Raw genomic sequence first — 72,089 nt, 5'->3', positions numbered from 1 at the left:
ATATGGGTGATTGTGGACAGATTCACCAAGTCTGTTCACTTTTTATCTATCCAGATCAGTCAGTCGCTTGAGAGCTTAGCAGACTTGTACATCCGAGAGATTGTACGGTTACATGGTGTACCTACATCTATCATTTCAGATCATGATCCTAGATTCACGCCGCGACTGTGGGGATAGTTGCAGTCAGCTTTGGTAACAAAGTTGAAGTTACACCGATAAGTGGCGGCGAGAACTTCAGTTTGAGGTTGACGACATTGTTTTCGTGAGAGTATCACCGACGAAGAGCGTCTTTCATTTCGAAAAGAAAGGAAAGTTGAGTCCTAGGTATGTTGGGCCGTTCAGGATCCTTAAGAGGATCGGAGGAGCAGCCTATCGGATTGAGCTACCATAGTAGTATTCTTAAATTCATAATGTTTTTCACGTATAGATACTGAGGAAGTACATTCCTGACCCATCACGCGTCATTCGATACGAAGAAGTCGAAGTACAAGAGGACTTAACTGTAGTCGAGAGACTTGTCGAGTTTGTTGATCATCGTGATCAAGTTCTGCGTACGGAGACCATTCTGTTAGTTAAGGTACGGTGGCAACACTATGGCATCGAACAATGCACATGGGAGCCAGAGGCCAGTATGAAGGAGAAATACCCTGATCTTTTAGTGGCCTAGTGTTCATGATTTCGTGAATGAAATCCCTTTTTAGGAGGAAATGATGTAAGAACCACTATTTATCTGAAGAATTTTATTAGATTTGTGCTTCAGTATTGAGAATTTCTAGTTTCTACGCGAGCACAACTCATAAATTTGGCATATGTTGCATTTTTAGGTTCTGAATCGCGTAGATTCGCTTTACGAGGCCATTCAAGGAAAATTGTGATGAATTGAACCTCGATATTTATAAATTAGATTTATATTATATTTAATTGAGTTCACTCCGAATTTAGAGTCTAAATGAGGAGAATTCCTTGTTATTTCATGGAATTTGGCGAAAAAGGGTATATCGAAAAATACGAGTTGTATCGAGGTCTAAATTCATTGAAATTATGAATTTAAATATATAATATTATAATTTAGACCCTAATTCATGTAAAGTAATTTAAAATTTTAATTTTTAAATTAATTTAAACATATCCATCTAAACAACAATTAAAAAGGGGTTTTCATAAAGTAAATTGCAAATTTTGTAAAACATGGAAGTGGTTTTTCAAAATATTTTAAATAGAAGTTGGACTTGGGCATTTTGAGAGGTGGTTGGCAAGGGCCCCACCTCAGCCCATGGTTTTAAAAATAAAAACAAATTCACCTTTCAAAAAAATTCATTTTGAAATGCATTTTTAAAAAGTTGCAAAATGCAAACTTAGAAGCCTTAAAATGGAAATTATAGAAGTGAGTCGGCATAGGCCCATGATTTTTTTGGGGGGCTGGGGGTAGCCCCTAATCCCCATTTAATGCATTCTCTTAAATAAATATATATATTTTTGAATCTTGAAAAACAGGTTTTTTTTTGGGTTGGCTTTGAAAGGTCAAAGCCAACCACTCCCCTTGAATCAAGGGGAGTGGTTGGGAGTAGGTGGTGGTCAGACTCTTGACCCTCTTGACCTCCTTGCTGGGATTAGGGAGGGGATTGAGTAGGGCCCTCCATCTCCCCTCCTTCACTCCCCACCCCACCCCACCCCACCCCACATCCCCCTTCTTCTTCTTTTTAATTAGAAAGAAGAGAGGAGAGAGAGGGTCGATACCCTCTCTCCTCCTCCTCTCTTTCCCAGCTCCCCTCTCTTCTCACTTTCACTTAGTGTAGCAGCTCCTCCAGCTGAGGAGAAGCCCCAGCTTTAGCTCCTTCTTCTCCTTTCCAAGGTGAGTAAGCGCCCTTACCTTGTTATTTTTTTTTTGTTTAAGCATAGAAAGTAGGCTTGGCATGGAGTCGGTTTGCACTTGCAAAGTGCAAACCGACCCATGGTGGTTTTATACCACGTATGTGCTAAGAAAAATCACACAATCTGCAAAGTTTTCATTTTCTTCTTCTTTTTGAAGTTACGAACCTCATCATGTGTTTCTTGTCTTAACGAGTTGTCAAAGAACTCCTCGATAAAATTATTGTATCTCCCTGAATACATGTCTTATAGCAGTGTTCTTGAGCATTTCGTAAAGCTCTGATAGAGATCTACAACATTGTAGTTAAGAATTTTGTCTGGTTCGGCCTGCAGAACCATCGAAAACTCACATCTTTGGCTAACAATGTTTCCTGTCAGCAACTCAGAAATGTCTCGGGTGACGTTCGGTTTTTCTGCAGTAACTGTTGAACCGTTGATTGAAATGCAAACTTCTTGATCTTTGTGGAAAGCTATTAAATAGCTCCACGAGTTTTATGTTGGGCATTTTTGCCGGATCATCCCATAGACTGCCTGAAAATGGCAGCCTTTTGGTTGTAGTGTAGAGGAAAATATATATATAGGTATATAGTTTCTTTTTGGGGTTTTGTTGTTTTTGTCCTCTGTTTGCATGGTGGAACAATGCTACCTGTCTGGTATGTACCCGTTTGGGACAGATCCAACTAGGTGCACACTGGTCCGAGCATGAGCTCGACCAAGTGCACCTAGCTGGAACCCATGGCGTAGCCTTTGGCCGTCGGGCGCTAGGCTCCCCACCTTGCTTGGCGCACCCTTGGCGTGGGTTGGACTTGGTCTGAGCTTTATTTGGATCAGACCAGGGATGCAGGACCCTCCGGCAGGTCCCCCCCCCCCCCTCAGTGTGAACCGGCTCGGTCTGGACCCACGAGGCCCACACCTTGCCTGTTGTGGCGCCCCCTTGCGGTTGGTGCGAGCCCAGTTGGCGCCCTGTTTTGGGTCAGATCAGGGGCACCTGTGGGGCACACCCTAGTGTGCTCCTTCCCCATTTAGCCCAGTTGGGCCTGCACCCGTCGGGTCCAGACCAGGTCGATGGCATGACCCACTTAGCCGGGCCCCTGGCCTAGCCGCACCCCATGGGGGTGTGGGCTTAGCCCAACACCATGGTCTGAATCCCCCTGGGTTTAGACCAGGGGCCCTTCTTTACTCTAGCTGGGTCTGGTCATGGATAGACCAGACCCTGCTAAGTGGTCTTGGCCCAGCCCGGTTGGGCCTGACCGTGTTGAGCCGCAAGTGAGCTCCCTATCTCACTAATGTCGGGTGCTCGGGCACCCGGATAAGCGGGGTTTTTGGCCATCAGGCTAATGCTGCAGCCCTGGAGCACGAGGTTTGCACCAGAGGTGCAGACCATGTTTGATTGGGGCCCAATGGCTCAATCAAGCAATGGGACCCCTACGGGCCCCAGTTCTCTTTTGGGCCTCAAGTGCGGCAACCTTGTTGCCACTTGGGCAATCGCATGTTGGACCCCGACACTGGGCTTGGGCTATTAAGCTAGCTCTTCTGGGTTGTCATGTCAACTTTGAGTTTTCGCGGAAACTTATCAGTGGCGGCTACCGCCCCTTCCTGCCGCCAACCTACAAACGGAGATTTGCCTAAAGCGAGAATCGTCGCTTGCAAGCAACGTGGTCGTTGCAGTCTCAGGCTTCTGTTGCTCATACCCTATTGTCTCATCGTGGCTGCGAGGTGGTTGAGCTCGCGACTGATGTCGTACCATATGCGTGTGTGTGTTTGTCCACTTTGTCAGACTACTCTGGCCGCTAGTCTTTTTCGTTCCCCGGTGTGCGGGCAGAGCGCGGCCATGCCTTGGGAATTGATAATGTAATTCCTATACGGATGGAATTAGGTTAAGTCTCGCTCTCGACAATCGTGAGTGTCAAATTTAAGAAGGTCCTTCGCAGAAGACTTTGCAATGCGAGATTCGTCACGATACGATGGTTGGAGTATGCGTATTTGAAAAAATACATAGTCTAGGCTCCGGACTCTCCTCACATATACAGGAGCTATTATATATGCATTTTGAGCCTGGTGCCGTTCAAAAATTATGATTTATGCCACTCTACGCACTTGTTGGCGTATCGTTGCTTACAACACGATACTCGTGAAATTATACCTGTGGTTTTTCCTGTTTCGCAAGTGCACGTTGGCACATCCTGACACGTATGTCACTGGTTTTTGGTTGTCGAGTATATACTTGTTTGGCTCACATTCATATATTGATGGATATACGACGCACCAGAGGCGTGCCTTGCACTCGATGGGATATACACCTGAAAGGAACTAAAAACACTGTAGGGTACGACACTTTTGATCTGTGAGGCTTTGAGACTCGGTTGGAGTCTACGGGCAATAGCCCGAGTTCGTGAGAGTGTGCTCACGTATTGTGTCACCCTAGGCATAAAATGAAAATGGTATAATATCGTCTTCACAGGCGATGTGCTCGTGGTGGCCGTGTGAGGCTGAGCACGTGAATGGGTAGGCCAAGTCCTCGTTTGCGTACCCCGTAGGGACCACAAGGCACAACTACCTCAAGAGGAGGTACGATTGGAAGTATGAGCCTAAATAAGATAAACGTGTCGCGCCCCATTCACAATTTGGTCACCCAGGAAGAGGGTGAATGGTACAACTCCGAGTAACATGTCGTTACTACGACCTGTTCTTTTGAGGAGTCGATGCGCCCTCTGACCTCCAGTCACTCAGAGTTAGGGAGGTCGAGGTTTGCCCTTTTCAGGGACCTCTGCTACTGCAGTAGTATGAATTGCAATCATTTTCCTCTGCGAAAGGTTTCTCATAGTCGTGTGTTGCCCGCATGTGGTTTTGACTCGCTCTGTAGCATCTCCGGTTATCACATTAGAAATTGAATAACAGACACCAGATGTATGTCTCACAGAATGCGAAGTTTTCTTCGCGTACCCGAAGGAGTAATCAGAAGAACATAAGTACTAACCAAACAAACTGACGTACAGTAGTTGGTTACTTGTTTTACTCTAGCACTACTTGTACCTCTGTTTAGTTGCTACACTCTGATGATTAGTTCCTGTTCTATTTCAGTTGTTGCACTGTTACTTACTTTATAGTTTTACAGTCTTATAGCACGTGCACCTACCTGTCACACACTTATACTTTTATTTAAATGTTTCTAACTGTTCCATCATGATAGTCATAGTATGTTGCTTACCTTCTGCTTTTCCATAAAAATGATAATGTATGGATGGTTTGTCTCACCAACTCGCAAGAGTAGTGACCCCGTTTTATGGGGATGCAGGTGATGAGTAGATGCAGCGCGATGCGACAGCGCACAGCAGGAGCCTTGAGAACCACACTTTGCAGCAGATCCTGGCTCTTTCTGGTTTTTGGGGTTTGAGGGATTGTTCCTCTCTTTTTGAGAGATTGTTCCTTTTTGTACATCAGTCTACTTTTGTATTATTGTAAATATTGTGGATATGAAAAGTACTTTGCTTGTTTTGTGGTTTGGCTTTCTCACTGTGGCTCACTCAGACTTGCGGCCTTTGTTTTACCCTTGTTTCTCTCATGTTCTTCTGCTGGTTGTTTTCACTCTGTATATCGTTCAAAAAAAATCTTAAAAACCAAAGGTTTTTATAAGGTCGGGGTTTGAGGTGTCACAGAAGGAGACCACCTCGATGGGGATGGCGAGGCGGTTGCCGCCAAGGTCGTCAACAACGATGACGATGCGATCGGAGGTTGCCTCGACCATCTTCTCCCAGAGGAAGATGCTACTGCGACCCTTAATGAGGTTGAGCTTGGGGTCGACATCGTGGCCCTTGACAAGGTTGAGCTCAGGGTCAACATTGTCGGTGTGTGGTCGTAAAGGACATATAGGGGGATGCCGAGGGAGGCATCCTTCTTGACGGTGTGCTTCAAGGTGGGGACGCCGATAATATGGGTGAGCTCACCGTGCGAGGAGGTTGCCGAGCTTTGCAACTACAAAGATGGTGGTGGAGCCCTGACGAGGTCGAGCACCATCCCACTCTAGATGTAGGGAGAGAGAGAGAGAGGTGGTGGTGGTGGCCAGTGAACACAAAGAGCAAAGGAGAGAGGGTGGCAGTGGTCATTGATGAACACAGAGAGCCAAATTAGATTTTTTTTAAATCTTTTTTTTATTGATGTACTCTATTTATGCCTTAGAAAAAACCTTTTTTTGCTGGCATTGAGAAAAATAGCGCCAATGAAAGAAAATTTTTAGCATGAGAGAGAGAAAGAACCTTTCATAGAGTGGAAAGGACTATTTTGAAATGTAGAATTAATGGTGGACACTTTAAAACTATTTTTTCTGGTGCACTTCTTTGTTGCACTGGAAAAATTTTTTTATACCTGTGCATTTTTTATGTGCTTTAGAAAAAGTTTATTATACTGGTGCAATACAATTAACACCAATATATCTCATTTTTTACTAACGTTAAGTAAAATAGCGCCAGAAAACACTCTTTTACTTGTGCACCAGGGACAAGCTAGTTGGGCTAGTTGGGCTAGTTGTAGTGTAAACAAAGAATGTGGATATACAAACCCATATGAACTTAGATAAAGACAAGAAAAATGCAAATGTTTGCATGTATAAGGCAATTTTCACTTGAACAAATGTTCAAGTGAAACAGAAATGAAAAATAAAACTATTAAAATATTGGAACACAAAATAAAACTTCGACTGAAGGAATTTAAGCTTAAACAGATTGGAATGACATGCGAAAAAAAAAAAGGTAAAGTAGAGTGCAATCTGCAAAGATTTTCCCATAATAAGATTAGATCTCTGACCACGGAAAACCCACAAAGTGAAAATAAAATTAAAGAACCAAAAAAAAAGAGAAAGATAACAGAGCGAAAAATAATACCTTCTATCAAAATTGCTGACAAAAGATCAAGAAATTGAAGAATCGTGAACTCTCTCAAATGAATACCTTAAAAATCACTTTATTCGTAAACCCACATCATTTTGGAAGATAAAGTCTGGAAAATGAATAAAAGAAAGGAAAATATCATGGTTTTTATTCAAAACTTATCGTGATATATCACGGTACCTTTTTTTTTGGCTTTTTTTGGAGAAATTTATAGGTTCTGAAGTAAATGGCGATATATATATATATATATATATATATATATATATATATATATATATATATATATATATATATATATATATATATATATATATATATTTTCTACCATGCTTCAGATAATCCATCCGGATTGCATATGTAAAATATATTACCTCAAAATGCTTCAAAAAAGAAAAAGAAAAACCCTAATCAGACAAAACCTTGCCTTAAAATGCTAAAATATTTCCAAAAAAAAATCTTTGAACACCGAATTTAAGAAGAACAAAGAGCATTATTTTTTCAATTTCCCATCCAATTCTGATCAGAAGTTCATCTTCCTTACCCTTTCAAAATCCTAAAAAATAAGCTTCATTGAAGCCGTTAGCAAAAAAATGGCTGAAATTTTACCTCAAACTCTTCAATCAGAAAGAAAAAAGAATTATATCCAAACAAAACCCCATCCTTATGAAATCCTAACAAATTTCAATATGCCTACAATTTCGATCAAATGAGCATCTTTGTTACGCCCCCATGACCAGAAAAATGCCCCAAACCTTTAAAAAAGGGTTAAAAAATCTCAATCAAGACCAAACTTAGGATTCAAGTATAAGAAGAACAAACAGCAATTTCAACTTTTTTCTCCAATTCAGACTAGAAGGGCATCTTAATTATGTTTCCAAAACCTAGAAACTAACCCCATAGTTGCTGGAAAAAGATGGTTAGAAATTACTTCAATCACTTTCAAAAGAAAAAAAAAATCACAAACTTCACAGAACCTCATCAAAATTTCAAAAGAGTTTAAACATCAATGGAAAAATTAACACTTTGAAACAACAGACCTTCACTTGAAACCTTACCAAGTTTCAAAATTTCCTAAAAGTTGAAGTTGAGAAAGGCAAACAGGATTTTTCAAGTTATTTTCATTGAGCTCATCTTCGGATACCTTAATTATCTTCCAGCCAATCTCTCTTTGCTAATGTCATATAGCCCATAGTTTAAAAACTCATCAGGTTGACCCAGTGACTCTGTTGTCTCGACCTGGATCACCCAATGACTGAGTCAAAAAATGTATTGAACTCATTTTTTACAAAACTTGGCTGAGTCATGGGAGAGTCATATATATATATATATATATATATATATATATATATATATATATATATATATATATATATATAAATGTGATTATAAATGTATTAATAAAATTAAACATTAAATATATTATAAAAAATCTCATATAATATATATTATATATAATTTATTAATACAATATTATAAAATATAAAGTTAATATGACCTGACTGAGTCACCAAGTCGACCCGACCGAGTCACGAGTCACTCAAGGACGAGCTAAGTGATGAGTCACTGGGTTTTAAATCCATGTTATGGCCACATTTGGCCATCAAAAGGTGGGCTTTGATCAACAACAGACAGAATAAGTAAAATAATGTTGAAAATAGTGGTATTTGTCTTGCATTATTGAGACAGATCTTTATTCTGCACTTTCTCAAGTCATTTTACAAAGTCTGATTAGTCACTGTCAACATGGTCCTTAATCATGTTAATCCATGCATTCATACAGATCATTGATTTGATGATGAAATTTTTGGATACAAGTCATGGTTACTTCCACATTTTACCGTGCTTGCTTAGAATTTTTCACTTTGACATACGCAGTATTTCCCTGGTTATGACCAAAGTTGTTTTGATTGCACTTCGAAGCTACAAAAGTTAAACCTCATCAAAGTTGCAAGAAAAAGATGCTTAGCATGCAGCTCAGCTGCTGATGACCATCCATCTTAACATTTCTCGAGATGGACACCACACACATCTTAAGAAATGCCAAGATGGGTGGCTGTCAAGCAAGTTACTGCATGCCCACCATGCAGTGGCGCTATATATAATGTGGAATCATGTTTTTATTTGTTCTCCGTTCGGCTCATGAGAAGCTCAGCGAGCCTAGCTATGAGCCAACTCATTAAATATAAGCCGAGCACGAACATGGCAAGCTCAACTCAGCTTCACCCATATGGGTTCACATATTATATATTATGTATGGTACACATTTGATTTACATAGATCTATGTTTTAAATGTGAAATCTAACACTTGGATCATGCTTGACATGTTCTATTTACTATTTTCATGTATTAAAAAGTTGACTGAAATATGATGTTTTATACAATTTCTAGACTACTCTTATTTTCATGAATTGTGAGCTGTTAATTTTCATTCTCAAAAATAGGATTGTATGATGTATTAGACATGATAAAACCTTCTATAACTAAAAATAAACCATGATAAACACATCTCTAAGGCTAGATCTATGCGAACAAGAGTAGCAACATGGTATAGAACCACTATATATATATATATATATATATATATATATATATATATATATATATATATATATATATGAGAACAAGAGTAGCCACATGGTATAGAACCACTATATATATATATATATTATCAAGCTTTATAACATGCTTAAAAAACATTTTTTTTTAAAAAGTACTAGTTTGTGATTGGTTCATAAAACTTGGGCTCGGTTTCGCTCATGACGAGCTGACAAGCCAAGCCCGAGCATGGGGCCTACCCTTAAGAAGCTGAGCCCAAACAGCCAAAACTCAGCTCGTTTACCAGTGCTGGACACTGGGATGTCTCAACTTCTCACACCGGGCCCCTAACCACGTGGGTGCCCCCTGGTGGGGCTTGATGTTTTTAGTAGTTAAAACTTGAAAGAATAAAATATTTTACTTGGCACATGTTCTTAAAGAAATGGCTCTCATGTTAGTTTAAGTTGTACCATAGTATAAAGTAGGGGGGCCAATAGGCTGGGCGGCCTGATGGGACAAGCCAACCTCGTCTGCCATGCACTACAACAGAGCAGTAAATGATGTTTTAAAATGAAGTCACCATGAAATTATTCGACCATATTAAATCATAAAACCTTAAAATACAAGAAAATAAATTATAAATAAACCAAAACATCATAAACTATAAGAAAAATAAACCATAAAATTAAATAAAAAAGCCACAATTTAAACCTTAATCAAACAAGGAAAAAACCTGCCAAAATCAAATACAAAAAAATCCTTCATCAAATTAACTAAAAAGTATTAATTAAAAAAATGTGATTTAAATCCCTAATTATAGAAAATAAAAATAAAAACTCTAAATAAATAAAAAAAACCTAATCAAATTAACTATAAAAGCCTTAATTAAAAAATTTTGATTTAAAGTCCTAACCAAATTAACTAAAAATCCTTAATTAAAAAAATTATGATTCAAATCCCTAATCATAGAAAATAAAAATAAAAGCTCTAATCAAATCCAAGAAAACCCTAATCAAATTAACTATAAAATGCCCTAATTTTTAAATTTTGATTCAAAGCCCTAATAAAACAAAATCAAATAAAAAACCCTAATTAAATTAACTACAAATAGCCTTAATTTAAGAAATTTGATTCAATTGCTTAATAAATGAAAATCAAAATAAAAAATCCTAATCAATGAAAATCAAAGAAAACTAAACAATAAAAATAAAATAAAAACCCTAATTTCTGAAAAAAGAAAAAAAAGAGCAAGAAACCAGGGGGTCGACCCTCGGCCGGACACGGCAGGGGGTCGACCCCCGGCCGGACATCAAAAGGGGTTGACCCCCTGCCGGACAAGGCAGGGGGTTGACCCCTGGCCGGAGACGGCAAGGGGGTCGACCCCGGCCGGACAAGGCAGGGGGTTGACCCCCTGCCGGACATCAAAAGGGGTTGACCCCCTGCCGGGGTTGACCCCCTGCCGGACACGGCGGGGGGTCGACCCCCGGCCGGACATGGCGGGGGGTCGACCCCCCCCCCCCCCCCCGGCCGGACACGGCAGGGGGTCGACCCCCTACCAGGGTTGACCCCCGGCCGGACACGGCAGAGGGTCGACCACCTACCGGGGTCGACCGCCTGGCAGAGTCGACCCCCTGCCGGAAAAAGCAGGGGGTCGACCTCCAATCCATTTACGTACCTGCGGTTGCTCCGGGCAGCGACGGCGGCAGCGGAAGGTTGACGGAAGGAAGAGGGCGGCAGGAGGGAGAGGGCGGCGGGCGGGAGCAGCGAAAGGAGAAAGGAAAAAGAGGGCTGGGATTAGGGGTAATGCGACATATAGCGACGGCTTAGCGACGGATTAATTCCGTCGCTAAGCCATCGTAATTCAAAAAACAAAAAAGGCGACAGAAAATATTTCGTCGCCTAGGCCGTCGCTATGTTGCGACGGAATCTTAGCCGTCGCAATTCCGTCGCTAACTGTCGTATTTATTGCGACAAAACATTCTCTCGCAAAATCCGTCGCTACTTAGCGACGGATTTTGCGAGGGAATGTTTTCTGTCGCTAGTTTCGTAAAATTCTACAAATATAGCGATGGATTCATTTCTCTCGTTAATCTGTCGCTAAGTAGCGACGATATAACTCCGTCGCTAAATTCCGTCGCTAATCAACTATTTTTTTGTAGTGATGGGCCAGGTTTGGGTCAAGGTTTTATGTTCGGGCCCGTTAGCTACCGGGCCGAAACCTAGCCGGTTATATACGAAGGCCAGGTTCGGGCCCGCCCAACAGGCCTGAGTTATTTATTAATTTTTAATAATATAAAAAATTAATTAATTACATATTAACTTAGAAACTATTATTATTTACTTAATTAGTTGCATTAATTTTATAGAAACTAGAAAGATATAATTAGTTGGGACATGGAACTTATTAATTATTTACTATTTACCTAATTAGTTGCATTAATTTTACGAGAAGGAGAAAGATAATTTTATGAAACTGGGTTTATTTAGGAATTAAGTTTTCTGAAAAAGAAAATTTCATTACCTTCACCACGTAAACTGCAAGTCCTTCATCAAGTAACCAACAGACACAGGCGAAAGCAGAAATGGCTGCAGGCATACTTGAGCATGATGAGTAAGTCTATTTAACAAGGCATGGTGAGAGAGATATTGTCAAAACATTGTTAAGCAAAACTAATTTTTGCTTTGTTTTTTTTTTCTTTTTAGGTTATGCTGCATAATGGGTTAAACCATATCAATGGGTTGTGTTGCATAGGAGGACTAGAATTCAAAATCATGCTTTATGTTATTTTGAAAGATTGATGTTGATTTATTAGTTCAAATGTTATATGTCATGGATGAAATAGTGTTATAAACTTTGATTTGAATAATTTAAACATTATCATATGTGAAATTTTGAATTTTATGTTTTTATTTAATTCATTTTTTATATTCTAAAATTAATTTATTAGTTTTATTAAAAATTAACCTATAAGTGGGTTTGTGCCAGACACAACCCGCTTCACATTGGCCTATTATGCCAATGGGCGGCTTTTCAAACCCAAGCCCGTTAAGAACCCCGCCAAAACCCGGCCAGTTAGTAAACAGGTTGGGCCATCTCCGGACTGGGTGCACTTAAAGGCTAGCGGGCCGATCTCTAAATGGGCCCAAGCTGGCCCCGATGCCCAACCCTAGTAAAAAGCAATCTACTTTGGAGTTTGGAATATAAGCCAACTACAGCATCTTTTAATTTCCTCTCCTGTCATATGTTAAGCATCAAATACCTAATAATTAGGTTTGTCATGGAAGCTTTTAAAGAAAACTGACTATCTTATCGGATATTTACAAAAAGATGCCTAATCTTTGGAATATTACATTTTCTGCCTGCCCATTAGGAAAGCGGGCCCCGCCCCGCCTCGCCCCGTTTGGACCGGGGATGAAGGGTATGAAACGGGGATGGAGGTGGGGACGAAGGTTAAAATCCATCCCCGTCCGGGGGTGGAGGCGGGGATGGACGTGCACTTTTCCCCACCCCGCCCCGTCCCCACCATGATCCCCGACCCAACCACTTTTCCCCGCAATATCCCCGCCCCGCCCCACCTCATCCCCGTTTGAACCGGGGATGGAGGCGGGGGTGGAGGATAAAATCTTGAGGCGGGGCGGGGGTGGAGACCTTGTCCCCAGCCCCGCCCCACTGCCATCCCTACTGCCCATGAGTCATAAAATGATGCTTTTGACCCTTTTTTTTTATTAAAGCAACTCATGTTATGTCTCCTTAGCATCTTTATTTAAATAAATGAACAATGAGGGAATTTTGGCCACTTTGTTTGGCTAAGGGTCTGTTTGGAATCTCGGCGCTGGGATGGGTGTTTATGCATTTGGTAGTCTCGAGGTAAAATCTTGATCAAACTACCTTGGTGGTCCTGTTTGGAATCTCGATGCTGGGGTGAGCGTTTATGCATTTGGGATGAGAAGTGAGGCCCTTTCTCCTTTGTATTTACACTAAATCATGGATTTGGCAGCTGCCATTTCTTCAAATGCATAAACTCCATAAACGCCCATCCCAGCTACATTCCAAACATGCACTAAACAAAGGTCAATTGAATGCCTTTAACACTACAAATGTTTTTGCAATATAAATTGTAAAATTAGGCAGTTACCTCACAGGAGGGGGGGGGCATTAAGTGACTTGGTTCTCGGCGAGGTTTCTCATTATAAGAAAAACACATTTTTGAAATATAAATTGTAAAAGTAGGCAGTTAATTGTAATGAGTGAAATGGTGACAGCCTTTTTGTAATCATGGATAAGTTAGGTGTTTTTTTTGTAAATTACTCTTGGTTGTATCACTCAACAGTCAACGTAAGCCAAGACAACAAAATGAGTTGGAACTAATAATCTAATGAATATTATATTTCCAAAGTGAATGATGCAATAAATATGCACCGTTTCCAGCTTTCTGTTTAGTTGGAATAAATGTATAAAGGATATATGTTTGCTGCAATCGACAATCTAGTTGGGATCTCACAATGCAAGTTATTTTGACTCAATTTAACCTCGTCGATATATTCGGGGTGGTAGATTTAGTAAGAATCAACTCTTGAATCTTGTTTTTTCGATAAAAAAAGTCTTAAAATTCTAATCATTTATAGCTGTTGATTTTTTACATCACCGGAAAAAATTGTACACACGGCGGATTCAGACAATCCAAAACTGAATTCATACTAAACAGGGCATGGAGATATCTCTGAGGTTAAATTTACCAAAAAAAAAATTTACTAAATCGATTGTAGAAAATATAAAACCATGTTTAAAGCCTTCTTTTTTTAAGTTTACTGCAACCCTGCTTCTGCCTAAGGCAATTCATAGCTCTTACTTATATACCAAGCAGGTGGTTGTAAGAACAATCCCAAAGACTAATATAAGCAACACCTGCACGAACCAACGGTTCGGATCTCTTTTTTTTGGAAATAAACCAATGGTTCTTTTCTTTCCTCTTGGGATCTTTTCTTTCCTCTTAGACTTTCCTAATATCACCCACAGACCAATTAGTCTTTATGTCAATCCTGACCATTGATACCAAGGTTCAGATCGTGTCACGTGTCCCTCTTCTTTTCCATTCTCTAATGTGATTAGTGGGTTGATTTGTTTTTTTTGAAAAAATTCCTGGATAGGAATAATGTAAGTGGGTCAAATTTGGTTCGGATTTAAGCAAATACCGAATCTGACTTAATCGGATCCAGGCTAATCTGAATCGGAATTAAATGGAAAGAAGTAATAGTGAGTCTGGATCCGATACGCCAATCACGTAAATTTTACATGTAATCGATCAGGTTGAATTATCTATCGAATTCATATACAAAACTGCACACTGGCCTGAATCAGATTCGGTGAGATACACACACAAGAAGTTTTTCATCCTTAGGAGAGAGGAGATCAGGTCATATTGTGTTTAACTGATTCATTGGTGATATTCAATCCCCGCCACACATCTCTCTCGAAAACTGTGCACCTCATATGGGAACTGTGAGAGTAGGATCCACACACATATCTATCAAGTGAGATATGGGGTGGGGATTGAATACAACCAATGAATCAGTTATATAGAATAAGACCTGATATATGCCCTTCGGTTAGTGAGCCTACTAAGTGACCCGGTTCTCGGTGAGGGTTCTTCGTCATTAAAAAAAAAGATATACAAACAACTTTTTTCACAATTTTTTTTTTGTTTAATTTATTAAGGGGGTGTTTGAAATGGTCAAATCTCAAGTCCAAAGGAGATCCAAGGATCTATGAACCGAACACCTTTTATATGAGAAGGTCTCAGATCTTTGATCTGAGATCCAACTTTTGAGAAGCTCACACCACATCAGTGTGCCCCATGCCACCTCAAATCCTTCGGCTCTCAAACATGAGGCTGGATCTGGTGCGATCACATTGCACATTTTTCTTATGCTTTGGCACCTTATCACCCTCCATCTTTTTTTATGAAGCCTGTCAGCTGTAGGTCCCAACAGCAGATGATGGGTGTTTCAAGTGAGTCAAAGCATTTGAAATGTGCAATACGATTGCACTTGATTTTTTGATTCAACACCCTCAAAGTCCGTTACCTTTTTGTATTTATAACCTGAAGAAACCGCACCCGGCACGGCGACTTGCTTGCGCTGGCTCAGACTGCCAAACCTACGGTTGTTGTGCCGACAGCGTAAAACTCCAAGACTAGGACCCCCTGGGCGCCTATGCTAAGCATTGGCTTAAACTGAGAATCGAACCAGGACTGCCCCTCTAGCAGCCAAGGCCCACACCATTTAACCAACCCCATAAGGTAGAATATGTTGCCCTTGGAAAAGAAAATAATGAAATTTTAGGACAAGATTGCTTCAAGAATTAAAAGTACTTATATTGTGAGAAATTGCCTGAAAGTTTAAAATGGCAATTTCTTGACAGATTTTCAAAATACCACAAGATTTATGAAAAAACATAAATACCATGATTTAAACGTGATATTTAAGTTTTAAACAGCTATTTATCATAAAAAAATCTTGTGTTTTTATTTTTAAATAATTTTTATTAATATTTTCTTATAAAAAATATTTTCCATATTTTTAAATGTATTTTCTATTGCCAAGATTTTGCCAAAAAATGCAAGATTTATGAAAAAAATTCAAATTCTCCCAAGTTTTTGAAAAACAAAATTTTGCAGTTTTTAACGTTTGTCCAAGTTTATTTTGTTGAGAGAGAAAATGTTCTTGTCATCTTAGACATGTCCACTTCATTTTTTTGTAGTTTCTTGCATAAAAAAGATGCGACCACGTGCTCTCTCTCTCTCTCTCTCCATATATATATATATATATATATATATATATATATATATATATATATATATATATATAGATATATATATATATATGGGTATCAGGCATGGGGAGAGGTTTACTATAGGCGGAAAATGCCAAAAAATGTGATCGTCCGATCAATCTAGATCAAAGATCGAGAGATAGTGAGAGAGAGATGGGTTCCGATGACCGACGAGTAATAGAGGTGGGGAAGGCAGAGTCATCGGCAAGTACCAAGGCCTCCCACGACTGGCTTCGATGAGAGAGAGGTATCGGACAGAGCAGGTGATGTGTGATACTCGACAGAGCAGAATAGGGTGGTTGTCTTAGGTGAGTTTCTCGTCAAAGGTGCTCGTCCCCGGTAGTCGTCGTCTGCTCAAGCTCTAGATGAAGAGGGTGTTGGCGATAAAACAAAACGCAGGAAGCGCACCTAAATTCGCCATCGAGTGCGTGTAGGAAATCTGACGTTCTCCTCAGTCGGTCGACGCCCACAATGAGCCCAAGCCTTAGGTCGACAGTGAGCAGGACCCTGTCCCACGATATCAAAATGTGGAATTGTTTTGGCAGGATAAATGCTATGAACCTGTCATCATCTTCATAGCCTCCTAACCCCTTTATATAATGGGAGAATAAGGCAGTTACGTGAATGTGGTCTCTCCACATTCACGTAACTCCCACCCACTAACCCCATTATGTGGCCACTAATGTGACCCACTAGTGGCTGTCAAACCGGGTCACACTGTGGATTGGACCCTTAACCCATAATGTCCAACATTCTCCCACTTGACCCATTGACACCAAAAGTGTATTAAATCGATGTGTATATCATTATTTCGATTTAATTCTTCATGTGGGTTCACATGCCACCCTTTATCACAAGGATGAATCATATGAGTCATGAATATGAACACTCCTTTATGAAATGTCATATTCCCATGTACTACACTACAATTCACCTTCAGTGCTTAGGCATGTAGAAAATTACCTTTATGAATAAGTTGGTCTCTCACCTATTTTATTGGTCCTTTAATATTGTTATTTTGCTATTCTCTCTAACCCATATGAGAGATTCTTTATGCAAAAGCAACAATAACACAAAACCTTAGAGAATAAAAAACATAAACACAAATGTGATCACATAATGTATTGTCATACATCAGAAGGAATAAAAAAGACACATCCCTTTTACATGTTGAGAATACAATCCCGGTGCTAGCCCTTTAGTAAGGGAATCCGCAGTCATTTCCTTCAGCCCAATTGTATCAATATATATCAGATGATTCTCAGTTCTTTCTTTAACAACAAAATATTTTAACTTCATGTGTCGACACGATGTTGAGCTCATATTGTTATTTGAAAAGGACACGACTGCTTCATTATCACAAAAGATCTTTAGTGGTCTCTCAATAGAGTCCACTATACCAAGACCCATAATGAAGTTTCATATCCAAATGGCATGTCACGAAGTCTCGTATAGAGCAATAAATTCTGCCTTTATGGTATGAGCAACAGTGGTAGTCTGTTTTTCACTTCTCCATGAGACATCACCACTTGCTAGAAGGAAAATATATGCAGTAGTAGATTTTCTACTGTCAATACACCCTCCTAAGTCCGCATAAGAGTATCCAACGACCTCTAGGTGGTCAGCTTTCTGGTAGGTCAACATATAGTCTTTCGTTCCTTATAAATAGTGCATGACCTTTTTCACTGTCTTCCAGTGCGCAATGCCTAGATTTGATTGATATCTACCAAGCATTCCCACGGCAAATGCTATATCAGGTAGAGTGCAGGTTTGCACGTACTGCAAACTCTCAATTGCCGAAGCATATGAAACAACATTCATCTGAGCCTTCGCAATATCATCTTGAGGATCATCCTTTAACTCAATTTATCCCCTTTCACTATGGGTGCCTGTAAAACCCTCAAAATTTTGATAATTATCAAAATAAATAAATATTATAATTCTTGGAAATTGATACGGTAAAAGGATGTAGAGTCGATCCAAATGGATCAAACAGATCTAGTATTTGGATTCAAATACAATATATGGATTCAGATCTTGGATGGAGTCGAAACCCACTTAAAATCCAATTTCAAATTCTCAATTACAACTAAATTCGCAAAGCACATCTTTAAATTTTCATCTCTTGCGAAAATCGCCTCGTTATGACCCATATACTATCGATATAACATTTTTGGTAATTCACATAAAATAATGAGGTTTTTTCCTCGTTTAAGTTCCAAATTTCGGAATTAACTAGTCTTATATATTATGAAATTGATTTATGATTCTTAGAAATTGATTCCTCATAAATAGTACTCGACCTTCTGGGTAATGAACTTTGGGGTCGAGTGAGAACGCGTCAGAGGACCACACATGCTTAAAAAATATTGAAATAGTAACCAAGACAAGAAGTCAAAGAATGGCATTGTGGTGGGGCGCACTACCAGAAGAGGGAACGTCCTAATTTTGAAACCTTGGACTAAGGGGAAAAAAAACTTGTGAAAGCATTCTTTTTAAGGATTTTGGAATAACGCTGGAAAGAGGTAAATGAGATAATGTTGCAAGGTTATGCAACAAAATAGGCAGTGGTGCAGTGGTCAGGGTGGCTGTCTCTTAGGGAGAAGAACCTGATTCAAATCCCCATGTGTGTCAGGGAGCCTTTTTTCCAAAATAAGATTTTTGTTTAAATGAAAATTTAAAACTCAAAACAAGCCATTAAATGATGGATTTAAGGCAGGCATCAAAAAAAAATAAGAGACCCATTTTTTTTAGAAGGGGGTTGGAGTGGATAGCCAAAGTTTGAAACCCAACTGTGTGGAATGGGAAAAGCCCATTCCACGATTTTTTTTCTTTTGGGCAGGTACATCCCCAATGGGCCCACGAATTCTTGATTGTGGGGGGTTTCAATACCTCTATTAGGAAGGGGGCAGTTATATTCCATAATGGGTTGGGAGTTACATGGCAATAATGTGGAAGCATGTGGAAATTCGAAGGGAGGGGAGTTATAAAAAAAAAAAGGAAACTCAAGAGGGTTACAAAAAATGAGTTTCATTGAAACTCGTTCCCTTTCTCTCAACCGTCCCTCTGGAATTTTTTTGCTCTTCCCTATCTCTACCAACTGTGTGTTTTGTTCTTGAGTTTCACCTTCCACCATTGCTTCCAGCTAGGAACCGGTGCAAGGTTACCGAACGTCTGCGAGGAGAGCGAACATTTTGCCGTCAAATTCACGTTCTCACGAGGTAGGGGGTATAGTCTCTTTATACATGTAAGCAGTGCCATGGGAAAACTGTAGGTGTTTGATTAAGTGGATACCTATATATGTACTATGTTACATCTACAATTTGTGTGCATCCTTTACAACGAATCTGCATATTTCTGGAAAAAAAATTATGTAAGAAGTCATGTAAGTCTGACTATCATATTACCTATGCATACTATCATTTAAATTGATCTGCACTTTTCTGGATGGTTGGTCTATTTGCAAAGATGAGTAGTAATGGAGAGGAAACAAAAGGATATATGGGATGATCTCGTTACATCTGCATACAGTCATTATAGCAAAACCGCATATGTACTAATTTAGTTTTATAGGGTCCTTTTATATGCGTAAGTAGCTATGAGAAACAAATTTTTTCATAATGTTGAAATTGTATTTAGAGAACTTGCATTTTCATGTGTATATCATTAGATTTCTTGCATCTATAGGTAGTTATATAAAGGAAAAATACATATAATCATATGATCATGGATTTGTATAATCCAGTCTGCATATCCTTAAGAATTTCAATTTTTAATTTACACATCCTTGAAATTCTGGTTATAGACATGCATGATGGCTGCTCTCTAATTAGGTGAAGGCACCAATCGGACCAATCGATCTACACACTTTCAATTATCAATTTGCACTCACCACCATGAGACCTCTTATTTGAACGTATGGAAGACGAATATAATTGAAATATCACATTCTTGGACTACGTGAATTTAGTTTGGTTACGTAATGTTCATAGATTTCATTGCGATAACACAATTTAGCAAATAATTTTGTTTATACGTATCGATATGTACCATGGTTGGATGCATCATACCACATGTCAAGTCACCTAATTAATTTAGCATATATATATGTATATATATATATATACTGGCATGATTATTGCATAGGCATCACAAATAGGTAATTACGTAAGCAATGGGTGCATTATTATTCAAGCATATGATTATACACGTTCAGTTCTATGAAAATCATGAAAAAAAAATGGTTGGATCAAAAATGGATTGGGTGTCGGCTCGACCTCAATTCAAGTTTCCCTTTTTGTGGTGAGATTTGGTGATCAAATCTGACTATGATGGTCGGTCTAATCCAGCTTGAGATCAGCAAACACTGGACTGACGATAGTGGTTATAGCAGGGGATGCTACATCTTGTCGATGCAGCAATTATGGTATGTTGGGTAGTACAGAAGACTAGTGTATGTTAGCCTCTTGCCTGTTGATGCCACTAGTACAAGGCCAATGGCCATGGTGTGGCAAGGCACCTTGCTCCCTGTTGAGCCTAATCGGTTGGGGGTCGTATTGACTTCAACCATGGCATATCGCAACTGTCGATGGGGTACTGCAGGACCAAAACAAAAACATAGAGGCAGAATCTAGCCGGATTGGACTAGGGCATTGGATAGGGTGGTAGTTGCCACTACCTTGTTGCGATTGGTCCTGACAGCAGTTAGTAGATAGCATCTTTTAACAAGAAAATTGGCGTGCGAGCGCCACTGTGGAGATTTGTTGCATAACCATCAATTAATCTCTTAGTTACGCGTCATCACTCCCATATGAAAAGAATATTCATGGCAACAACTATATTTTTGGCACTCAAGGCCACTACAGTAGGTTGGTGTATGCCCTGTCATTAATAAAATAAATAAAGAAAAATAATGAATGCGAGAACTGGGTATATCAAAAAGGGTATATGTTACCGGTTTTTATTGGGTTTCTGGGTACACCATGATGGTGTATGTTACTGGATTCTCAGGTTCTGGGTACACTAAATCGCAGTGTATGTTATCAGACCCATGGTCCACTTTGGAGAGAGTGGGTGGTACACACTCCGTAGGACATAATTGTGTTGTGAGAGTGAGGCGTTTCACACGGTCCCCCGTCCTCGGAGTTAGGGGACCAGAACCGCCAGTGAATCCTAGGTAGCAGGTCTGAGTCTTATGCAGAAGAGTTATGGGTGCATCCAATGTTAGTTCTTGCCAATTGGGGATCTCTCTTGGTCGAGCATCATTCCCCTTTTGGGTATTCGTACGGCTAGTTATACGGGTTATAAATAATTAACCCACGTATAATCTTGGTCTGCTATGATGTCGAATGCATGTGCGTACCCACATGATTAAAAGTGGAATAAAAAATCAGAACAATAATGTCCAATGAAACAGATAGAGGTTCTAGCAGGAACAAGTTCAAAAATTGAATCATCGGATCAATTACTGTGAGATCATGTTAGCCATGATAGGGTTAGAAAGAAAAGTCTTTTTATATAAGTATTAAATCTCTGTTAAACTATAATTCATTTATACATGTTCACATGCCACTGCACATATGTATTCAGGACTATAGCACTTACTCAGACAGTGGTAGTCTGATTCCTTTGTGGTTTACTGATTTCAGGAGAAGCTTTAAATGAACCATCAGTGTGAGGGTAGCGGCTTCGTCAGGAAGCCATGGCACTACTACTTTGTTTTATGTTTCTGGACTTTAAACTGATATAATAAACTTTGTTATGGTGGAATAAGATTGAAGATCTATGTAGCTTTCCATTTGTTTGGTGTAATGTCTTTAAAAAAAATACTAGTTAAATTTACATTAAAAATAAATGGGGCATTATAGTGTCAAACCATGAGAACAATTCTCCATCCCATATCTTGCAAGAACCTTAAGGATATAGGATTTCTAAGAGAGGCCAAGGACACCCTTAGTTCTGTTACGACGGATCTCGATTCCAAGAACATAAATGGCCTCACCCATGTCCTTCATATCAAAATGAGAGAAAAGAAAATCTTTTGTTTCATGTAATAGACTCAAATCATTAGTTGCAAGAAGAATATCGTCAACATATAAAACCAACATTATGAACTTACTCCCACTAATCTTAATGTAAATACATTGATCAACAATGTTTTAAGTGAATCCAAAGTTCATTATTACCTGATTGAACTTCTTATACCACTGGCGGGAGGCCTGTTTAAGTCCATAAATTGACTTATTTAATTTACAAATTAAGTTATTCGAGTCATCTATACTGAAACCAGGAGGTTGTTGCATGTATACCTCCTCATCTAGATCCCCATTCAAGAAGGCAGTTGTTGCATGTATACCTCCTCATCTAGATCCCTATTGAAGAAGGCAGTTTTCGCATCCATCTGATGCAGTTCTAAATCAAAATGAGTTACGAAGGTCATGATTATCCTCAATGATTCCTTAGATGAGACAGAAAAAAAAATCTCATTATAATCAATGCTCTTTATCCGTGTGAAACCTTTTGCAACAAGCTTAGCCTTGTACCTCTCCACATGACCAGTAGAGTCTATTTTAGTTTTATAAACTCATTTACAACCAACAGATCTAACTACATCAGGTTGAGGTATAAGATCTCACACTTGGTTCTTTGCCATAGAGTCAAGCTGTTCTTTCATGGCATTAATCCAATGTGTTGATCTTTCACTTTCAATGGCTTCTGCAAATGTGAAAGGATCCTCATCAATGTCTATGAAATCATTTGACTCTTATAAATATGCCACATAGTCTGGATGGATAGCAGATTTTCTAATTCTGGTGGACCCCCATACAGGTGCTACAGGTGGTTCAAAATGAGCCTTTGTATCCTGTTGTTGTTGTATATCATCATCAACAACCGGATCTAGTTGGGATTGATATTCATTGACTGAACTTTCTCTTACATTTCTCGAAGGAACAATGATAGAGAAATTAGGTCTTTATCCTTAACAAGTGTGAAACCTGAATCCTGCATTTTTTCGAAATTAATATTTTGAGATGCAGTTGTCCCAACAGAACCATTTTCAAGGAATCTCGCTTTATCTGTTTCCACTATCTGTGGTGTATGAGATGGACAATAAAACCTAAAGCCTTTCGACCTTTCTGGATAACCAATGAAGAAACCACTAGTTGTCCTATAATAAAAAGCTTTTATATGTGGGTTATACAATTTAGCTTCTGTTAAACATCCCCATATGCGCATATATGACAAAGAAGGTTTTATACTTATCCATAACTCATAAGGACTCTTTTGAACAGCCTTCGTAAGAGCCTTATTCAGAATATGCATTGTTGTCCTAAGAGCTTCACCCCACATGGTCAAAGGAAAGTTTGAGTGATTCAACATCGCTCGAATCATTTCTTTAAGTGTACAGTTTTTTCTTTCATCTATACCATTCTAGTAAGCACTACCAGGCATGGTATACTGAGGTACAATGCCTTCCTCTTTTAGAAACCGCGCTAATGGATCTTTCTTTTGGTCTATCTCAGTGAAACAACCATAATATTCGTCACCTCTATCAGACCTGACAACCTTAATAACTTCACCGATTTATTTTTCTACTTCTTTCTTGAAGTCCTTAAAAACCTGAAAGACCTCTGATTTTTCATATATTAAGTAGAGATACATATATCGTGAGTAATCGTCTATAAAGGTGACAAAATATTTTTTACCCGTATAATATGGTGAAAAAGAGTCGCACACATCCATATGCACTATTTCTAACTTTTTATTGCTGCGTTTGGCATCTTTCTTATACGTGTTAGACTGCTTAGCCTTTATACAGTCAACACATAGCTCTATATTCGTAAAATCAAGAGATTCGAGGATTCTCTCTTTCATGAGTCTTTGGACTCTCTCTTTCGAGATATGTCCTAACCTCCGATGTCAAAGCAAATAAGATTGATCATCCTTTGGGCCACGTTTATTGTCAATCATTGTGTTCTCAATTGAGTGAGATTTCTCGAATTTGGAATTTGGTTTTTAATCGATATAAACCATCACACATATATGCAAAACCTATATTCATTGAATTTTTCATAATAATAAGTTCAGATTTTTCAAATTTAAAAGCAAAACCAAACTTATCAAGTTTTGAAATTGAAATTAGGTTTCGACTATAAGATGGAACAAAAAATGTATCAACCAAATCCAATATAATTCCTGACTCCAACACAATTTTGCAGGTCCCAATGCTCTTGACATGCGAACGCATCTTATTTCCTGAGAAGATGCTTCTTTCATGCTCCATTGGTTCCCTTTTGTTTAGAAAGGCCTGCAAAGAGTTGGCAATGTGCATCGTGGCACCAGAATCAATCCACCAACTATGCAATGGAACATGAATAATATTGCACTCATGGAAAACGAATGACTTATTACCTTTATTTTTGAGTCACTTTTTGTACTTCAAACAGTCCACCCTCTTATGCCCCTTCTTCTTGCAGAAAAAACACTTTATAAAAGAGTCTCCTGATTGTGATTTAGCTTTCGCCTGAGAGTTTGAACTCTTCTCAGTGGCTTTCTTATAATTCTTCTTTTTGAAGGAGCTTTTCTTTGACCTTGACCTCTGTTTATCCTTATAAGAGGCCATATGTGCACTTGGCACCCTCTCACCCTTCAATCTCTCCTTTTCTTCAACACACTTGGCCAAGAGGTCATTATAGGACCACTCATCATTATGTGTTGTAGAAGATTTTAAAGGGTCCATACTTAGTAGGTAACGAGGTTAAGATCAGATGGACCAAGAACGAGTCAGAGATGACGAACTTCATGTCATTCAGTTGAGTCGCAATATTTCTCATTTTCAAAATGTGTTGTCAGATGTGACTGTCACCGACATATTTCACAGACACTAATTTGGACATGTGCGTACTGACCCTTGCCTTATTAGAAGTGATGAACTAAGCCTCAATGGCTCCCAGAAATTCTTTCACTATCCCACAGTGAGGAATGGCGCCTCGAATATTTTTAGCCACCCGAGATTGCAAAAGCAACAGGCTAAGTCTGTTCAAGCGCTCTCACTTCTCAGAGGCAGCCTTTTGATCGGTTGTACTCTGCTCTGTAAGTGTGAGAGGTTCATCAATTCTAAGGGTCAGATCTAAATTCATATAGCCCAAAGTGAATAATACGATTTTTTTTCAATCAAAAAAATTTGATCCGTCTAAAATGAGGATATTACTAAAACTGTCGATAAAGAAAGAACCTGATAAAACAATGAACGAAAATGGAAAGACATTACTATTATTGCTCAGACGAGACTCATGTTGAAAAGATAAAATTGAGACCCTTTATTTTCACATTTTCTAAGACAAGCATAGTTGAGCCATTACCGTTCCACTTTGGTGAAAACGACAATACTCATAGTTGTTTTGTCTCTTCAATTCTCAAGGAATTGACTTCAGTTGGTGAAACTAGCAGATCATATAACTAGAGGCAATTCAACATTGTACCTTTAGGTACGAACATGCATCATGGGTTGTATGTAATACACATCTATTATCACACCCTGTGTAAATTTGGAACACAACGACCTACCTTTGGGTAGAATCGATGTTTCATAAATTCACATATAATCATAATAACGAATCTTAATACGGTCCAAAGAATCCTTAATTAACACGACTCAGATCACTTTGGTGATTACATGAATCGGTCAATCAAGATATTTTACCGAAAACCCTATTCGTATTATGGAGAACGCTCATGCACACATTTTAATGCATGTATATTCATGACATAATATAAGTTCATACTTCAACTAATATACATAAACTGATTGTCATGAATTTAGTTACAATTCATGCTTAAAACCATCATGCATAACTTAACCAACACAAAAACATGCATTATTTAAAATAAACACATTATAAAGCATGAAAAATAACAAAAGTATGCTCATATGGGTAAAACTCAGGGTCCTCTAGTAGGAACCGGTCTGAAAACACTCTGAACCGGTCATCTAAGGGTCCAAACCGGTTCTGAACCTTATGAACTGGTACTTAATACGAACAAAAGTTCATAAAACTCTATAATTGTATGCCAAAATCCATGTACTTCCTTATATTTATGAAAACAAGGTCTTAACATCTCGGAACCGGTGAAAAACTTGAAGGAACCGGTCTAAAACGGCTCTGAACCGGTCCCGAATAGGGCCGAATCAGGTTCCTCATCCGGTTCAGTCCAAATAGTGTTCGAATCCTGCTAAACATGGATTCGACTTGGTTCAAATGGGATCTGAATTTGACTCGATCCGAACTGGACCCGGGTCAGAATCGGCCCAAATAGACCCAAGTCAGACCCGATCCAAAATAGACCTGGGTCTGACCTGATCCAACGAGGGACCTGGTCCGAAACGGTCCCAGATCGGACATGACTTATAATGGACCCAGGTCAGACCCGGTCCTAAATGAACCTGGGCCCAACCCGATCCGAGAAGGACCCGAATCTTTCTAGATCAGACCCAGACCCGAAACCATTATGGGTCTGGGTCTGATCCAAGAATAAACAGCAGACCCGATCCACCCAATGGGTTTGGATCGGGCCTGTCACCGGGTCACCTTGTCGGACCCGATTCGGTACCCCTGTTAAAACGAAACAGAAACCCAAGGGTTTTTGTTTGCATTTTCAGGGAAACTGAAAGGGTTTCTACCCTATTCAGCTCCACGGTGACCCACGTCACCAAACAGCGACCGACGCCGCCTTCCAGCGACCTACGTCACCCCATCGACGACTCACATCGCCCCATGGCAATGTCTATCCGGCGACAACCCTCTGGTTTCGACAGATCCATATGGTGGTAGCAACCTGTGCTTCAGAGGAGTACCAATGCCCCCGGCAACACCCCAGCGGCGCCAGCAAGGCCGCCGACGACCGATGGCTGCCCATGCCGGCAAATCACCCCCGATGATAGGTAAGGGTTATAACTTTTTTTATTATTATTAATAATTGTCACCGGAGCTGTCAGTAAACCGGCTATGCCGTTGGGCAGCCTGTGGCGCCAACAAGGCCGCCGCTGCCCCCCTGCAGCTCTCTAGCAAAAGCCCATCGACCAAAAACCCCCAACCCAACGGCTGACGGGTTTTGGTGAAAAGGAGTTTTTTAACCCTGCTTTTTACGAAAAGCAGCATAAGAGGTATAGGTTTGCCGCACTCTGTCGGCAATCCAGCGGTTCGGCAAAAAAACCCTTCCTCCGGTGACATCTAACGACGATCCCGGCACCGACAGAATTTTTCTGCTACCCAACGGCACAGATTTAACTCTCGAACCCCTTCCAGGAAAGTTGTCGCCCCATGGCGATTGTTTCCGTACTCTGGCAACCGTCATCGCCCCACGACGACGGACGATCACTAACGGAAAGGCACTGTCACCGGTGAAGGCTGCCGCCCCATGGCGACAGTCTATCGAAAAGGGTGTCTGCTCAAGGCGACAGTCGTCGACGAATGTGTTTCCGAATACAGATGAGCTAGACAGGCTCAATCTGTCACAGTCGTCAAACAACGACAATAGTCATAAAAATGCCAAAAAGACCCTACACGGCCACGCACAGTGAAAGCGTGGTGGGCCCATAACCCAATGTTGGTAAATCCTGTAAAACACAATGCAGGAAGCATACCTGAATTCGTCATCGAGTGCGTGTAGGGAATTCGGCATTCTCCTCAACCGCTTGTTGCCCACAATGAGCCCAGGCCTTAGGTCGACAGTGAGCAGGACCCTGTTCCATTATATCAAAATGTGAAATTGTTTTGGAAGGATAAATGCTATGAACATGTCATCATCTTCATAGCTTCCTAACCCCTTTATATAATGGGAGAATAAGGCAGTTACGTGAATGTGGTCTCTCCACATTCACGTAACTCCCACCCACTAACCCTATTATGTGGCCACTAATGTGACCCTCTAATGGCTGTCAAACCCGGTCACACTGTTGGTTGGACCCTTAACCCATAAAGTCCAACAGAGGAAAGATGAGAAAGAGAATAAGAGGGAGAGAACCTGCGAAAATGAGCAAAATTGCCTTAACCCTGGATGTCTTTAGTAGTACTATTGCTAGCAATCTTGCACCTCATTGCTCTGCTAAGAATTCCTTAGATATATGAGAGAGAGAGAAATGGGTTGGTGTGAAATTGATACCTACTAAATAGGTTTTTCTATCTTGTTGTTTTTTTCTCAGTTCCGACCCCATAAATGTGTTGAGCATGATCGATTTAGGAGGAATCCACACTTGGATCAAGTGTTTTTTTATGAAAAAAATGATTTTTAGAGCCTCAAAATTTTACAAAGATTTTGGACAGTTGATTTTTTGAATCATATAAAAACCCACCCATGTGTTGAATAGAATACTTCAAGAGTTGATCCCTATAAAATCAAGTACATAGATCACATATGTACCGTCAAAATTTAAAAATAAAACGAAAGACCTTGAAAAACTCATTTAGCATCTATGATTTAGCACCTATATATATATATATATATATATATATATATATATATATATATAAGGGGGTCGTTGCTAACCATTTTTCTAGTTAACCCGCATGCTAACCAAGATTTGGAAGGGTTTTTTCATGTTTTTCTTAAATCTGATCATACAAATATATTTTACATATTTGATTTTATGGGAATCAACCTTTGGATCATCTGATTCTGATAAGCAGGTAGGTTTTTATATGTTTAAAAAAATTGGTGGTCTAAAACTTTCCTAAATATACAAGGCATAAAAAACATGTTTTCATAAAAAAAAAAATGATCCCAAGTGTTGATTTCCTAAAAAAAAAAACCCTTTAAAAGCTTGGTTAATGTGGTTAGCCACTACCACCTCTCTCTCTCTCTCTCTCTCTCTCTCTCTCTCTCTCTCTCTCTCTCTCTCTCTCTATATATATATATATATATATATATATATATATATATATATATATATATATATATATATATATATATATATATATATATACTTCAAAAATCATAGTTTTAAGTATTTTTTTCTCACATCTAACTAGGGGTGGCAATCGGGTCGGGTTGGCGGGTCAGCATACCTCAACCCGAACCCGACCCGTTTATTAAACGGGTCGACTGTGGCAAACACGAACCCGACCCGTTTAATAAACGGGTAACCCGACACGACCCGCCAACCCATTTAATAAATGGGTTGGGTCGGGTAAACGGGTTTTCAGGTTCGTGGGTCAGGTTGGCGGGTTGACGGATCGGGTTGACGGATCGGGTTGGCAGGTAGTCAGGTTGGCGGGTCGGGTTGACGGGTTGGCAGACGGGTTGGCGGGTTGACCCACCCGCCTAACCCGTTTATTAAACGGGTCAGCCGGGTTGGCGGGTTGGCATACCCCCAACCCGAACCCGACCTGTTTAATAAACGGGTTACGCGGGTCGACCCGTTTATTAAACGGGTTGGCTTAAGCCCAACCCGAACCCGCCTAAGAGGCGGGTTGGCGGGTCGTGTCAGAAATTGCCACCCCTACATCTAACACTGTAGATGTGATCTATAGGTTTTGTTTAGTGGGAACCGGCTTGCCGGAATCTGACCTGTATACAGGTTTTCCTGGTGATCCAAAATCAATGACAATGAAGGTACCAGTGTTTTACTGCTCACAAAAACATAATCTAAGAGCCCATTCCCACTAAATTGAGCATGTTAAATACATCTAATGATTTAGGTCTATCATAAAACACTTAAAACTTACGGGGCAAAACCAGAAATGAGGCCTAATATGTTCAGTCTCTCTGTCTATACATATATATACATATATAAATAATAATAATATGAGTGTCAACGGGTCGGACCTTCCAGGCCCAGCCTTGAGGTTTTGGTATGAGGTCTAGATCCTTGTTCGATTAAACCTACCATAGAAAAACCCAAACCCGAGTCCCATAAAGATAATGTAAACAAGACCCAGTCATACCCGGTAAAATAGTATCTGGTCATACCCAACATGTTGACACCAACCTAATAACAGTTTGTGCATCAAAATGGGACGATTCAATAGCGAGTTCTTATAAAACCAAGTACATCAGTACGGTTAGATTCAAGAGAAAAGAGCAAAAAATAAATAAAAATTTCAGTTCACACATTAATTCTCATATTTTCTGTGCTCATATTCTACTGACTTATACCTAAGTTAAAAAAATTTAAAACCAAGACATAATGACATATTTTATTTTATATTTTTTAATATATAAAAATACATTTCTTATTAAAATATTTTTATAAAGTTTTAAAAAATTATCAAAAATTAGTGTGTCACTGACATAGGTTAAACCTATTATTTTCAAGAGTTAACAAGAGTTGGGTATAAGCCAAGTAACTCATGCGGTCATCTTATAGCAGTTTTTTAGAAAATGAAATATTTATCTTAAATATTTGAAACTTGAGGCGACTAAATGCACACTTACCATAGGCTAAGCACCCATATATAAATTACCAGTAAGAAGTGTTTAAAAAAAAAACCTTAAGCTTAAACTAGAGGTGGATAGGGGTGTCAACGGGTTGGCTTTACCCAGACCCGAACCGTACCAAATTAGGGTCCGCATATGGTGATAAATAGAAAGACCCGAATAAGGCGCAGGTCCATATCCAAATGTCTGATTAATACATGGAGCTGGGTATAGCTTGTGAAATTTTATACCAGACCCAGGCTCGACCCGATTTCTGATTAAGACCCGCAATTTTTCAATGTAAAAATGATAAAACCAATATTATTTAACTGGGTATGGCCAAGGTCTGGTTCATGTAGTTCTTATCGGATATGGGTATGGTTTGTGTTATGGTGGGTCCGGACTCGATGTCATACTCGAAAATCGGGGCCAGGTCTGGTTCCACCTGGATCTAAACCAAACCCGACCTGTTGACACCCGTAGAAGTGGCCATGCCTGGATGGCCTGGTCCAATTAGGGCCTGACAGGCCCGACCCACATTCTGGCCCGAACACTGCCCAAGTCACTTATGACGGGGCTTGGTCTGGGCATATCGGGTCCCATGTATTTTATACATGGTCCTGGCTTGAATTGGGCAGGATTATTTAATCGGGTCGGGCCTGAGTCGAGTTCATTTGGACCTAGGTTGCATTTTGCAGCCCGAGGCAGACATAATATGGGCTATATCCGAGGGACACGCTATTCTGGTGGTGTATCGCTGGTGACATGAGCGGACACACTTGAAGACACGGACACGGACATCGACACAGTAGTAAGAGTTCAATACTATTTTAATGTTTTCAAGTATTATTTCATGAAAAATATACTTTATAATACAAGAAACAAAAAAATAGTTTTTATTGATTAAAAATTTTAAAACTTTTCATGTCCTCGTGTATTCTTTTCCGAAAAAAATTGAACTTTCCAGTATTTAGCATCACGCGTCCTGTTCACGTGTCTTTGTGACATAAGAGTACAAATTCGTGATTTTTAAATGAGTAAATAATATCTCAAATCCAGTTTCCATATTATTGGTAATAACTTTATGACACCTTCACCTTTAAAAATCATACTCGCTAAGGGTGTCAATGGGTCTGATTTACCGGACCCAAACCTGTAGGGTTCCGGTAATAAATAATAAGACCCGGGTCTAAACTGAAAGGACCGATTAATACATGGATCTGGGTATAGTTTGTGAAATTTTATACCAGACCTGGGCCCGACCCAAGTTCCGACTAAGACCCTCAATGTAAAAATGATAAAAAAATATTATTTTACCGGGTATGGTCTGGGTCCTGTTCATGTAGTTCTTATCCGGTCTGGGTATGGTTTCTCTTATAGTGAATCCGATTAGACCTGGGTCCGAACCCGATACCATACCCAAAAATTAGGCCCAAGTCTCATTCAACCTAGGTCCGAACCAAAACCTGATCGACCCTTTAACACCCTAATAGGCGCTGGTAGTTTTGACCCAATCAAACCTTTTAGATGTGTTTGACACGCTCTGAATGCTTGGGATCAGTTCTTGAATCGTATTACATGCTCTGAATGTTTAGGACCCTATAGGATTTGGATCCAGAATGGATTTGGATCAAGCTTTCAAGGTAAAAGGTCTTGCTAAGGCTCAATCCATACCTAAAGTTATGTTGGGTCTAGTTTTGACTTGGTCTGGACTCTGAACTGGAACTTGAGCTCTGTTCGAGTCCAATTAGGTGTATTTTGGGTTTGGGTATTTATAATTGGACCAAAAACAGGTGGTAGAACCCAACCTTTTGGACCGAGACATTATGCAAGGTCCTCTCGATGGGGACCTAGTGGATTTTGTGTCTGGCTCGGATCCAGAACAACCAGACTTGAGTTTTGGGTCTGTGAACTTAGATGAAACCTAATTTAAGGTGTGAACCGATTCTCTCCCAATCCACATCGTGTGGGACTCTACCCATGTTGGGAAACCCCTGGTGGAGTTCCCCACCGGGGGTCAGAGTCCCTCCCGTCGACGGTGACAAAGGTCCCCCCGGCAAGGAGAAGGGTCCCCAACAGCCGATGCTACTCGGCGGTGACGATGGTTGACCAGCAGGCTGCCCGTCTCCCACCCGGTAGGACTGAAATGGATTTGCCCTCCCCTCACCATCGATGGCCAGGGTGTCCCTCGTCGGCGGTGGTGGTTGGCCGAAGGAGACCCCCTCCCCCACCGGATATCGTTGAAAGAACGATGTAGAGATTGTGGGTCGAAGCTCACTGCCGATGGCTCCCACATATGGGGGAGGGGCTCCTGCTGGCCTCCCCTTACCGGTTTCCGATTGTCGAGAGGCGGATGGTCAAAGGCTGCCCCTTTCCCGGCCTGAGATGGTTGAGAAGAGACGAGAGTTGTGATGGTTATTTGGCCATCGCTTCCCCCGATCACCTGGCTCAATTGGATGGGAGGCTCATCCCAGGCCCTCCACCAGTGACGGGTCGGTGATGATTATGTAGTTGCTAATCGCAGGCGGTGGTGGTTGCTCGTTTTCAAGGTTAAACTCCAATGTTTTGATGGGCATCTTTACATGAGTCTCATCTCATCGACGTAAGAATGCCTCAAACCTCTCCTCCTCGTTGGATTGGACCGCTCGTTTCAAACATAGTAAGATTATTGTTGATCTCGATTATGGTGGCTTTGAAAGACATCAGTTTCACCAGCAAATCCATCATTGTGTCCTTCTTTATGACCCCTATTTTTGTCATCCTCTCCTGATCACTTTCTTAGGTCATAAGATCGAGATCTTTGTTTTAATACCAAATTGATGTAATATGAGAAAATCTAACTATGAATTATCTAAAATAAAATTTAAAAAGTATTAAAAATTAACTCAAACCGAAAATAATTGAAATAAAGTGAAAACAACAATTTCTAAAATTTAACTATAATATTGAGTGTCTCTAATCCTAGATCTTTCTTATATTTGTAGGGAAAAGTCTTAATCCTAAGATACCTAAACTTCATATTTGATAAACACCAATTAAGAAATCAAATCTTAATTTTATTAAACTATTAAAAAGAGACATGGATTGATATCCAATATCCATTACAATGACCCAAATAAAAAAAATATTCAAACTAAAATAAAATAAATTATTGTCACGTCCTCCTTCCTGACATCGTCATAAGATCGAGATCTTACTCTAATATCACGTGATGTAAATCGATTCTTTGATTCACAAAAAAACTCTATGTTACCAACTGCTCCTACGAAAGCACAAAATTGTAAGGAAGCAAGAAAATTGCAATAATAAAATTTATCTTTCTCAAAACTCTAATTTCTAAACTCTACATAGGGCTCTCATCTTTTTACAGATGAGGTATCCTAAATCTCCATCCAAATAAACTACCCAATCTTATACTCCTAAAAAATAAAATAAAAATTAATTACCCTAATCTAATAAAATCTGAATATCGGCTCTAAGATCCATTATAAAATTATTAAAATACTAAAAATGATCCAAATGATAAAAAAAATCTTAAAAATATCAAAGTGGATCCAAACGGATCCTTGTGGATCCTGAACCCTTCAACTCTACTCATGTATCATTCTGATATTATTGCTCGGATGAACGAACTGAAAAGAGCATGTTCTTGTTCATCTCATTTATCAATAAATTGAGCTCGTGACTTGGCTTGTGATCGTGTTTAGCGAGCCGAGCTCAAGCTTGGCTGTCCTAGAAATACACGAGCCAAACACAAGCTAAATTATATAAAAAAACATTCCATGTAATCTATATATACAATATATATACCTTTTATATATTACACTTAAGATATATATGTCTTATATATTACACTTAATAGTACATATTTTATGCATATATTTTCTATGCATCCTTCTCTTTGTGTGTGTGTGTGTGATTTATTTATTTTATGTATTTTTTATATATTATATTTAAAATATTTATTATACATATAAAACATATATTTTTTATATATGAGCTCTTCTGAGTCAAGCCGAGCATCGATCACCCCCTGTTCGAGCTTGTCTTGTTTAAGCTAAACGAGCTGCTCATGGCTCAGCTTGCCAGCTATATGAACTGATCGCAAACGAGTTTGTGACAAGCTGAACTAAACCAAGTTACGAGCTGCTTGGTTCGACTTACCAGACCTAGCTGCACCTAAGTGTAGATGCACTCCTTCAGAGTCCCAACACAATGAAATTCGTCCAACCTTAGTAAGAAGCTAAAAGTTTTATATTCTTCCTCAAAATTCCTCCAAAATATATCTACAGGCCCAATCTCTACCTAGGCCCCTGATGTTCCATGACTTAATGATCATTGGGAACATCGCAAATATATATTTTAGATATATACATGTAAAATATATCTAAAATATATTTCATACCACCAACCGAGCTTATACAAGTCGAGCGAGTACCTATTGTTCATATTCAGCTTGTCGAGCCTATCTTAAGAGTTTGAATGAACTCTTTATGAGCCTAGTCACAAGCTGCTCGCCTTGTTTTCGAGCCCTAGGCACCATGGTTTCTTGTAGGGTTATTGACAAATTTAAATAAAAAACGTGGGCATTTCCTGGATATTTACATGTCCATCACAAATGTAGACCCTTAGCAAATTTAATACATACAATGCATTAATTCATGAAAACATATTAAAGAACGCTTTGACATTTTTAAAATATATATTAATCAATATAAATGTGTTATTTAATTATTTTATAAAAATTTAGACACACGATGAAAATTAATGTAAAAAAAAAAGCAGTGTGCATTTTTCTCATGCGATCTTTAATTTGTTAAGGATATTTTAATTGTAGTGCGTGTTCACAAAAAGTCAGCCATGGAAGTTAATCGTGAAAAGATCAGGTGCAATATGATTGCACAAATATTTGTGCATTAAGCACCCGATCACCCTCCATCTATCTTTCTTGAAAGGCAAGCTGGGGTTAGTCTGACCCCTACCTGAATAACAGCTGCCCATGTTTGCAGAAGAATTCGATCATGGGACTTCAACTTGACACAGGACCCCGCTTTCCACATGGGATACCACCTCGGTGGTGATCACCCTTCATCTTGGGGACAGGGGCTGTCAATTGTGGGGCACAAGTAGGGGTGGCAATTTCTGACACGACCCGCCAACCCGCCTCTTAGGCGGGTTCGGGTTGGGCTTAAGCCAACCTGTTTAATAAACGGGTCGACCCGCGTAACCCGTTTATTAAACAGGTCGGGTTCGGGTTGGGGGTATGTCAACCCGCCAACCTGGCTGACCCGTTTAATAAACGGGTTAGGCGGGTGGGTCAACCCACCAACCCATCTGCCAACCCGCCAACCCGACCCGTCGACCCGCCAACCCGTCAACCCATCAACCCGACCCGCGAACCTGAGAGCCCGTTTACCCGACCCAACCCATTTATTAAATGGGTTGGCGGGTCGTGTCGGGTTACCCGTTTATTAAACGGGTCGGGTTCGGGTTGAGGTATGCTGACCCGCCAACCCGTCGGGTCGACCCGCCAACCCGACACGATTGCCACCCCTAAGTACAAGGCCTGATGAAGGGAGAACGTTTGCTTAATGCACAAATTTTGTGCCATGTGATTGCACCCGATCGGGACTCAAGTTAATCCCCAAGTCAATGAAGAGAATAACTAATATTATCCTGAATCCTCATTGTTCTCATCACCAAACATTTTGCATCATCTTGGACCCACGATTAATTATAACCAAGGCAACGCGCGAGTGCCATGCAAGTTCCAATTTTAAGATACAACGATTTTAACATGAAAATATTTGACATGGTCGCTTGGATAGTGTTGATTTTAAGTATTCCAAGTTGTGTTTTGCAAATCAAACTGCATAGATGTGTTCAACATGATTAATTTGCTAAGAATCAGCTGTTGTGGACCATGTTTTCTCGATGAACAAAATTGTGATTTTATGAGTTTTGAAATTTATAAAAATTATAAAACATTGATTTTTGAAGCCTTATAAAAACCTGTTCACATGTTGCACTCAGATGATATATAAGTCGATTCTTATTAAGGAAACTATTTAGGTCACTTCTATAAAGTCGAGTTTTAAAAAAAAAAGTTAAAATTGTTCACACCCTCCTACCTACCTAAGAACCAATCTCTCTCGCTCTCTCTCTCTCTCTCTCTCTCTCTCTCTCTCTCTCTCTCTCTCTCTCTCTCTCTCTCTCTCTCTATATATATATATATATATATATATATATATATATATATATATATATTGGTTTTTTTTTTTAGTTAAGATTTGCTACAATCATTTGTAAGTGCAAACTACTCACAAATGGGGTGAAACCCTTTTGTTTGGTTTTTTTCTAACATCTAACACCATGGATGTGATCCATGGGTTTTGTTTAGTTGGAAACAACTTTTAGTGTTCCAAAAATCACTGGCTATGAAGGCATCAGTTTTTTTCAACTCATAAAAACATGTTTTTTGTCAAAAAAACATGATCCACGAGTCTATTCCTACGAAATAGAGCATGTTGAACACATTTATTAGGTTATATTGTGTCAAAATAACTCGCATCATGAGATTCAAACTAAATTGTAGGCACAATCGTTTGTACTAAATATGAACACAACACTATATATATATATATATATATATATATATATATAAAGGTCAGCAAATGGCTGAATTATGATTGTTGTCATATTTCAGATGAATTTGTTATGATTAAAAAATATGAAAATGCAAAGCATAGATCGAGAAGCCCTTGTCTTAGAATATATGGGAAAGAAAAAGTAAATAGAACATGAACTTATGACCATTAAAAACAAATTAACTCATGTCATTAGTTGGAGTTATCAGTTTGTTAGACTCTGCATCTCTTTCATTTAACGGATCTAATTGAAATCGTCAAGGTAAAACAAAGTAATTTCTTGCAGAGGTTTCCTTCTGTCTAGAAGAATTCAAACATCAACTTTTTCTTGTACTGCAATCCATGAAGACATACAAACAGATAATAAAAAAACTTGCCAACATCATGCTCGTGGCACGCGCGTATATCTTAAACGCAATTTGACCAGTTCTTAACTAAACTTAATTGTTTTTGGATGATAAAGACCCCCAAGATGTTCCTATGAAAAGAGAGAGGGACCTGTGCAGGGTGTTTGCTTTGACATTCCAAATCTTGCTGGCCTTGCCAAGGAATTCATGCTTGCTTGAGCAGGTAGAGAAAGACATCCTATAATAACACACCCATAACGAATCATAGTGGCATTCGACTGGTATACTTGAGACCTTTGAGAAGGGTTCAAAGGATGTACATCACAAGGCCTCTTTCTCTTTTCAAGCAATCCCCAGAGGCTTTGGGCCTACCCCCACCAGAAGGTCCTCACTCAGGCTACCTTGTCATCCAAGACCAGGATGAGCAAGAGGAGGCCACCAAAACATGCTGTTTTGGGCTGTGTAAGGACACCAGGTGTAGGGCTCTACCCTTCCCTCAGGACAAGCAGTTGACGGTAAATTATGTTGAGCAAAGGGGGGAGACAACTGTTGTTCACTGTGACAAGACCTTCTTCATCCCAGTTCTGGGGCAACCCTTGTCATCTAACCTCTACTACGTTGTCCAAGCGCAAGGCAAAAAAAGCAAAGGGTATGGTTCTGTTTACTGTTTATTTGGTCATTTTTGTTCTGCTTCTTTCTTGTTCTTATTATTGACTAATTGATTGTCTATTTGGTGCATGTTTAGATGTTCAATAGTTGTTTCTCATGAACAATTGTGTCTTCATATTATTAATTCGTTCCTCAAAAAAGAGTCATTTGGCAAATTGGCATCCCCTTGCTCTCAGAAAGGTCCAATCAGATGTTTAGTGGTTGGTCTGATTGTGATTATTTGGCACTGTAATATTTACTTCAATGACCTTCTGAGTCATTTTACACACCCTGCATCTCTCTTTTATGCTTTTTGGTAAGGAGATTGGAGAGCTACCATAGGAACAAACTTGCAAAAGCAAAGAGCAATATTGAGCATGATTGCCTCATGACAACGTTATTATTGTATATGTACAGTCACCATGGGGATTAACTGGAGAGAGAGAGAGAGAGAGAGTTTGTTTTTCTTAAGTTGATTGCTGATGCTTTTCCTCTGCAGGTTGGTTCACACCTGCTCGAGAGAAGAAGACATGAGCACATGTTGCTTCTGCAGATGCGTGAACGACGTAAAACCCACACATCTCAACCCTGACGACGCCTACCAGCAAATGAACATCATCGCTCGCGGCCATCGATTCACGGCCACTTCCGTCGCTTCCGATGGCTTCCCACCTCTGTTCTTACGCAGACGCGGTTGGCGACTTTACGCTTCGGACCTGCCGGGAAACCTGAAGCTAACAGAAGCCAATGGCCTGAATCCATCCCTCAAGTCAAAGTTGCCGGATTTTGATTTCCAAATATGGCAGAAGTGCTCTAGCATTGTGACAGTGGGAGAGTGGTACTGCCCATTTGTTTTCATCCAAGAGATTGGAGGGTTGGAAGGTGTGAAAGATCAAATGAAGGAGAGTTTGTTTTATAGAATGAGTCTTGAGCAGCAATGGGTTGAGATTTTTGCAGCAGACAGGATGAGCACTGATACTGATACCATCTTGGTTGTTGACACGTGTTTTCAGAGGGAAGAGCCCTTGATTGGTGGTGTAGAAGCTGTTGTTGAAAAAGAGAGGAGGGAAAAGGAAGGAGTGGTTTTGATGAGAGCAAAGAAGAGGGTGGGAGGGTTGATTGGGATTGGATTGAGTTTGGAGATTGTGGAGAAGATGAGAGATGATCAACTGTCGAGAGGAGAGGAGGAGAGAGAAGTGAGAGTGGAGAAAGTGTTTGATTGTGGACAGAGAGGGTGGATGAAATTCGGATGCTATGTTTTGGTGGAGAGGTATGTGCTGAGGAGGGCAAATGGGAGTGTGGCGCTCACTTGGAGTTTTAGGCACCCACAACAAATTCGGCCCAAATGGGAGTGAAGGTTGATTGTTCCAATACCATATATTTTGATTTTGTTTGTTTGGAGTCTTTAATGGATTGTTTAGTAAAGCATATTCAGGTTTGCTTGTCGTGGGTCTCGTTTATAGATATTTATTATTGTAAAATAGTTTCAAAATAATATTATTGTTGTAAAACTAATCTCATAATAATAAAGGATTTGGGTTGGTTTTGAGATTTCTATCGAGGTTAAGATGCACTTATTTGTGTTAATGGTATATATTTGTAGTGAACTTTGTTAGCATTCTCAAAAAGTTGGCCGTGGAAGTTTTTTACCATAAGGAAAGACCTTGGGGTTGGTTTATTCCCAAGTCAATTTAAGAGAATAAATAAGAGTGGTTGATGATTTTGGATTCAGATCCAAGTCAATGAAGAGAATAACCAAGAGGTTGTTGGGTTTCACCCCAGGAAAAAACTCAGGGAAAAAATGGAGATTCAGATGGGGACAAAACTCAAGAAAAGTTACCAATGGGGGACTCCGCTCATCTGGCAGGAGCAGTTAGTGCACGTCACTTTGTGTTGGAAAGTTGCAAGTTCGAACCCCAAAGGGTATGGTTGTATAACTGGTAGGCTCTGCCTAACCCCAGCTTTCTCTGTCGAAAAAAAAAAACTCAAGAAAAGTTAGGCTGGTGATCCCTTGTGAATCAGATTCGCCCCAAGATAAGAGTGTTGTGTAATACATCTATCTTTACTGTTAACAGATCTAGTCTCTTATATATGTCCTTCTCTATTTGGTTAACCTTATCCCAGGTGAAACAGCCTTTCCAGATTTTTTTCTCCCCATTCAAATTCCAGCCGAATCTAACTCGGTTAAACTGTCAAAAAGTACAGTAAGGTAATTACAAAAGGTTAACAACAATGGCCCAGTAACTTAGGTAAAACAGTTAGTCAGACCATCCCAAGCAGTTAGAGATAGGGGGCCCAATCACTCTAACTGAATGGGTCATGGCCACGTGGCCCTACATCCAAGAGCTAACAATCTCCTACTTGGCCATGTAGGCCGAATCACAACATAGTGGTTTTACTCGCACTACTTAAAACTTTTCCAATTCAAATCTGCTTATCATTAAGAGGTCACTAGGCAGATAATAGATCGATCATTGCATGCTTAATCATTGGGTTCTTTGCTCCAATTCACAGAGTTATTTACTCCCGACTTCAATTTTATGAAGTTTTAAACCAGCTTCCCTCCTGACAAGCTATTGACAGTAAATTAAGCACAAATGATTTGATAAGACCTTCATGCGGACATATGATGGAGGTACACATTTTGGGTGACATTAGAAAAAATGATTTGCAACAGTCTATCATATTTGTGAACATATGTTAGGACTGTTAGTTAAAGGAGGTTGGTATATTTTAAATGACATTAATAAAAATGATTTGTGACTGTCGTAATATATTTGCGAACTTCAAGGGTTTTTAGTACATTTTGAGTGGCACTCGCAAAAATGATTTGCAATGGTCGTACCATATTTGCAAAGGGGCAAAAACATCCTAAAAGAATCAACAATCAGAGATTTTGAATATATGAAAGATCTCAGCAAATTGTGAAGCATTTAGAATAACACACTATTTTACAAGGACTTTAACAAAATGCATCCAAAAGTTTTAAGGGCATAAAGGCCTTTTTGTAAGGATAAAGTTGGGATGATTCTGGCAATTCAAAGGGATTTCAAATAAATTCCTTCAAGTATTTACATCCATCAGCACCTTCTTCATTGATTTGATTTCATTTTCTTTTTCTTCCTTCAGCCATCCCGAGGATTCAGCCCCCAATGGCATCAAACAACAATATTCTTGGGTTACTTGCAAGTCCCCCAAATTGGATTAAACAATTAGAGAAAATAAAAAGTTGAAAAATCTCACTAAAAACCCAATATACATTCCAAAGCATTTAATCATATGACAGGCGTTTTGTCAATTTATATTCATTCTTATTTATCACCTAGCTTTTTTTTTGGATAATGTAAGAGAAACCCCGTCACCAACCACACATTGACTGGCCTCAGGTTGGTAAACCCCTTGAAGTCCCTCCTGCCCACTGGGGAGGTCACCCAGCTTTGGCCTTGTGGCAAGTAATGCCATCCGTTCGAACTTGTGATGACATTCACAAGTCACTCCCACCAGAGGAGCGGAGACCTTGTGGACTATTTATAACCTAGCTGACAAATATCAAACCAAAACACACACACGACCTAATGATGTGATTACCACGGCAATCAGGAAACAGATACCAAGTCGATGCTTGATCTGACAAATCCATGACAATCATGATTTTTGTCAATTCTCAAATGAAATTGAGGCAGAAAATGGCCCATATCATAATTCCCACCTTCATAAAGAATGGTTACCACTGTAAAGAATGGTTACCACTGTACACGGGTGATCAACACCATCCACAAGCATCTGGCTGCACATCTAAATGGTAACAAAGTCATGCTTCTTAGAAGAGTTTCGGCTCATTTCCCCCATCACCACAATGTTCCATTGGCTGCAAAAGGGACTACTTTACACAGGCATTAGAGGCAAAAGTGGACTCAAAACAACGAATGCATGCCTATGTTTTGCAACTAAAAACAACATATGGTACTAAAATATCATTGATATGATAATAATTATCTATACATTTTTATCTATCTTTACCCTGAGTTGAAAAAACTGAGCAGGTTACATATGTTTCTCATGAAGTGAATGGTTTCAGAAACCCCTTCGTGAGAAACCATCAAAATCATTATACACCTCAGTCGTAGAGCCAATATAAGACAATAAATATCAGAACCAAAGGCTATTGTAGAAAAACTAACAGGTTTGAAGAGAGTTGTTCATCAAAATGCTATACCTCAAGATCTAATCATCTTCAGCATAATGCTATTCCTCGATATCTAATATTCATCGTACTGCTATTCCTCTAGATCTAATTGTCATCTTCATCTTTTACCATGCTACCAGGAACCTCATCAAACCCAGTTCCTGGAGCAAGCTCATTCAGGTCCAGAAATCGTCTCTCTTTTTCCCCTTCAAAATCTTGCCTTGGGATATTTGTTTTGACAAGTGGCTCATTGAACACTTCTGCTGCCACCAGAGAATCAGAAAGGCCATTGTCCTTTATATCTGAAACTTCATCTTGCTGAGAGTCGTCCCTTTCCATGGAATCATCTACACTATCACTTGTTTCAGACTGCCTCTCAGTGGCATTAGGCTTCTCAGGTTTTGCCGAGTCAGCTTCTGAGTCTGAAAACTTGTACTGTCTGTAGTTGATGCAGTTATGTGTTGTCCTCCTACTTCTCCTCAGGCCAGACTGTATTTCATCCACAGACTGTTTTGATTCCCTTCTACTCTGAGGTGGCTTCCTTTGTCTAGGAGATTGTTCCATTTCTTCACTGAGACTCAAAGAATAGTCACTGTCTTCACAGTCATCATCTTTGCCATTTTCCTCATCGCCCTCAGAACTACTCACCGTTTTCTTGTGTTTCTGAGTTCTAAGATACTCATCATCATACAGAACTTCTCCTGTAATATCTTCATCACTATCAAAGTCTACCTCATTATCTGAATCTGCTTCAACAAACTCTTTCTCTGAGTACCTTTGTGGTTGTTGTCTTCGCCGGTTTCTGTACATTAGTCACATGTTTCTGAATCATGTACCTGGACCAGATCAATTACACCAATGATTAAAAGGAAAAGAAATGAAAGCATGGATACCTGCGATCAAGAAGGCCAGATTTATGTTCTCCATCAGTTTCCTCATAATCCATTGACTTAGGTGATTGTGTATCTACTGATATGTGACGAGTAACTCTTGTAGGACCATTAGCTTCACCGTTGGTAGAGGTCTCTGGTATAGGGATAAGATCTCTTCTTGCAGCAGGTTCAGGAGAAGATTGCCTTGTCCTAGAAAGCAAGAACTCTCAATACAAGTAATTCTTGTACCATCAATAAGCAAACTACCATAATTTCTAGGTCCTAACATAATTCCATTTCTCTTCAAAGTAGAAAGTAATAGTATGATTCCTGAAGATGCAAAAGAGCTTACTTTGTGATTTTGATTGCTTCATCGATCGAACGGTCAAAATCATCTGCAGATGCAAAACCAATTACATCAGACCATGAGACCGCTGCAAATAATAGTTTGAGAACTATGATAACTTTTCCTCGCATAGTTCAAAGTCACCTAATTCATAGACTAAAGAATACTAAGCGCTGACATGCAATTATTAATCAACAAGCATAGCTTAACTATAGTCTATAACTGGAATAAATATCCAATCCAGTCAAATGCCAAGTTTTTAGCAAAATTTAGATATTACAAAGTTCCAATTGTATTTACTTATTTTGAGTGGTCAATGCAATTCCTCATCCCTCACATGATGACACAACTTTTCAAGTGCAACAACATATTCAGGAAATGTAAAACATAAATAGACAGTCTAAACAGAGCTTTTCATATGAAGGTTAGACAAGTGAAACCTACACCAACACATACAGGCTAAAGATGAAGTCAGCTACTAGAAAACTTTGCATAATCTCAAACAGTTCCTAATAATCTCTTATTTATAGTAGAAAAGTTAAACCGCCTTATAAATCTTAAGACTTTCAATAAGGGATGGTGTTTAAAATTTTACTTGCAGCTACCTCGATTGAAATTGGAGCATCCAAGGCATAATTTTCCTGTCTGAATCTTCACACTGAAACTAAGTTGATAGAATTGAACAGTTTTTTCTCCATAGGAATAACAAAAGCTACGTTACAAAGTAGACGGCAGGCTAAGTAACAGATGCAGGGATAGAAGGGCTAGACTTAAAGATCTTGATAGCATGATCCCCCTACTAATGCAAATCATGCTTCAGCTCCTTATGCCCTTTCTACACAATCCTTGTTTAAAAAACTTCAATTGAATTATACCTGATGCAGATCATGCACATGTTTGTGTCATTATAGCTACTGAACAACCTTGAACATGTTCACACCCAGTGTTGATGCACCCATATACAAGACTAAGGTTTCGTTTCACAAAATTTCATTTCCTCCAGAAGGCTGACATCATCCAGGACTGCTACTTTTTAAAACTAACCAATGCCTCGTGCTGTAGATACAGCTAGGATTCAAAAAGAATGCACACATGGCAATGGTCGTAGTAGTATTGAATGCTTACTATATTTCTACATGACCAATACACAAATATATGATTTTGTCATAGCCAGAAACTACTAGATTAGTAGGGCGAAGTTGATCTGTCAAGAATTGGTTTATGTTAAGAAATTCAGAAGGCCTGGAGTTCTCATGCCATAGTTACTAAAATTCTGATCATCAGCAGAAAAGGATGCTCTAGATCTAGAAAGTAAGATTATGATGAAGACAAGCATAAACTTAATGCATTAATGATAGATTGAATTTTGAAGCAGCATTTCACAGGATGATGAGAAAATAATTGAAACATGAGAATCAAAAGCCAGCTCTACGATAAGGTTTCTCATCATAATGCAAGGCCATGATACTACATAAAACAATTTATGAAATGTAATTTGGCAGTCAAATAATGAAAGTTCAGCAAAGAACAAAAGCGAAGCATGAAAATAGGGGAGGAAAGAGAAAAATAAAGAATATTTAGGAAAAAATAAAGCATGTATTGAAGAAACTATTAAACTAACTATTCACTGGACTGTACATTTCCTAGTAATACCAAGTCATTAGTCCCTATAACAGGGATGAGTGCGCACACACACACACACACACTATATATATATATATATATATAGAGAGAGAGAGAGAGAGATGGTACTAATGAAGGTATGGAACTATTGAGCTAGAAATCATAGATGCAAGCTATATCGACCCAATCTGGTCACATAAATGTGTTCAGCATGGTTTATTTGCTAGAGATCGGACCTTAGATCATGTCTTTTTTATGTAAAATATGATTTTTTGAGTCATAAAATTTTGGTATATTGTGGGCCATTGGTTTTGGAAGCCTTTGAAAAACTTGCTTACATAGTTACATGTTATAATCACATGATTCAAAACCCATTTCCTACTATACAAACATTGCAGATTACATCCATAAGGTTGGATCTACAAAAAAAATTTAAAAATATATATGAAATAAATGTGATTTTACTCAATAATTTTGTACATTCATAGTACCAAATATTTACCATATATATAGATAGAGAGAGAGAGAGAATACAGTGATTATGAATGAAGAAGAATATGATGAAAAAAGAAAAAGCACTTAAATACAAAATAAACCATCTAACCAAAAGTATAAGTAACAGGCTTTCTGTCACGTAAAGAGCGCCCTGCAGCAAGCCCATCAGCACTAATATAGCTATCTAGGAGCATAGCTTCTCTATGTTGTTTCTTGAGTGCTCTCTCCTTCCTCTGAAACAAAGCCTCAAGATATTAAAACTTCTCCAGAAATTTTTCAGAGCCAAACTGCTCCAGTACATCATATGAACAAAAACAAGTATGAAAAACACAAATTATGAAATGAGCCACAACAATCATAACATGCTCATAAAACCTCAAATAAGCACCTTATGAATCTTCTCAATCTCTGGAAGAATGTCAATCTTCAGCCTCTTTCCCAGTGCAGCCTCGGTTCTATTTTTGCTCAATGAAAGCTTTTCCTATAAAAAGCACAAAAACTAATGTTTAAAGGATATCTCGAGAACAAATTATGAAACTTTGCATATGTAGTTATCAGAGCATTCATGCGTGCAAGGCCATACAACACCAATTTAGAGAACTTCCCTCAAGTCTTCATAAGATCAATTGATGTTTTCTATTTATAAGGCTGGTTTAAGATATTGACTTACAGCTCTTTTTCATAAAGATTCATGAGAGAAAAAACTAAGGATCTATAAATTAGAAAAGAAAAGGTGATCAACATAACCTTCTTCAATAGTTCTTACAATCATGAAATCATTGTTGTAAGGACTATATATGGCAATGGGGATTCAGTATCACTGTCAAGTTGCCAACCCACAAAAGAAACAAAGAAGGCAACATTTTTCTGACCAATTCTCTCCCCAGTAGGGGGTTGAGTGAGATGGTTGGATGGTTAAGGTCACACTATCATAACCAAGGGGTCTCGGAGTAGAATCCCACCGGGATTACCCTAGCGTATCTTAAAAAAAAAGTGCCCCCCTCCCCCCAATATCAAGCCTACATCTAACACAAGAAGGGGAAACACAAGAGACCTAAGAGAACCCTAACCCTGACACGTAACCACAATCTACTTACTAAAGAAGCACTGCAGACCAGTGGTATAATAATATGGAAACCAAGCTAGATGTTTGTGCAACATTGCGGGTAACACCAGTCAAGCAGATTGGCAAGCCAGCAAAAGTCCCTAGATGAGCCAATTCCATTTTTAATTACAGTAGGCTACTGTCTGGATAAACACAGTCTCAGCAGATAAGGGAAACTAAGTTAAAATTATGATGATTATAGTACAACAGAATCCCAAAATTTCCCCTTTCTTTGGCAGTTTATATTAAACTTTTTGGAAAAATGCCACCAGAAATGGGAATGTCATTGGAATTAAGGTTTTTAAATACTGAGGCATGTGTTGGAGGAGTGTGGAGCCCATAGTTATCAAAGACGCACCTCAAGGTGCAAATAGCGTGCCTCGCCTTGAGGCGCAGGTAAATAGCGCAACAAAGGAAAAAAAGAAAGAAGAAAGGAAAAGAAAGAAAGAAAAGAAAAGAAGGAAAGAAAGAAAAGGAAGGAAAAAAGAAGCAAAAAGGAAGAAAGGAAGAATGGCCGAAAGAAAGAAAGAAAAAGAAAGATAGAGAGACAAAAAGAAAGAAAACTATTTATATTTGCAATTTCCCGTAGAAGAAGAAGAAAATTTGTTAATTTTGCTATTTATTTTTAATTTTCTGTTTCTTATTGATTGTTACTTTATCAATAAAGCATTTCTATTGTTTATTTGTATTTGTAGATATTTTTTAAGTTTTTTTAAAGTTAAAGAAAAAAAAATGTGATGCTTACGCCTCGCTTCAGTTTTTGGTGAAGCGCTGCGCTAAGCAACAACGCTTTTCCCAACATTGGTGGAGCCTGTTAATTTTACACTAGACTCCTTATTAAATCCAGCAACACTAGTAGACTCCATGTAAAATTCGTAGACTACTCCTATTTAATAAGGGATTCTCCTCTGTATTGTGTATCCCAAACAATAAAAGAAGAAGGCTCAGTGTGGTCGTAGAGGTGAGCAGTTTTTGCCGAACCACGTAAAATCCTCGTTTTCCCCTTTTATTTTTTTCGTGCCTGTTTCTTCGATCCATCGGTAGGTCGAAGGGTCGTTCCCCAACAGCATGGTGAGGTTCTTTAGACGAATATGAACAAGGCATAACGAGAATTTTAAAAATTATTAGAAGACAAAAAAAACTAAAAGGATGTTAGTTTACTAATGAACATAAACATGTAATGGCTAATGCTAGATGCAACAGTATTCAAAAACTAATAGAATTAGTTAAAAAGACAAAACAATAAGCAACTAAATACAAGTGCTCATATTGATTTTCGCAAATAGTTAATGAAACTAATAGATCTAAACAACAATAAATTAAAGGAGATTAAAATTTTAAAAAGAATAGAGACCATAAAAGAAAGATCACTATTCCACCATAAAATTAGAAAATAATGAAGAAACCTTTTCAAATAACAAAAAAGAAGCTCACCACTCGATTCTTCACACAATGAAAAATGTGTTCCTCATGATCCTTCTTTCTTTTTACGCAACTACAACAACAACTACGCCTTCATCCCAAAACAATTGGGGTCAGCGATATGAACCAAAAAAAGAAATTCATTTTGGGTCTTCCACATGAATCCTTTTCCTCCAATCATTTCTATCCAATGCCATGTCCTCGGTGAGGTTCAAAGCATTCATATCCTTTCCTATCATCTCCATCCAAGTCTTCCTAGGCCTACCCCGACCTCTTTTAACTAATATATTTTCCCATTTCTCCAACCTTCTAACTGGAGCATCATTAGGCCTTCGCCGAATATGTCCAAACCACCGTAAACGATTCTCTCGCATCTTATTTTCAATGGGTGCAACACCTACCTTCTTACGTATCTCATCGTTCCGAATCTTATCTTTTATTGTATTTCCACACATCCATCTAAGCATCTGCATCTCAGCTACACTCATTTTTTGAATATGATGTCTCTTGGCAGCCCAACATTCTGTACCATATAGTAAAGCGGGCCTAATAGTCGTCCTATAAAACTTTCCCTTCAACCGCAATGGCATTCTACGATCGCACAGCACTCCAGTTGCACTTTTCCATTTCATCCACCCAACCTTTATCCTATGATTTACATCTCCATCAATTTCTCCATACTTTTGAATGATGGATCCCAAATATTTGAAATAATCATTCACCGGTATTTCTTGCTCACCAAGCTTCACTACACTCCCATCACTACTTCGTTGCTTACTAAACCGACATTCCATATATTCAGTCTTACTCTTACTCAACTTAAAACCTCTAACTTCCAATGTCTGTCTCCATAATTCTAACTTAACATTAACCCCAGCTCTAGACTCATCAATCAAAACAATATCATCGGCAAACAACATACACCACGGTACATTTTCTTGAATTGATCTCATAAGCTCATCCATCACTATCGCAAATAGAAAAGGGCTTAAAGAAGATCCTTGATGTAACCCAACCGTTATAGGAAAATTGGTTGTCACCCCTCCACAAGTGCGGACATTGGTTACTACTCCTTCATACATATTTTTAATTATACTAATGTACTTGAGAGAAACACCTTTCTTCATCATTGTCCACCAGAGAACGTCCCTAGGTACTCTATCGTATGCCTTCTCTAAATCAATAAAAACCATATGCAAATCTTTGTTCCTCTCTCTATATCTTTCAATAAGTTGTCTAAGAAGATGTATAGCTTCCATAGTTGATCTTCCAGGCATAAAACCAAATTGATTCTCCGATATCATGACAACCTTCCTCAACCTAGACTCAATCACCCTCTCCCAAAGTTTCATAGTATGACTCATGAGTTTTATACCACGATAGTTTGTGCAATCTTTCTTTTTTCTTTTTACGCAACTATTTTCCAAAAATGCAAATAAAATCATCTTGAAAAGTTTTTCTGGAGTTTTTAACTCTAAATTAGTAAAAAAAATGGCAGTATAAAACAGAATTACCGGAAGCTTCTTAGATAGGTGGGAAGCTCGCTTCCCGGAAATGCACTTCGGAAGCGCGATACTCCTCACTTTCAAAACTTGATGAGAATCTCAATTCTCCCACGCTTTTCATATGCTTCATATGTTCTTATTATGTACTCTCACTCTAATTTTCATGTTTTTTATGTGTTCCTCTCACGCTTCTCACTCATTTCCACGTGATTTCTCTAAATTGGCAGTCATCATTTTTAGGTTTTGTTAAAAAAATTAATTCTTACACTAAAAAATCATGAAATTTAAGAATATACACTTTTATTTTAGTTTTTATTTGTATTCTATTTTGATTCCCATTCAATTCTTATATTGTTTTTTTATTCCTCGTTTCCCACTTCCTATACATTTTAAATTCATCGCTTCTTGCTTTCGCTTCCCGTATCGTTTTCCGCTTTCGCTTCCTAGTCTGGCAACCTTGGTATAAAATAATACATTCTACTAAGTTTATTTGACGCATAAATTAGCATATAAACTCTTACGTTTCCCTTCTTAAGATATCACATAATTAGCCCTGAAAACCTTACCAAATTACGGCCTCCATAACAGTGAGAAGAAGTATACATGTATGTCCAAGCATGTCATTACTTAAATTACTCTCAATTCACTAGCACATTGAGATATATTGTCCTTCTTAACATGTTTAATCAATTTAATTTTTCTTTAATCTTTGTGATTATAGTAGAACCATGAACTTTGTTTATCTACAAAATGTTCAAGTGTAATCAAGCTGACCAAGATATAAGACTCGGCTTTGGCTTTTCTCATCATGAGAACCAAAGTAGGTTGGGCTGTCAACAGGTAGGGCCAGGGCCCTGGTCGAGCTTGAGTCTAACCTGCCCATGTAAATAAAATAACCAGCTTCAGGTTTGGATACTAATTAGGTCAGGTAAGAAAGAGCCAATATACAATCAAATATCTTTTCAATTTCATAAACTTGTCATTCCATTATCAATGGGTCAGATTATTGTTGGGTCGTGTTGCATTTTTTAGTGTTATTGAAAAAATCAAACTCCAAATTGTATAATCACTAAATTTAGCACATGACATCAATGACTAAGCTATATAAGTATTCAACTATACAAAATTGTTGATATTTATGATTTAAAAATATATGATTCTATATAAAAAAAATCATATTATAAGAATTATGTATTAAAACCATGAAAGGCATGACAAAAGCCACATAAGAGGCATGTGGATCGCTTGGCCTGAATCGGTGACCCAGTTGGGGTCCAATCCGGGTCGACAAAGGCGATTCTCGAGTCAACTCACCAGGTTTTCCAACTATGCATTCAGGTCTTCGTATTTAGGCCCAAACCCTGAATTTCAAATCCAAGCCGAGGCCATCCACAAACCTGACCCATTGACGGCCATAAAAGGAGGGGAATTAACTATAGGCAAGGGGAGTTTGCACTTAAACCAACCAACTCCAACTAAAGTTAATTTTGGTGTCCATGCACTACCTTTCCATAGAGTTGCAATGTACACTGCATATCTCTACTCGAAACGCCTATACTACCTGGCGCACCGTCATCATCATTATCAAAACCTTATGTCAACAACATCAGGTGGATGTATGATATGCTATCTAAAGCCAAAACTTATCAGACTCCAAAATCCTTTTTATTAGTTCTGTCACCTTCAAGAGCTTAGTGGTCTCTCTCTATTTTTCTGCTGATTCTTTCATTTGTGTCTTGTCAACTTCTCCTAGAGACGATGTGACAGGTCAGTTTATTTCTTTTATTGACAACACACCAACATATCTTCTAATGTATTCATTTTTAATCTTGTGCTGTGTTATTCCTATATTCACTGAATATAAGACTCTGTTTGGAAACTAGTAGCTGGGATAGGAATTAATGCATTTGGTAAAAACTTGGTCAAACTACCTTGGTGGTGGACGTTTACAAACTGGTAGCTGCGATGAGTGTTTATGCATTTGGGATGGGAAGTGAGGCCATCTCTCCTTTGTATTTACACTAAAGAATGGAATTGATAGTTACCACCTCCTAGTGGTGGTAGCTGCCAAATCCAGGATTTGGAAGCTGCCACTTTGTCAAATGCATAATCTCCATCCAACTACCAGTTTCCAAACGGGCCCAAGTATCTCCACTATGTGCACTCTCTTGTAAGTTGTAACTTACTAGCCCAACACCTAGCACCACATCAAAGTGCTAGCTTCATCGCAATCACTTAGAAACAGTCCTTTTATATAGGAAAAAGATAAGTACTGTTCAAAAATTAATTAGTGACAAGAAGTCACTCAACAGAAGAAAATACTCCAATTACACAGGTGCTCAGTAGTCACATAACACTCCACTAGCTCATCTCCACATCACTGATTCAGAATAAATGATACTTGTGATATGACATTCTTTATTGAACCCAATATCATATGACAGCTTTATTGAACCCAATAACTTGATACATTAAAACCTCAAATGATACAGGTAAGCACTATATGAAGCCTCATAATGTTCAATTAACCAACTAAAATGTGATACACATAAGATATAAAATGCATATAAACAACTAGTAGATACTCGTACCACTAAAAGTTTGCTCTCTAATAATTCAGCCATTACGCAGCTTCATTCTATTTTACTTTAAGCGCACCACAATGAGTGAAAGAAACCAGTTTTCCTTTTATATAAAAGAGATACTCTCTACAAAACAATAGCATACCATACATAAAGCAAAACAATGAATAAATGCATCCACACAACGGAGACCAAGTAACCAATCACAACATGGATACTTACTGACACTTCCTGAAATTCATCCAAGTTAGCTGCAACAGTCTCCCAGTTGCAAGATATGATGGGTTCGGTTGAAAGTCCCTTTTTAAACTTCTTGGTTTCTATTTTTCGAATCTCCCGGTACAACCAGTTTTCCTTTTATATAAAAGAGATACTCTCTACATACCAATAGCATACCATACATAAAGCAAAACAATGAATAAATGCATCCACATAACGGAGACCAAGTAACAAATCACAACATGGATACTTACTGACACTTCCTGAAATTCATCCAAGTTAGCTGCAACAGTCTCCCAGTTGCAAGATACGATGGGTTCGGTTGAAAGTCCCTTTTTAAACTTCTTGGTTTTTATTTTTCGAATCTCCCGGTACAACCGATGCCCAATGAGAGGATCATCTTCAAACCTATAAACACATCAATTACAGAATAATATGAGCAACAGACACAGGCTTCAGTGTCACGATTTGAAATCTACATTGTTTCTGAAAGAAAGTTTAACCTGAAATGCAAGAATCAACTATTCGAATAAAGTTTTTAATGTTACCAGTAATTAGTTCCATATGTGTCACCACCAATTCGTTCACGGCGAAATGCAGATAGTTGAACCCCATGCTTTATAGAATCATCAATATGGTTTCGGATGTCTTCTTGCTGTTAAATGAAAGTATTAAGACCCAATAATTCACATGGATCACAATATAGAAGATAAGACATTAAAAAAAAACTTAGATGTACAAAAAATCCATGGTCTTAGCTCATGGGTCACAAGCAGAAGCTGTAAGTTACTAGCAACTGAGAAAACAAATGCACCAGGATTTTTTTTTTGAGAGAAAATTACATTATTATTAGAATCAGCAGAGAGGTGCGGTGGAAAGTGATGAGATATCACTCACACCAAACAAAACAGAACAGAATAAAAGAGTGCAGGGAAGAAGGCCAGTTGTGAAGCAGATTTGGCAGCCTGTCAAACAAAATAGATGCTTGTAATAGCATCCCAGCATCAACCGTGAAGTTCAGGGACTCAAGTGTTGATGTCCAATCCAGTCAAAGGAGCTGTTTGGTCATTTTCCACGGACTGTGATCAAAACCGTGCAGCGTAAAGCATCCAGGTGTGCAGCGGGGTCCGTCATGACTCCCCTGAAGATCCAATTGTTTCACTCGGACCAAATGTGCCACCAAGTGGACACTATCCAGACCCTCCAGATGAACCTCCAACGTCTCCCATGAGCGCTGAGATGTGGGCAATCAATACATCCCTAGGAAAGATCTGGTCGTCGAATCGAATGCCAAGGTTGTTCCAAGCACAAGTGAGCATGCTGTGAAAATAGTGACACTGCCAAAACAAATGCAAGTGTGACTACTACTCACAATGACATGGAATGCAGTGGCTCGCCATCTGGAAGCCTCAACGTTTCAGCCTCAACTCTGTATTCAACTTTCCAAGCAAAATTTGCCAACCCAATAGTGAGCATCTACCCAGAATACTGCCTCCCACCACAAGGCGTTTGTCGGTAACCATTAGAATATGTATTTATCACACAGAACAATACAGAAGCACAAAGGCATTATGGCACGGTGCAGCGAATACATATTATCAAGTCAGAAAAAAGTGAGAAACACAAGGAAATCACATAAGAGGGGCTAAGGCCTCAGCCATTATGCAACAAAAAAATGAAAATAAGCACAATGGAGTAGTTAGCAAAGGAAAACAGGATTTGTTTTTGTTTTTTTCTCGAAAGGAATGTTTTAATTTCATTAAAGATGTGGGAGGGAAAAAGACACAGCAGCAAGAAGTCATGGACAGATCAAATACAATAAGAAAAGAAAAAGGTCACATGGGATTTCTCATTTAATATCTCCCATTTAATATCATTTCAAGAAGAATTTCTTCCACAGGTTACTTGATTTCCCAAATAAGCTTGTTGGTCCCATGAAGCAAACTAATACTGTTTTCTAATACACACCTTGCTAAATCCTTTCTCTGCTTCTTTTGCTTCATTTAGTAAGTCACTCACCATTGATGATAAAATCACATATTTACTGTTGAGGTAGTTTTCGTTAGCACTGGACTTGCTGTTTCTCATTGTGTGCTTGCTTACGCATCTTGTGATATTAAAATGGCAATAGCTTTAAAGAAATATCACAAAAATCTTTCAGAATCGTGATTAAGCTGCAAGATGAAGAGGTTTGTGCATCTGCTACGTCACACATTCATCACAAACGCATGAGAGAGAGCATATAATACACAAAGCTGCATCGAATTGCACTTTAAAGATCTCCATAACATTATAGTTGCAGGTATTAAAGATGGCAATACCTCTACACGAATATCACAGAGAGATTTCAAGATCAAGACACGTGTTGCAGGCTCCAGTGTTTTATAGACCTCTATCTCAGTCCTTTATCACAAAATGATTACAAAATCATTAGACAGGCATTTAAATGCACATTCTACCAAATAACTAAACCAGACAAAAACTACTGACCCGTGTGAAGCAACGATTGGGATCTCTCCTTCAGCAACCTGCCATTAATTAAAAGGCACATTTGGAATGTTTCCACTATATAAGGAAAAGATGGTAGAAATGCTAGCGAAATAACAACAGATGTAGCTATAGATATGCTTACACACCCAATGCCACCAGTCCCTCAGCTTCCTGCATAATACTGATACCCATGTTGCACGCCCAAGTGCCATTCTGGTTACAGGAGGAATTGTCTGTAATAGAATAGAAACAGGTTGCAAGCAGAAAATTCAGCTTAAAGTTTGTCACATAGTTGGCCAAAAGTTTGTTGCCTAGCAGAAGAAAACTCTAAAAATGAACGTAGAAATCAACTTCTTGGTTCAAAGTTAAGATATGTCTATCCCTGTAATCAGAACAAAGAAAAATGAAAAAGTAAAGAAAAAACTCTAAGTTATATGATTATCGATCAGAGACAAAGATCATGTTATTTTTAAATAAAATCCACATGCCACCAAGTTTTCAAACAAAGGAAATAGGCGGTTCTACCTCTCAAACAAAAAAATAACAAAAAGGGAGATTGAAGAAATTTGGGAAACTGAAAAAATATGGATTATTTTGCAATTACAGCAACAGGCAAATGAAAGACAACAGAAGCTAGTCACCTCACATTCTGTCCAAAACAGGATGACCTACTCAAACATGTTCATAATTTAATTCAAAGAATCAACTGTAGACAAATATGAACACTGACTGCATTTTCCCCGTTACCAACTAAAGTTTTACTGTGCATATTAACTGCTGTAAAGCTCCCGAATTAATGCATTTCTAACTTCCAGCCGTCAAGAATTCCTGAAGTTCAGAATTATTTGACAGATAACTGACTTACAGGAAATGTTTTCAGTATTGGTAAAAGAAACTTAAGGAGCAACAGTATCTGCATCGGTCTAAAACTGATTAATTTTACTAGATCCCTATAAACCTTCAACCGTTTAGAAGCATACACCTGAATAGGCATATCCCAACAACCTCATTCTTGCTCAGCTGACATTACATACTCCCATAAAATCAATTGATCTAGTTCATACAAAAACCATCCATTCAACCTGAACGGTCGCCCGAATGGAGCACCTCATCATCACCTACTGACAAGTCAAATACTCCACAAACAGATAACACATTTACTTGGGGTAAACAGAAGTAAATAGGTGAAAAAGTGGCATTGCTTCCATGAAAACTAATCAATCTTAGCAAATTGATCCAATTCTTCATTGTTGGGTGTCTGTTAAGAGATGACAGAGCGCCAGAGTAAGACAAACAACGACGGAAGCTAGTAGCTAAGATCATATCCAATCAAAAAGTCATGCTTCACTAATGTTTTTCACTAAGTGAGAATAACAAAATTGAACTCTAAAAACTTATTGTTTTTTCTCCTTTTCCATTGGAGCTACAATGCACCCATTTCGTCCACTTACACAACAAGGAAACGATCAATCAAACAACACCCCCAACTAATTCAAACCAAAACTCCAAACTAAGACACAGGGGACAGCAAACCAAACCTTGAGCAGAGGCATATGTACATCATCTAAAGTGTTGTTGGGAATAATAAGGGCAGCCTCGAGCTCCTCTGCCGAGAACTCAACGTTTATGTTCAATAATGGTCGAAAAATCTACACAACAAAACAGAATCTCGATAACTTCCCACAATCCATACCCCGAAGGATAAACAAAGAAGATGACTCCCCTTTTACTTGATTACATGGAGGAAGTTGAGTACGGAGGCGAACTCCCACATGGAGCGGAGGGACCAGCGCTGGTCCTGCGAGGGCGGGGGCGGCCGAGCGAGCGCCTCGCATTGCGAGGCCTCCTTAACGGCCGCCGGCGGCGGCATCTGGTGGGGCCCCGCCGCGCCGCCGGGGTTGAGGAGGTGGGAGGTATTCGTCCGGATGGTGCACGATCGGACGAGGCGCTGCTTCCTCTCTAGTTGGGGAGGCTGTTTATGGTTCTGCTGCTGCTGCCCATTGTTGGGGGATGATGCTTGGTTACGTTGGGTCCAACCACCGCATTTCCCACCAGAACTTACGAACCCCACTTCTTCCTCTTCTCCCAACATCACGAGTCGGTCAAAACACAGGAAGAAGCAATCAATAACTAGAAGAAGAAGAAGAAGAACGAGAGGGGGAGATCAATAGCTGGTTTTGAGAGCAGAGAGTGGGGAATGGAAGAGAAGGGGTGATGGGGAGATGAAGAAGAAGAAGGGGAACGATGGCATGATTGTGCTACTGTAGCAAAACCCATTCCATGGCGCGCGCGAGAGAGAGACAGACCCCAAAAAGGAAGGAAGAAAGAGAGGGAAATCTTGCATCTCCCTCTATTTTTAACTTGACCTCCAGTCGCATCCCACTTGTGTGAAAATTTACCCGGCGAAGTTGTCAATATCGGTATCGGTCCTGAATCGTTCGGTCACCGATTCATCTGTATAGGCCGAGACCGATACTCAAGTGAATCGTTCTATATAGGCTCAAAATAATTAAAAAATATTATGTATCAATCATAAAGTGACACGTGTTAAAAAATAAATAATTTTTAAATTATATTTAAAAAACTATATTTTGGTATTTTACATTTATTAAAAATAGCCGATTCAGGCTTGCATCGTATCGATTTTCTGCCGATACGATTTGTATCGACCGATGTAGGACGATACGCACCGATACTGATAACCGACTCAGTTTCCGTAGTTATTGGGCAGTGATGGCGTGCGGGCGGTGCTCTCTTATACATTGAACGAGCATGGAAAATGTCCGCACGGAACGTGAACATCGTCAATATATCACAAATATATCGCCCATACTTTTTTATATTTTCAAAAACCGTTATAATAACAAGAAGATATGCTATTCTCAAGATATTGTTTTAGATTAAAAGCATCACGGTTTCATCTTGATACGTTATTATATTTCTATATAAGTTTTAAGTCTTATATTTTGCATATAATGTTATTTTCTTAAGAAATATCAGATTTTTCAAGGTATCGCAATTAGTTTGTTTGCTGTGATTTTTTTCTGACAACAAGACTTGTGAAATTGGACATATGATAACAGAAGGGAAGGATGAGATTTAGTCTTGTGACTCCTGTCACCCTGCACTAGGGATGGCAGTGGATCGGGGAAAAACTGGGTCCTGCCCCATCTTGCCCTGTCTGGATCGGGAATAGAGGACATAAAATGGGGATGGAAGCGGGGATGGAGGTTAAAATCAAAACTCATGCAGGGATAGAGGTGGGGATGGACTTACGCTTTCCCGCTCTCGGTCCTTGATTCCCATTAGTAAAATAACTAAAATACCTTTAGGGATGACATTGGATCGGAGAGAAATAGGACCCGCCTCGCCTTACCCCGTTTGGACCGAAGATGGAGGACATGAAACGGGGATGGAGGTTAAAATCAAAACCTGTGCGAGGATGGAGGGCAGAATTTTGAAACGGGGCAGGAGTGAAGACCTTGTCCCCGGCCTCCGCCCTGATCTACTGCCATCCCTACCCTCCACTTCCAAATGCAGCCCAATGACCATTCTTGTTATTAACTTTTGTGTGTATTAATAATTAGTCAATACACACAAATGAATCTCAGGTTCTTAATAAGATCAAACATGAGCTTGAACTTGAGGTTGTTTAAGTGAATGAGCTTACAAGGAAGCTTGATCTCTGTTCCTTTACTAAATGAAGGAGCTTGAGCTGAGCTTCAACTCATTGAACAGTCCTAACAGCAAGTCATTTGTCATCAACTATGGTGACTTGTGCTGGTTCAAGGCCTTTGTCTGTGCACTTTGAGAGTTTCACATTATTGCTTAGATGTTTATACAAGTGCAAAACCTTCTTGTGCAATATAAGCACTTTTTTTGGGGGATTTATTACCTGAAGAAACAGCACCTAGCATGAAGACCTGGCCACGCCGGCTCAGCCTGCTATACCTACTGTCATCGTGACAGCAGCCTAAAACTTTGAGGCTAAGACCCCTGCCTCTGAGGCCTATGCTACGCCATGGCTTGCGCAGAGGGGTGATACCCATGCGAATCCAACCTTGACTAATTAATGTCTAGCAGCCAAGGCCTCACCCCACTAAGCCAACCCTCCTTAGGCACAATATAAGCACTTGCTATTAATATTTAATAAAGAGTTATTGTTTCTAAGAAGCCATAAAAGTAGAGTTGCTCCTATTTATGAATTTATGTCATGTAGATCCTTCCTGTGTTTTTCTTTGTTTCTTTGTGCAAACTCATGTATTTTAGTTCACTTTTCTGTCAAAAACAAACACAGTCCTTTAGTTTTAGTTACAGTGATAGTTGGTTTTGCATCTGTGGCAGCAAAATGGCCGCTGGGAAAGTGTGCTTGCGCTTTGGTTACAGAAGATAAAGGATTTGCAGGTGGAAGTCGAGGAAGCTTATGCACCTAACCTTGTGTTTTTCTGCATCTATGATGACTCTCAGGGAGTGGTTCCGTGAGGATGTGTTTGATTGTGCGTTGCCCAGGATACCATAAAAATCAAACGCCGGATGCACAGCACGGAACAGTGATTCACTGTTCCAACCCTCTCTCTTGGAATATGACAACAGTTCACGAGAACACAGATTTTTTAAATTTTTTAGTCAATAAAAAAACTTTTTATTTTAATATTTAAGAACACATTTTTCTTGGAATATGACATAGAAATTAAAAAAAATGTTTAAAATAGGAAATATATAATAACCCTACGTGCCAATGTCCCTGTCAGGGTGTTATGGTGTGTGTTCGGTGGTGTCACCAAGGACACACTACCAAAATGGCGTGCCGTTGTAACATGGTTTAAAAGTTGTTCTGGAGGGGGACAAATGGCACAATTTGGTCATCTGTGTCAACTCTGAGGATTGACATAGGGTTAATTAGGGTTAATCACATTCCATACGACCTGATTCACTATGGTTATTTCTCCACAATTTTTTTGAGAGAAATTTTCTCCACAGTATTATTTGTTGTACTCTTTTGTTTTGTGACTAAGAAACCTTGATAAAGCGAGGGAAAACCCAGGGTGGAGCCCCACGACTACCCTGCCTTACGTTGCCCACCTCTGAAAGCTATGGACATACCTGTGCACCAGTGGGGTTTGATTCGAAGTCTTCGACTCAAACACCTTCACAACCACCCAGCTGGCCACACGGGTGACCCCCCAACGGTATTTTTAAACTGGTTTACATCAGCATGTTATCACCGGATAAATCTTACCTCTCCCTCTAATAAAATAACTGACAATGGGTTCTACACTTAACCAAAAAAATCACCCGACTTGAACCTGAAAATGTGATGGAAGCAAGCATTTGTGGTGTGGGATGTGCAAAGCACTCCACCCTACTCATTTCATATTTCATCACAAACTGTTTGTGGGTTGATGACACCAATCATGCAATTATAGTTAATTGGTTAAGTGAATTCCACACTTTCCCTGCCTCCTCACTTTTATTTAACATTTAATTTAAACACCCCCTCAATCTCTCATACTTTTTCACACCCAAAACCCAAAAGTTTTTCCTCCCCCACAAGGTAAGCACCTATTCTCCATTCTGATTCTCATAATTTCCCTTTCATACACTTTTTTTTTTGTTTACATTGAATTATAGTTCCAACATTGTGTTTTTTCTTTTTTAATTAATCGATTTTTCTTTAGGCGACCCGCATTTCAGCTTTTCAGAATCGGGAGAGACAGGAGAAAAGTTGAGGCATTGTTCAAAGAAATGGGAAGGCCTCCTTGCTGTGACAAATCAAATGTGAAGAGGGGTCTTTGGACTGCAGAAGAGGATGCAAAAATACTTGCCTATGTCTCTAAGCATGGAACTGGCAATTGGACTTCTGTTCCAAAAAAAACAGGTTGATGGCTGATCTCTTGACATTAGGCTTATCTACTTTTTTTTCTTTTCCTTTGGATCCCCTGCACAAACCTTTTAGTTGGAGTTAGTAATTTTGAGGGTCCCATTAATTGATTGCTTAATGCTTAAAGAAACCTTTTTTTTTATGACGAGAAACCCTAGCCAAAGCAAGGAAAACCCCGGGTGGAGCCCCCACAACCACACTGCCTTACGTGGCCCACCTTTGAATGCTATGGACACACCTTTGAAGGATAATAAATATGAGCACTATATACTATATATGTTTTTATTCAAGTTGGGATCTTATTCTTTTTTGCTAAATGTTTTTGAAGTATTGTGTGTGCTTCTGTATGATAGGATTGAAAAGATGTGCAAAGAGCTGCAGGCTAAGGTGGACAAACTATCTAAGGCCTGACCTTAAACATGAAAAGTTTACATCTGAAGAGGAGGAGTTCATTCTTAAGTTGCATGAAACTATAGGAAGCAGGTTAGTTAATGTGCTCTTATTCGTAAGATCAAAGATCAAAAGGTTGTTATGCCACGGCTATGGATAAGTGAAGATGTTAGAAGGATGGAAGTCTCTCTCTCTCTCTCTCTCTCTCTCTCTCTCTCTCTCTCTCTCTCTCTCTCTCTCTCTCTCTCTCTCTCTATATATATATATATATATATATATATATATATATATATATATATATACATACGATGCATTCTTATGAGTAGGTTAAGGCGAAAAATTCTACACCCCTAATAATGCATTCTAGTTGAACCTAGGTTGCTTTTCTGATAATATATTTTATAGTTTTTGAAACCAATTGGAAACACAGTTAGTGTTGCTGACTCTGTTTTTTTTTGGAAGGTGGTCTCTAATTGCAGCTCAATTGCCTGGTAGAACAGACAATGATGTAAAGAACTATTGGAACACCAAGCTAAAGAAGAAGCTGTCTGAGATGGGAATTGATCACGTGACACACAAACCTTTCTCTCAGATAATAGCAGACTATGCAAGCATTGGCCTTTCTAAATCAGCAAATGATTCCACAATCAGCCAAGAAAACACACAAAATAATACAACTGCTTGCCCCATAAACCAAGATCTTGGAAATCCACTCATATCAAGCCTACAATCAACCCATAACCCTCAAAGCCTTTCTCCCCAAGATGGCCATATTTCTGACCAATATCCCTGGAATCTTCTTCATCAGCTGCAAGCAATAAAACTCTTTGCACAAACACCAAACTGTGGGTCCCACCAAATTGTTAATGAACCTACTAGCAGTTGCACAGAAACATCCTCAACCTCATTTGACCAACAATCTCGTGGGCCTCACTTGGGTGATGCTTCTTGCAACTGGATTGAGCTCCTTGTGCAAGATGAGCTTCCTCCTCCAAGCCTACAAAACTTATCATCTATTGAGCAGTACATGGACTTTAGTAGTGATGACCAACAACTGAACTGCATGTTTGAATCTAATGATCTTGATCTCACCAATAGTGAAATTGGTGAAAGATCTGATCTGATGGGGAACTATGATTTTCTTTTCATGGAGTAACCCCATGATGTCATTCAAGATAACTCAAGCTATGGCTCCAACGGCTCGGAGTGAATGGCTTCCTTGGGAGTCCATTAGAGGATGGGATTCCAGATGGTGGCAGTGTTCTGATGTGGGACTTTTCAGAGTTTCTTGAACAACCAATGAAGAACTATTCAATAGAGAAAGGGTCTTGCTAACAGTACGGAAGATGGATACTATTACAAGTACAGTAATAAGTGAATGGTAAATGATGCACAAGCATAAAAAAGGCTGTTTTAGTTGTTTTGGCAGCTCATATGGTTCTGAGAGTTCTACTCATAATACGGGTGTTCTTTTCCTTTTTCTAATTTGTTTCTTTGGAATTTCTGAGGGCTCTTTAAGAATTTAACATGCAAAAATGATGGTATTGTCCTTGTAAAATGGTGCAATTTTGAAAATGCTTCACAATTTGCCAAAATACTTCGAATGTCCAAAATTTTGATTCTTGACTTTTTAAAGATATTTTTACCCTTCACGCAAGTGAACCTGTTGATGTTGGTGGGATAAATATGTATATCATCTAAAGGTCGCAATGTCTCAATAAAAAGGAGATTCTTATAAACATTTAGTGGACCCGATAAAATTTATATAAAGTATTTGCAAACATGGCTAACTTGAATCCCAACATAGGCAATTCATATATGAATTGCATGGATCTTTTAATATTTGCAAGCCCGATGCGAACCTTCTAGAATTTAAAAGTTTGAGTTTGACAGGTTCATTCTATACATTTGTGGCAGTCTTGACATTCACACGGATGTGATGCAAACCTTCTATAACTAAAAACTCATTTAAAGTCAAGACATACGACTACAAATATATGACTGACCTTCGCAAATGTCTATTGTGAATATAAAATAATTGTAGACGTCATGATTTTCAAGCAAATACCATGCAAACCTCATTTAATTAAAAACTCATATAAAGTATGAACATACATGCACAAATGTATATATGACATTCACAAATATGTATTGTGAATGTTTCGTATATTTTTTTATTGCAGGTTTGTGTCACATATTTATAAACGTCATGACCTTTGTGCAAATACCATGTGAACCTCTTTTCTGATTGAAGGTTCGAGATTTTCAAACAGTGACAAATATCACAATATTTACATTTTTAGCATATATTTATCATGAAAACCCTTGAGATTTTTATCTTTAAATGTGTTTTATTTATATTTTTTATAATATTTTCTTTTAAACTATTTTTTATTGAAGAGATTTGCCAAAAATTTTCAAAATCTCATGAGTTTTTTATTGTCAAAATTTTGTTGTTTTTAACTTTTGTCACTATTCCTACATGTTCTTAGTGATGCAAATCAAACACACTAGGACACTCCAACACAATGGATACAAGTATAGGCATTGTTTTTATATTTTAGTAACTTAATAAATTTTTAGTAACATTTCAAATTTTACATTTTTATTAAAAATAGTTTTCTATTAATGAAAAAAATATTCCCATGATGTTTTATTTTTAGTTTTTTTTTTTTAAATGGTCCCTACCTTATTAACCTTTTACAAAAATGTCCCTCCCTTATGTGTGTTTGGCAAAAACATCCTTGGCTTTTTGTTAACCTTTGTAAAAAAATCTCTCAGGTTAAAGCAATATGGTTCTTAACAGTATTGGTTTAAGGGTGGACAACATTACATTTCTACCCTTATTCGATTTGTGAATTTCTGTAGCATAATATCCACCTGCTTCGTGTGCATATTATCAAACGGCATCTAAAGATAGTTTTCAAGCTCTCAAATCTTCACCTAATCAATAGAGCAATTAGCTATAAAAACACATGGCAAACAATGAAAAAAATATTTCACTGCCACGTGTTTTTCTATAACTACCAATCAAGGAAAATCTCAATCTTAAGGCATATTTGCAATGCCATGTGATTTTTGGTTCTTGTGATTGTAAATCATAATCACCGTACTTTCTCAATATAAGTCGAACATTTTAAAAATAAAAATTATTGTTATGGCCCAATTTTTAGGTGATGCCCCCAGGATTCGCATTCTAATTCTCATACGCTACCTCATGCCCATAGGGATTTCAGCTTGTATGTGGAGTTCATTATGTTTATATGAAAACTTATGTTTGAATATAATGTGAAAAAGTCAATAAACGCATGCCCATACCAAAAGCAAGGAGTGCCTAACACATACCTATGTCAAAACCAATGAGATCCACCCAACAGGCCCCACATGAGAGGGCATTTAATTGGAGAAATAGAGTAGGGCATCCTCCCCTCTCTAGATGTTTCTCAAGTTAATTAGGTTGAGTCTAATTAGGTTTTCTTTTTTAATTAATTATAATTTAATTAGAGTAGGAGTCATGACAGAGGTAAGACTCTGAAATCCTCTATAGTTTGGTTCATGTTTTACAATATGACTCTTTTATGGCTTATGGATTAATTATTGGATTAAGACTTTACTCCAGACCTTCATGTTATAAATAAAAGTCTTGAGAACTCATTTAAATTATGTATTGAATAAGATTAAATTGATTTAATAAACTTTTCTCCCTCTAGACATCCATCTCTCTAAACATCTCTCTCCCCCTTATTCTTCTCTCCTCTTTGTGATCTACATGAATTCATGTCACTTTAGGCTGATCCTTCATCCGTCCCAAGGGATCAAGCCCTTATCGTACTTGTATCTTCATTGTAGAGTGATCTCTACTTTGAGAATCGACATAGAAGCCATGTCAATCGTAGTTCTGTTGATCAACCTTTCTTATGAAAGTGTATAAGGTATTTATATCTTTCTATGAACCTATATCGTACCTTAGGATAAGTTTCTATCATCTACTAAAGTTGTCGAAGCTATCTAGACAAAGATTGCATTCAAATGAGCAATATAGTCTCATTCTACAAGCTATTTTGCCGTTTATGATCTCTTGCACACACCTTGATCAGACCTGAATGTGTAGACCCCTTTAAGACCTCCATAGACCTGATACATAATCTCTAAAACTGAACCCAACCTTAGCTAAGACCCTACTCATGCTTGGGACTCAAAACACCATAATTGTATCATATTGATTCAACAAAATGTGTAGTTTTGCCTGTTTGACCTCATTAGCCTCTCTAGTGACCCAACCTGACCTCTCTGACCCCTAACACCTATATCAGACCCCAACACATGATCCTAGGTCCCTCTAGAAGCTTTGGACTTAGGTCTTTCAGATCTGTACTGAAATCTCTTTTTAAGTCTCGTACCAGGCCTAGTTTTGACCTACTCGGTTTAGTTGTTCTGACTTTGTAGCTTCCCATACCTTCTAATATGTCACCATTAGATTCGACCCTTATCATACCATGTCAAATAGGGTACAACACCTAAGACATGTCAGTTGCAGACCCTAAGGCCCAAGCTCTACAGGAACATCCAATCAAACTCATTCTCGAGGGGCCATCACATTTATTCGCTCGAGGCATGGGTAAGAAGCCTCACCTTGAAGTTCCTATTTTTGTGAGTGAAAACATGCATGAGTGAATCTTTAAACTCAAGCACTTCTTTACCTTTCATAATATAGCCCCAGAGGCACATGTTGTTGAAGCAGTCAACCACCTTGAAAGTAACACCCTTCGATGTTACGAGTGACTTGATATCATATATGGAAAGCTCATGTAGGCTGATTTTGAGGACCAAATCACGAAGATATCTGACATCTACGTTAGTGATCTTTGGAGGCCTTAATCCCTACACAACAATTCTACAGAGTTGAATACCCCCTCAACAAATTTGCACTAATAGTTATTCCTCTCTTAATAGATCCATCACTGATGCCACAATAATGCACCATGAACCAAGAGCACATGTCTAGCCAGGCTGGCAACTTAACTAGCCTGCATCACATGGTTGCATATGCGATGACAACAACCAAAAATTCTGCAGTACCATGCTTGTGAGGAAGGACACCCCTTTGTCGAGTAAGGAAGAACTTGTGTGTGCACCAATGGCCTATAGTACCCAACTTGTAAGGATCGATGTGTTGTCGAGTGTGTAGGGTAGTCAAACCGAGCTACTCTTTATTTGGCCTAACTAGCAACCAAATGCAACCTCCTACCCTATCCTGTTGCAACTCTTGAAGTTAGTTATAGAAAATGTTTTCACAAACACATTAAAGCAGCCAATCGAAGTGTGCACATGTAATATCGTGTGTTTTTACACTAAGTCAAATTCTGGCTTTTTGAAAAATTGGCTAAGTATTGTAAAAAATTTGATAATACTCGATATTAGGTGGCATCAATTGAATCTGGGTTCGGCTCAGATCTCATTGACAAGACCTAAATGAGCCAAACAAAATATGATGAAAACTTTTATTCTTGACCTTTAAAATCAAGCAAAATTTAGGTTAAATTCAAGAAAAAATCGAAGGCAAAATTCAGGTTAAATTCAAGAAAAAATCAAAGGCAAAATTCAGGTTATACATCATTAGATGCGCCTCAAAACGTTGAATTCAATGATATTTTATTTTTCTGAATTTGGGCTATGATTGGCCCAAAAATCGCATTTTTTCAAAAAAGGACTGTCTCGATGGGATTGGGTCTAGGTTGGATCATACTAGATTTGATCTGTATGATCCAAGTTAATATGAATCTGGACTCATCCCAAGAGCCATATTAATTAGGATCTGATCAAGTTCAAGATCCATATGGGTATTGAATATGGATATGGATTTGGATCTTGAATCTAGATTTAAGTTCAAAATTCATGTCCAACGAAATTAAAGCTTTAAATTCAAAATACAAGTTTAATTTAAGGAAATTCAAAGTTAAAAAGACTCTCAAAGGGGTAAGGCACCCTTTGAAAATTTTTAAATATTTATTAATTAATAATTAATTAAATTATTATTAAAAATAATTAATTTTGAATTTCATTAAAATATGGTAGTTACCAAATAGTGGGGTCTCTAGAAGAGCCCAATTTGTTTGAGTAAACAAAACAAAAAAATGTATGTATTAAAAAAAAGAAAAGAAGTAAAAAGTGAAAAAAAAGTCAACAAAGAGATTAGGAAATGAGGGCTGGAGATAGAGTCCCATATAGGAAAACTCCATCTCCCAGCTCATATGGGAGTCTAAGGGGGGGAGGGGGGGGCACACTCTAGAGGCCCCCCTCTATTATAAAAACTCAAAAAAAAAGAGACTGAAAGAAAGAGAAAAAAAGAAAGAGAGAGAAAGGAAAATTGTGGGCGAAGAGGAGGAAAGAAAGAAGAAAGCCTTCTTTCTCTCCTGTCATCCGATATTTTTTGGTCTTTTTCAAACTTCAACAAAGGTACAAGCTTCTCTCTTGGCTCGAATGGGTAGAAATAGTGTAAGTAAGCTCTATGTAATGTTTTTGATGGAAAGATAAAAGAATGAACGAATGAGAATCTTATTTAGAATATGTATATATATATATACATAACGTTACAATGGTTATGTATGTATATATATATATATATATATATATATTGATACATATATGTCTTTGTGTGTGTATATATATATATATATATATATATATATATATATATATATATATATATATATATATATGAAATAAAATTCAGAATGGATTGTACATGCTATTGATCTTTGAGCACATAGTGGAATGTGAACCACTATTCAAAAGGATAGATCTGTCCCACTGTGCATGTGGACAGATCTGTCAATTTTGAGGGGGTGCACAAATCTGGTCTAGATCCGCTAAGATTATTTTTTTTATGTGAATCTGACTATACGGTGTTCATGCACAACCGACTTGAATTGGATATGTTAGGTGAGGAAACACTTATGCAGAATTTTCCTTCAAATAGTCTTTCGTACAAAAACATAATATATATAGTTCGTTTACAATTTCTTTGAGTGAGTAACCAAGTAAGCTTATGGATTTTTGTTTATATCTGATAATATAACATTTTGAGCCTCCTAGCTGCACTAAAATTATGTAGGGCCTAATGAAAACTTGTACTGGCCCAGGTGTGATATGAAATTTCACAACCAATCCTCGACTCCATATGCTATTTGGACTATGTACCAGACTTGTATGCTGATAGAAGTCTGTCATTATCAGCAAACCCTGACCCTGTAGGGTTTGGTACTAGACAAGTCTGGGTCAAATCTGACCCGTTGACAGTCTTATAAATATTCAAGAGTTACAATCAGTCCATGAAGATTTATATAGTAGTTCAGATTTCGTTTGGCTTGGGATAAACCTCAGTAGGTCTACGAATTTTATATTATAGTCTCACTATCTATTAGAGATGGGAAACCGAAACCAAATGGTTTTGGGATTCTATTTATTTACTAGTTCGATGATCACCATTTTCAATTCATACTAATTTGAATTCTTGATTATGTCTTATGCACCATTTCTTGTTCAGATTTGTCATATGGCTTTTAACTTGCATAACAGAATTCTTGAATTGAAAATGAAAAATTATTCACCTGTACACATGGTTACTAATTTGAAATGACAGTGTAATTGATTTCGTTTGCCAATTAACAATACTGCTCTAAGCTTACCCACTTGCAACCTGGTTGTTGGAGTTGTAAATGGATCGGATATAATCAAATATCCAACCTGAGTCTAACCTGTAACTTCTGGATTCAAATTTTTAGAGTAAGATGTGAATGTTAGTGTAGTTCAGATCGAGTTCAATTCAAATAAATATTTGTGCTTGTCTATGTAATCTTTTTTTATGATCCAATTAATCTTAGCATGATATGGACCCAATAACATGGAAAATTTGGGTGGCTGGTGGTGTGAGTTTTATGAAAACACTTTTTAAAACAATATTTTTGATAAAATCCAAGTGAAAGCCAAACACCAAATATACAAAAACTGGCTCGCACGAATGGTGGAGTCTGGGTTGATCTCAGGGAATGGAAAATGCTTGTATTCAAACACACAATCTAAACTACTATTTATTGCCAAAAATAAAAAAGTAATTAAATAATTAAATAACTAAGGGAGTATGGCCCTACACAGAGGGCTTAAACAAAATAAACAAATAAAAAGGCCTTATTACAACCCAGTGAATTGAATAAATGAAATAAAATCTTAATCTAAAAGAAAAGGAAAAAATAGTCTTCAGTTTTGAGGTCTTCTTGTCCCCTCTTGATTGATTTGCTTCCCTTTTTCCTTTCCTCTTTAGGTAATGCTTGTTTTCTTAAACTTTTGATTTTCTAAGGGCACTTCTGAGGGTTTGAAGAGGCCTCAGAGGATACTTTGAGGGCACAAAAAGGGTTTCATCGCACGTCTAAACGCTTTCCTGCAAAAATAAAGAACATAAACACAACAGAAACCAAACAAACTAGACGACCTCTAAAAGTTAATTAAAAAAATAATAATAATCAAAATGAAGATCCAAACTAATTACTAATAAACTCACTAAAAGATGAATTAGTGTAACTAACTTGCGGATCGCTTCCGATGGAGGGGTTGAGAAGAGAAGATGGTCAATCCAGTTGCATCCACGCTGCCCCGACGAAGAGGAAGAAGTTATCGATGACGAAAGGGTTTGAAGCTTGAAAAAAATGAAAAGAAGAAAAAGAAGGAGACAACAAGGAGAGAAAGAAATCGGCAAAAGGGCGAGAGAGAGCAAGGGAGAAAGAGAAGAGGGAGGCAAGAAGCAAGGGGAGCTTGAGGCTACTGAAAAAACGTTTTTCTCAGCTCTCTAACCTACTATTTATAAGCCTAATTCGGTTGAAACAAAGTTTTTAAAAGAGTCCGAATATTTTTGATAATTTCTAAAACAAGGTCTCTTATAAAAACATATTTTTTTTAAAAATCAAAACTTACTAAACTAATTAAAAATTAACTAATACAAACCCAAGCTAACTAAACTACAATTAAGAAATTCTAAATCTAATAAAAACACTGAAAATGCAGGAAAAGCTTTGGAAAACTCAATTTTCCGATAAAATTAAAATCAATGTGGTTTCTTGAAACTAACGATAAAAATGAGTTTTTATAGCGATTTTAACATGTATCATGCATAAATAATAATTAATAAAATATGAATATTATGCATGATCAAATACCCCCATGCTTATCGTTTGCTAGTCCTCGAGCAAACCAAAGCAAAAAGTACAAGAATACTAAACTGCTCAAAACAAATGCTAACTCACTTTCGTAGGAATCACGATTGCATTTAGCGTATGCAACAAGCTCTTTCAACCCCTGGGTTACCCCAGTGGACGAGTAAAGTCTCGTGAGGGTTTGCAGTGATGCTATCCACAAACATCTCTAGCCTTTATGCATAAAAATTCAACTTTAAAAAGCATTAGGCACTTGAGGAGATTATTTTCACAAATATTTCGTGTCATTACATTATCAAAACATGATTAGAGTCTTTTATCTGCCACCATAGAATAAAATATTTTCTTTCACTTTTCTAAATAGCATAATAATTTATTTTTATTTTTAGAAAATCAAATATGTACATGTCATTATTTACTTATCCTCACACATATATTTTCTGCATAAGTTTTCTCAATAATTACTTCTAAGCAGTAAACTTTTCCTTTTTACGCCCTTTTCTTTTTCATTTTCTAGATTTTCAATTTTTTTTCAATATTTTTCTTTCTTTCTATTGTTGATCACTATATCAAATTTCCAGTTTTCGTGACCCGTGTAACGAGCTTTGGGTCAATGACTCCCAGATCAGACGACCTTAGGGTACTAGATACAAAGTATCCCTCAGACTTAATTGCTCGAGTCACTAAACCTTCAATTTTTCATAGTTTTACGTATAGTCTACTTCTCTGTCATGTGCAATGTCAACATCCATTAGGCTCTCTATAAAGTCCATATAACGAGCTTTCGGGCCGGTGACTCCCGAGATGGCTTTAGGGCACCAGGTATAAACACCCCTCAGGCTCTACTTGCTTAAACAAAATATGATATAGATATCAACTAGACAAAGAAGTGACTTCCTTCGTTATCATTTTCAACATGAGACTCAAACACTTCAACTTGTGTCTGAGCTCAGCTACTGGGGAATACGAAGATATCAAACAACTAAATGTATGCTCTTTTCACTTTTTAGCTCATATTTTCAATATTGTTCATTTGCTTAGTTTTTCAAAAATAAAACTGTGCATATTCATACTTGTGATTCAAAACAAACTCTAACATGCTTGTATCGTCATTTCTTTGAAATCCACATAAACAACTATGTTTTTCTAGGTTCATGTCGAAAAAAGATTTTTGTGGGGCTTAAAAATTCTCTAAAAATATTAGATTTTGCAAAGTAGTCATATAAGTTCAAACTTGTTCCTTAAAAGCCCAATTTTTTTATGAGTTTTCATCAAAAGTGTAAGTACAAAGACAAAAAAAGTTTAGGTGTGCAATTACACCCTCCCCCATGCTTGAATGACATTGTCCTCAATGGCACTCCCCCATGCTTGTATGAAACTAAGTGAGTGCATATGAGAACAAAAATAAATAGGAGAAAAAGGAGTAGAAGTCACCTGATTCACTCTGTGGAACCTTACCTGATACGACATGTGAATGACTCTGCATAAGTTCCACATGTCTCACAATTCATAACCTATAGAAATATACAAAAGAATGCAATGCATACATAATCTAGGCTTGACGCTCATGAAAAAAAACTACTTAAAAAC

General features: G+C 38.4%; 2 protein-coding genes and 1 pseudogene across 2 annotated transcripts; 2 read left to right on the top strand and 1 right to left on the bottom strand.

Moving 5' to 3' along the window:
- The first annotated feature begins 37,843 nt into the window (after window positions 1–37,843).
- On the top strand, window positions 37,844–39,532 carry LOC149829088 (uncharacterized). Its single transcript, XM_090017206.1, has 2 exons — window positions 37,844–38,178; window positions 38,677–39,532. The coding sequence occupies exons 1-2, from the start codon at window positions 37,844–37,846 to the stop codon at window positions 39,530–39,532; spliced, it is 1,191 nt and encodes a 396-aa protein (XP_089873332.1).
- Window positions 39,533–42,160: 2,628 nt separating this feature from the next.
- On the bottom strand, window positions 42,161–57,114 carry LOC149829087 (DDT domain-containing protein DDR4-like). The gene is made up of 12 exons (XM_090017205.1): window positions 56,761–57,114; window positions 56,561–56,671; window positions 55,169–55,255; window positions 55,023–55,060; window positions 54,854–54,935; window positions 53,081–53,187; window positions 52,787–52,940; window positions 46,088–46,180; window positions 45,809–45,932; window positions 43,588–43,630; window positions 43,257–43,445; window positions 42,161–43,165 (listed from the first exon to the last, which is right to left on the bottom strand). Exons 1-12 carry the CDS (start codon window positions 57,112–57,114, stop codon window positions 42,469–42,471), a joined length of 2,079 nt encoding a protein of 692 aa, XP_089873331.1. The 3' UTR covers window positions 42,161–42,468.
- A 3,653-nt stretch (window positions 57,115–60,767) lies between these two features.
- LOC149829086 (transcription factor MYB36-like) lies at window positions 60,768–62,628 on the top strand (annotated as a pseudogene).
- The last annotated feature ends 9,461 nt before the right edge of the window (window positions 62,629–72,089 follow it).

Source organism: Nuphar pumila, chromosome 9 (genome assembly GCF_984573655.1).
Source record: "Nuphar pumila chromosome 9, dmNupPumi1.hap1.1, whole genome shotgun sequence".
Lineage (NCBI taxonomy): Eukaryota > Viridiplantae > Streptophyta > Magnoliopsida > Nymphaeales > Nymphaeaceae > Nuphar > Nuphar pumila.
This window is presented reverse-complemented; position numbering and strand designations above follow the sequence as displayed.

Excerpts from the sequence above, each read along its gene's own strand:
- LOC149829088 (XM_090017206.1), top strand. The coding sequence starts at position 37,844 with ATGTACATCACAAGGCCTCTTTCTCTTTTCAAGCAATCCCCAGAGGCT. Across the intron at positions 38,179-38,676 it reads CAAGGCAAAAAAAGCAAAGG|GTTGGTTCACACCTGCTCGA; the intron begins GTATGGTTCTGT and ends TTTCCTCTGCAG.
- LOC149829087 (XM_090017205.1), bottom strand. The coding sequence starts at position 57,114 with ATGTTGGGAGAAGAGGAAGAAGTGGGGTTCGTAAGTTCTGGTGGGAAA. Across the intron at positions 55,061-55,168 it reads TGAGGGACTGGTGGCATTGG|GTTGCTGAAGGAGAGATCCC; the intron begins GTGTGTAAGCAT and ends AATTAATGGCAG. Across the intron at positions 45,933-46,087 it reads AGATTGAGAAGATTCATAAG|AGGAAGGAGAGAGCACTCAA; the intron begins GTGCTTATTTGA and ends GCTTTGTTTCAG.